This window comes from Mastomys coucha, unplaced genomic scaffold (genome assembly GCF_008632895.1).
Source record: "Mastomys coucha isolate ucsf_1 unplaced genomic scaffold, UCSF_Mcou_1 pScaffold18, whole genome shotgun sequence".
NCBI classification, from domain to species: Eukaryota; Metazoa; Chordata; class Mammalia; order Rodentia; family Muridae; genus Mastomys; species Mastomys coucha.
This window is the reverse complement of record NW_022196900.1, coordinates 15,606,120-15,659,184: the sequence shown is the minus strand read 5'-3', so window position 1 is coordinate 15,659,184 and position 53,065 is coordinate 15,606,120. Positions and strand designations below refer to the sequence as shown.

Genomic DNA, 53,065 nt, shown 5'->3' with positions numbered 1-53,065 from the left:
AAAATGGAGGGAAAGAAGAGGTATTTCAGGTGGTACTCCGTCCCTGCCAGGCAGTAAGCTAGGTCCTCAGCACACCTGCACACAAGTTCTTGGCATTTGTTCTCTGCTGGTCCACACAGGATGCGATGATCCAAGCACTTCTATGGGTAGCGGTCTAACTTGGGGCTGCAACCGGCATCCTGAGCCCGAGAGTAGCAACAGTCATGGTGGTAACAGCACCTTCGCTGAATCGGGGTCCAGGTCCCAGCAGCAACAGCAGCAGCAGCAGCAGCAGCATTATTGCCCATCATAGAGGTGTCCCACGCATAGGAGCATGACAGGTGTGGGACTGACCGAAGGGCCAGTATACTCACCAATCCTGCCGACCCCCCTGTTCTTGTCTTTCTTAATTCCAGCAAGGGTTGTAGCTGACTGTTCATGCCTTTTGTCTTTCAATTTGGTCCATCATCTTGCTTGAGCCCCAACACAGTAGGTGCTCCAGTATCCTCAAACTCCAGTTTTTCCTCTGTGTTTCTCTCATTACCACTATCTTGAACTTTTCATGCTAAGATTACTAGAGACATTTCCTGTAAAACCTGCTTCTGGATTTGCCCCTCTTGAACTCACTTTGCACTCTGTTGCTAGAATTTTTATCCAACTAGAATTCCATCGTATTGCTTCTCTGTTTAAAGACCACTGTCTCTCCTTGTCTGAAGATAAGGTTCAGACTTGTCCATATGCTTTGTACAACTTTTTGAAATCTGAACCCTATTTTCACTTTTAGTCTCAGTTCTTGCCTCTCCATGCCACTATACACTCTATGGAAGAAGCACCAACCTGAATGCTCTTGTTCCCTTAATGGATGATGTGCTCTCTTAATTCTGTTCACTTCCACAAGCTTTTCCCTCTGTCTAGAATCCCATACTCAACTCTCTCCCACCTTGTGTTTCTGCTCATCATTAAACACTTGGGTCTGTGACTGATAACTCATGCATTCGTCTCATTTCAGGTACTACTATAAATACTTCACATAGATCATCTCAGTTAATGAAAAACATCCCCTGATAAGAGTACTTTCCACATTTTGGGGAGATGGTAATTAATATTCAGAGGGCTTGGGTGGAAACTGGAAAGAAAGCTCAGTGGTTAAGATCATGTACTGCTCTCGAGAGGGTGCCTATATAGTTCTTAGGATCTAAGTTAGGTGACTCATAGCAGCCTATAATTCCAGTTCCAGGAGATCAATACTTTCTTCCTGTTTCAAAGAATACTTGTACTTACATGCACATTCCAACACCCAGACCAGATATACACAGAACTAAAATAATAATAATAATAATAATAATAATAATAATAATAATAATAATAATAACAATAATAATAAACAACACATCTTTAGAGTGTTGGATAATTCTCAAGTTTACAGGATATTAAGGTAAGGAACTTTAGAGCCATACTCTGATTTCTACAGCCATAGTGCTTAAAAAAGTAATTGTGAATGTAGTATTGGGAAGCCTGAAAGCTCTGCTTTGGGGGACAAACATAATATGGCTTTGTTCTTTACCTTCTAGGTAGTAGTTACCAGCACCCTCCACTTAGAACTAGTTAATAATTTGGAGAAAAGGCAGTTAAGATTCAGAGGACTTGGGTTGGGAATTGGAGAGGGCGCTCAGTGGTTAAGAACATGGGTAGGGTTCCTATAGAGTTCGTAGCATCCACGTTAGGTGGCTTACAAAAACTATTAAATTTATCTTGAAGGAAGCTCCTCTCCTTCAAGACTCCTGTGACTGTCACCATAACCCATCCCAGGTAAGATGGATATAACTTCCCACTGCATTCTCACAGAGCCATGTCTACATCTCTGCTGGAGTGCCTATGATGTTGATAGGTTGATTTAATATTGGCTTGGATGTTTGTCTCTCCATCATTAGACAATGAATGCCTAGATCATCATGAATAGTCTTGTTTCTCTGTGTAATTGCTCTGATACCCAACATGATGTTTGGCACAGAGTAGGACTATAGTGCACATTTCCAGAGTAAATGAGCGAATAACTCTAAGACAGTGCAAAACCCATGTTTTTGTGAAGGACTAGCTATATCAGAGTACCAACGATGCACAAGTGTTTCTCTCATGTCATCACAGTAAAAAGCCAGAGTGATTGTGAAAGAAAAGCTATGATGCTTGGTTGCTATGTCTGGACACAATCATGTAACTCTTCCAGTGAGCACATCTTGCTATCTGATTCTGTCTAGAGGTCAAGACAGTGTTTGTATTTTTATGCAACATAGCCACTAAACACATGTTAATAATTTTCTCTAGTGCCTCCCTGAAGAGTCCGTGTTCTGTTCTAACACCAGAGAAACAATTGTGCTTGTTGGCCTTATAGCACTGTTGAAAAATTACATTAGATAAAACTTAAAAAGTGAGTTAAGGGATTTTTGATAGTGTTTTTTTTGCCCTGTATAATTTTTTACCACAAACAAGCAAACAAACTAATAAACAAAACAACTGAAATTAAATTTCACTTTGATTTCTTTCTTTCTTTCTCTCTTTCTTTCTTTCTTTCCCTCCTTCCTTCTTTCTTTTTCTTTTCTTTCTTTTTCCTCTCTCCCTCTTTCTTTCTTTCTTTCTTTCTTTCTTTCTTTCTTTCTTTCTTCCTTCCTTCCTTTCTTTCTTTCCTTCTTTCTTTCCCTCTCTCTCTCCCTCTACCTCCCTCCCTCTCTTTCTTCCTTTCTTCCTTCCTTCTTTCCTTTCTTTCTTTCTTTCTTTCATTCTTTCTTCCTTTCTTCCTTTCTTTTATTTTCTTTGAGACAAGATTTCTCTTTGTATTCTTGGCTGTCCTGGAACTCACTCTGTAGTCCAGGCTGGCCTTGAACTCACAGATATCCACATGCCTGTGGCTCTGGAAATTAAGTTTTAAGACTTGACTTTAATATTAAATGATGGAAGTGGCTAAAATAGGGTTGTTTTAGAATAAAAAATTGACTTCCAAATTTTACCTCTGATTTATAATTTGTGAGTATTATATAAGGCAACAGAAAGCTTTGAGTGAACTGACCTTCTCAAGGTTGCATGACTCATAGACCGATCATCATTGATAGACTGGCACAAACTGCCTAGGTCAAGATACTTACTGAGTCAATATTGCTACCAGGCAGGGCTGTCAAGGCTATGGGAGTATGTATAGAAGGTACACTTTGAATTAGGCTCGAAATGCCCTCCTAAGTCTCAAATGTTGAACATGTTATCTCTAATGAGGTAGTGTTGAGGCATGAGATTTGGAGAAGCAGTTAGATCATAAAGACACTAACTTCATCATTGACAGACTCATAATTAGGAGGTATATTCAGGAGGTCAAGGACATTGTAGTAGCTGGAATCCAGCTGTATGAAGGAACTACCTTTCTTATTTGTATACCTTTTTGCTTGATATAATCTTTGATATCTATTTATGTATCTATCGCTTGATCTATCTATCTATCTATCTATCTATCTATCTATCTATCTATCTCTATCATCAGTCTATCATCTATCTATTTTGTGTGTGTATGTGTATGCCATGGTACATATGTGGAGGTCAAAGAACACCTTATATGAGTCAGGTCTTTATTTTCATCACAGGGGTTCTTGAGATTGATATCAGCTCATCAGACTTGGTGGTAACCGCCTTTGCCCACTGAGATATCTTGCATGCCCTGGAAGAGTCTGTCTTATGTCCAACCTCCTGGCTCCTATCTCATTTTCTGCTTCCTGGCTATGATGAGGTGAGCAACATTGATCTGTAATGTGCTCCCTGCCACAGTGTTCTGTTTCATCATGGGACCTTAGTGATAGAGCCTATTGATCTTGGATGGAAACCATGAGCCCATTTAACACCTTTCCCTTTTAAGTAGTTTACCTCCAATGTTTTCCACAGAGATAGGAAGCTGTCTGATACACTAAAAGGAAGAGGAATATGATAATGGTGATTAGGACAGTGGTCAGGGTAGCAGAAGAGATATTGTAGATGATACAAGTGAAGTTTAGAATCTAGGTTTGGATATGGGATAGGAGAGATCAATATTGGCAGGACAAAGTCTACATACAAAGTATATGGAGCTTGGTGAAGACCTATCCAGTTTAGAATGAGGTAACAGCCAAATAGTTACATAATATAAAGATGAGTGACCTTGAGATATGTTCTTTCCAGGTCACGCAGCCTAATAGAACCAACTCGTTTGATCACCCATCTCTTCAGCATCATAGGAACTCTGCTTTCTGTTCAGTCTTTGAATCTCTCTTCATCTCTAATCTCTTCCCACTCTTGCTTCCCTTCCTCAGTCTAGACAATGCTTCTATTTTCCTATTCTGGGAACATTCCTCCTACTCTTTAACCCAGACAAGGATTCTAGTGAACATAGGTTTTCTATCTCTCTGAAGTTGTCTGTGTATTAGTGAAGAATCCACTCCTTTGTGGAGTTTTAGCTTCATCTTTTTAAAAATATTTACTTTTATTTCTTATTTTATGTGTATAAGTATTTTGCCTGCATGTGTACATGTGTACCCACTGTATTTCTGGTACCTACTGAAACCAGAAGACAGTATTATATCCTGTAGGGCTGGAGTTATAGATGCTTATAAGCCAACATGTAGGTGCTGAGAATTAAACCCAGATCCTCTGCAAGAGCAGCCAATACTCTTAACCATTGAGTGTGAGCTCTCCAGCCCCAGCTTCACCTCTTTTAAGAGTTATTATTCTGACACTAGGGTATTTTATTAGGAAGAAATTTCAAACAGAAGGCTTGCATCTTCAAATGACCTTTTACAAGTGATGGTTGCTTCATCAGAGATAATCTGTTGAGCAACTTGGATGGGCTAATCTTTTCAAAGTCTTCAGCTCCAAGGAGGACATCTAGAGCCAAATGCTCTAAGCATACTGTACGTGGATACTGCTTTGAGCTTGTGGTTATAGTAGCATTCTTGACAGTGCTCAGTTGAAGAGAAGTAACTGTCATGGCTAAAAGAGCCATGATGGTTTCAAGACTTTTCAGTTATCTTCATAAAAGTGTTTACCTTTCTTGAGGCAGTCTCATGTAGCCCAGCATGGCATTGAACTCTATGTATCCTAGAATGACCTGAATTTCTGATCTTCCTACTTATACTTTCTGAGTTCTAGGATTACAGATATGTGTCTCTATGTTTGCCTTATATGGTGCCGGGTATTGAATATGCTTCTTACATGCTGGGTAAGAACTCTTTCAACTGAGCTATAGCTCTAGTCTTTCTTTTACTTATTATTATGTGTGTGTGTGTGTGTATGAGAATGCATATTACACATGTTTAGGTGCCTGCAGGAGCCAGAGGAGGACATCAGGTCCTCTGGACTTACATGTCGTCATGAGCTTCCTGACATGGGTGCTGGGAGCCAAACTTGGCTCTGAAAGAGTGGAAAGCATTCTCAACAGCACAGCCATCTCTCCACCCCAGTGCTTGCTTGCTTGCAAGTGTGTCTTGTATGTAGTTTAGACTGGCCTCAAGCTCTTGATGCTGTTGCTGCAGCCTCCCTAGCACTGGGATTATTGGGGCATGCTACCACTTCTAGCTAGTGTATCTAGTGAACTCAGAGATTGTTTATACCATGAGCATGAATCTTTAGTATGGTTACATTCAGAATACCTTACACAGACTCAGGCAGTTTTCAGAGGGTTCTGTCAGCATAGCCAAACAATATCAGTGATATCACAAGTGTGAAGTACATATATTCTGAAAAATAATTTGCTAATATCAAAGGTCCAAAAATGATTATTAGTTCAGTTCTGGGTCCTATCAGTGTTTGTCCAAATAAATCAACTAATTAAAAGAACCTTTTTTTATAAAGGCCTATTAAACTAATGTCCTTTTGGTAAAGACCAATTGAAGAAGGTAAAAGAATTATTATACTGAGAAGAATAAAAATTTATGATAATAATGTTCTGTAGACTATTAGCCACAAGTGGTACAGTGTTAATTATGGCATTTTTTATTAGATATTTTCTTTATTGTAAATGTGTGTGTGTGTGTGTGTGTGTGTGCCCATACACACATATGCATGTGTCTGTAAAGACCTTAAGGGGGCACTAGATCCATGGAGCTGAAGTTACAGGCAGCTGTGAGCTGTTTCATGTGAATTCTGAAGACTAATAAAGAAATTTCTCCTTTCCCAGTTTCCCCTCCAAAAAAAAAACCAACCAAACAAACAAAAACAACAAAAACAAACCCCTGTTGCCTCCTCCCTCCCCATGCCTGACACCCCACCCTCTCCCACTTATTGGCCCTGGCATTCCCCTACATTGGGGTACAGAACCTTCACAGGGCCGAGGTCCTCTCCTCCTATTGATGATCAAATTTGTAATCCTCTACTATACACATGCTGCCTGAACAATCAGACCCCTCCATGTGCAGTCCTTAGTTGGTGGTTGAGACCCTGGGAGCTCTGAGGGTACTAGTTAGTTTATATTGTTGTTCATCCTAAGGGGCTGCAAACCCCTCAGCATGTTTTAATGCACAAGAAAAAGTGAGATCCAGAAAAAATATATACATATATAATGTATGTAGCATTGTGACAACTTTATAAAAATATGTGAAATATGTAAAACTATGCATTTTTAAGATTTTATTTTTATTTTATTTATTTATTTTTAAAATTGTATGTGTTTGTATGTGCATGTGTGTATGTGTGTGTGTGTGCCCATACACACACATGCACGTGTCTGTGAAGGCCTTAAGGGGGCACTAGATCCATGGAGCTGATGTTACAGGCAGCTGTGAGCTGTTTCATGTGAATTCTGAAGACCAAACTGGAGTCCATTTGCAAGAGCAGTACACACTGTTAACTGCTGGGCCATCTCTCCATCTGTTTATTTTTTGAAACAGTATTTTGCTATGCAGTTTTAAAAAAGGGAAAATGTACATCAAAGTACTGTAGTTGACTGGGAATAGCGAAATTACACATTCTCCTTCTTACCTTTTTGCTAATATTTAACAACTATCTATGAAGAGCAGGCAAATTCTTTTATAGTAATCATGGTAGTCAAGATCAGTAAAAATATTGAAATACCACCCCAAGTAGAAAGGTTGCCCTGAGGACCAAAGCTTATTTTGGTTTAAGACCCTCCCCCAGCACACAGGTTTGGTTTTACTTTTCCTGCAATGACACCTCAGAGTGACAATCTCTAGCATCATCAGCTGTGAGATGGTTGTAATCTCAAGGAATGCATGCTGGCCTTAACAACCATGGTAACGGACTTCAAAAACCGCCAAATGGAATGTATCTGATTAAAGATCTGTGGCAACTCAGTTCTATTTGAGTCTCCTTCTCCCGCTGCCGAGAGACCTCTGTTGTTGAGGCTTGGGGAAATGCTGTTGGGAGGATCCTGGCATTGCTGTGTAACCTTTGCTGTCACTTGTTTTCTTGACCCCTCCCCTCCCAGTTTTCTTCTCTTTCAAACAAGAATAGAAATAACTACATCGGAGGAGACTGACTGGAACAAAGGAGGCAATTAATACACAAAAATACCATGCACACAGCAGCAAAGCAGTTCAGTGCTCAGGGAAAAGCATCAGGGAAGGGAAAGCTGGACAGACATGCTTTGGTTCCTGCCTCAGTTAGCTAAGATTTCGGAAGATGGCCCAGTACTTTTGATTCTTAGTTGTGCCATTTATAAATTGGTGATTATAAAATGGTGAATGCAAAGTTATTATGTGGGTTAAAAAGTAATATCTGTTTAAAACCCTCTATCAAAGCACTTAAAATTGTCACCCTTACTATTCATTGAAAACTGCTTTACCCCATGTTCTCTGGGTATATTCCTAGCTTTGACAAAATATTTGGACAATCAAGAACACTTCACGACATGGGGTGCACACTAGTCGGAGTCCTCTGGCTTCCAGTCTAACGGATTTAGATGAGTATGCCCTCCCTCCCAGTATTATCCCATGATCCTTCCTTTTGAGGAACTTGCACTATGAGTCAGCGAGTCTCTGCAGTGCAGTGGAGTTTGGCATCCCTGTAGTTAATTACAGAGACTCTAGAATTGGTGCTTTTCTTGATCTGTTGGCCAGTTTGAAAACATTATATAAAGCACTTCTTATGGAAGATATGTCTGTTGGCTTCTTTCCTCACTCACACTTCCTCCTCCCCATTTAAAAATTAATTCTTTGAGAATTTCGTATGACATATTTTGATCATATTTACTCCCCTGATCCAACTCTAATTCTTCTCAAATCCACACCCCCCCCATTTCCAACCCACTCAACTTTGATACTCCTACCCCCTTTATTGAACACATCAGGAACAATTTGTAATGCCCATATACTCTTGGATGTGTGGCCTTCCATTAAAGCAGTGGTTCTCAACCTTTCTAACATTGCAACACTTTAATACGGTTCCTTATGTTCAGGTGACCCCAAACCATAAAATTATTTTATTGCTACTTCATAACTGTAATTTTGCTACTATTACAAATCATAATGTAACCATCTAATGTACAGAGTATTTGATATTGACCTTTGGGGGTCATGACCCTCAGGTTGAGAACCATTGCACTTAAGCATTGTGAACCTACCAAGGGTCACATACTTAAGAAAATCAAGTCTCCCTTTCTCAGTAGCTATAAACTGCCAATCCCAAAGTCTTCTTAGTTTGGGTTGAGATGTAGAGCACACCTGTCTTTCCCAGGCTGTGATTCGTCTGTCTTGAGGTTATACAGGTCTTATACATGTTATCCCAGTTCCTATGGGCAGCTGCCTTGGTATGTCCAGAAAACAGTTTCCTTGTAATCATCCATCACCTCTAGATCTTGCACCCTTTCCATTCCCTCATCTAGGTGATTGTCTCTGACTCTTCGGAGCAAAGGCTTTACTATAAATGGCTCACTGAGGGCTGAACACTCATCTCTCTTTGATTGGAGAAAGGCTCCGACATAGAGCCATACTGGATCCTTTTGTTCCTATCTCCTTGAATCTGAGGTTATTTGTATATGCCATCATGCCAAGTTATATCTTTGATTTCTGAAATACTTAATCCCATGGCCTTGCTGACAATGTTAATATTTTTCTAGGGTCATTGCAAGCAAGCACATTATTTCACTTAGATAGGCCCTTACAGGAGTTAGCTTATGGTTATCTTTTCAAATGATAATCTTTAAATATGTACATTAATAAACCCACAAATTTGCAGTCTTAAAGCAGAAGGGATGTGTCTGTGATACAAATAGCTCTGCAGTTACCTGGAGATGTTAATTTTATTTGTAAAACGTCAAGCTCTCAATAGTGACTAATGGTTCAAAGTGAAATTCCGCTTTAGTGAGTTGTTCATTTAATTTTATACTTGCAATTTGAGTAAGACAGAATCTTTGAGAATTCTTACCACAGGATGAGGTCATCACAGCCTTCCTGGAAGTTCTCTGTCTGGTCAAGGGGAATTGAAGGAAGTCATCCCAGAACATGAGTTCTGTGAAGGATGCCTGATAAGAGCCCTTTAGGAGAATCCAGAACGGCCATTTGAACAGAGGATGCACTCAGGCTCAGGGTGATGTCAAATTTAAGCTTGTGAAGAGACGAGAGCAAAGACTTGGCTTTACAGTTTATTTTTTTATTTTTATTTTTATTTTATTTTAATAGGAGTACTTTTTTCTCCCCTTTAGAAGTGGAAGATTTACGGGCTGGAGAGATGGCTCAGTAGTTGAGAAATTTTGCTGCATAAGTACAAGGACCAGGCTTCAGACCCCAGAACTCACATATCAAGCAGGCTGGCTGTAGTTCTATATATACCTGTAACCTTAGCATTAAGTGCTGGTGAGTGGACATTGGAAGATTGCTGGAACTTACTGTTTGCCATTCTAATAAAAAAAATCACAAGCTCTTGGTTTATAGAGAAGGAGCAAGGCAGGGAGTGATAGATGAGTATACTGTTGGCCTCTGCATTTGTCCACAGGTTCACACACCAAAAACATATAAACATATACTTTACAGAGAGAGAGAAAGAGAGAGAGAGAAAGAGAGAGAGAGAGGGAGAGAGAGAGGGAGAGAGAGGGAGAGGGAGGGAGGGAGACAGAGACAAAGAGAGACACAGAGAGACACAGAGACAGAGACAGAGACAGAGAAAAATAGCAGAAAGAAAGAGAAAGAGAGAGAGGTATGTCAAGAATCTCTGATTATGACTCCAACACAGAGATGTGTTATGTTCTAGAATAGTATAACCATTTCTTTTGCACCCATCTTTAACATACACAACAGATAGCCACCCATATTTTCCCTAGAGCATCTCCTCCATGTCTAACATATACCAGAATGGGCAGTGATGGATTCTCAACTAGGGTTCTCATACAACTGAAAATAAATATTCCACTTTGAGGCTTTGATGGGAAGTTGGCTATTGGTATAAAAATGTGAATGAAAGGCAAATGACATCAGCATCCTTAATGAGCAAGCAGGACTTCTCCTGTGGCAGAGGGTATGGCAGCTATGGCCTTTGTTTAGAGCTCTGTTCAATCATGGCTCATGTGTTTCATCATACATAGGAGAAACTCTACTATCTAACCCATTCATAGCAAAGTGGTAGTAGCAGCAACTGATCTTTTTGGTAAACACATTAGTGCTTGATGCATACTGACTTCTCGGCAAATACCATTATTGTTATTATCATGCTGTCAGTTTTCCTGATGGTAGTGTCATTCCTATATCTTATTGTATGCATGTCTATCACCTCAAGGTATGCTACTCCACTGATTCCTACATGGAAAGGGGATAATATAGAGGTTAGTGGGAAAATGAGATACAAACAAGGCCTGAACAGTGTTGGCTAGGAGATCCAGACAGGTTCAAGTTTAGGGTAGTACACTCAAGAGGTGTAGACATGATCTGACAGCACTGGTATATACTATCACAATATTAATGATGATGGTGGTGGTGGTGATGATGATATTCCATAACTGTTTTAATACATCTTAAGTCCCCAGCATAGTTCAGAAACTGCCTTGAGTGCTGGGAACACAACAGTAAGAAAAAAAAATGCTCAAATTCTTCCTCTCATGGACTCAATAAGGGCAGACTTGTCTGTGTGTCATGGCACACAAAAGTTGGAATGTCAGGGTTATAATTTTACATATGATGGCCAAGGTAGGGCTCTGAGATATTTTAACACAGACCTGAAAAAAAGCATTCCTTGGGAAATGACTATAAGCATGCTTTGTGGTCAAGAAGGTACAGCTGAAGCTAAGGAAGCCAGGGAGAAGGGAAAGAGACCCAGCAGGAGGACAGCAGGTGGGTACGTAGCCTTTTCACTGTAAGGCATCCTGGTTGCCTAACCCTAAGTTACAAAGGACAATGCCGCATACTTGTGTGTGTTTGTTTAACCTGTGGATGCAGTCTTACAGAGAGGTGCAAGCCAGACCAAGTATTGATACATAAGGAAGGAACACGGGGCTGGGAGATAATTGGTTGGTAGAGTGCTTATTTTTCAATGCATGAAGCCCTAGGTTTGATCCCCTGCACTGTACTAAGTGAGTCATAGTGGTACAGTTCTTTAATCTCAAAATGCAGGAGGTAAAGACAGGAGGAACAGAAGTTTAAAGGTACTCTCAGCTGTAGACTAGACTTAAGACCATACTGGGCTACATGAGGCCCTGTCTCAAAATATTATATTAAATAAAATGAGAAATTTGATAATACCAATTAAAATAATGCTGCCGTATTCATCCAGAATTTACATAGATGCTGGGCATCTAAACTCCTGTCTGCACACTTACAGGCTTCATCCACTGAGCCACCGCTGCACCTAAGGTAATTTAAAGTGATGCTGATATTGCTAACCACTAAGCTTGGTCCCAAGAGTAAACAATTGATGATTGAAAAGAAAATGGGGGCAGGGGTGGGGGGGGTGACAATAAAGAATCCTGCCATTGTACCTCATAAAACTGAGAAACGACAAAACCATGAAAACAAAAGTTTCCAGCACAATGAAGATCTTCAGAAATCTCCTCTACCAAGCCCTAGACACAGTTTATTTTCGACTCCTGGTAGTAAATATACTTCCATGCATGCCTCCCTCTTGCAAGCAAGATGTCATGTTTTACTGTTTAGTCCATTTAAAGTGACATGAAACTTTACAACTGGGGCCCATGCTTTGCTGGCTGATGTGGTACTGTGCCAGGCCTTTGACTCTGTGGTTGTTAATTTATATCCATATATCTAATCCTATTAGAGAGGTATTATCACTCCCATTGTGTAGATAATATGACCCAGATAATTTCCCCCCTACATCATAGAATTCTTTCTACTGTCCTTTCCCATGTCTTTACAAAACAAGAAAGGAGAATAGTAGTATGTTGTGGTTAGAATGTGACAATCCACCCCATACACTCATGTAGTTGAATGTTTGGTCCCCAACTGAAGGTGCTGTTTGGAACACTATGAAATCTTTAGGATGAAGAGCTGTGCTGGGGAATGTGGGTCACTGGAGCAGACTTTGAGGTCATATAACTTGGCCCTATTTCCTGTTAGTTCTCTTGACTACAGATACAGCGTGATCATCCACCTTAGGCTCTTATAGCCTTGCTGTGCCTCTTGTAGTAGACTGTATCCTTCAACTCTGAGCCAAAACTCAAACAACTAAAACCCTGAAACTCTTTTCTCTCTCAAGCTGTTTCTTGTCAGGTGTTTGGTCACAGCAATGAGGGAACTATCTAGGACACCTGAATGAGTGCTAGATGATTAGGAATAAGACCTGTACCTGAGACTCAGAGATTATGAACAGTTCCAGGATGCACTGAGTCCTCAAGAGAGTAGATTCCGAGTTCCTAAGGTTATAAGGTAGTTTTATATTGCCTTGAAGTAACTAAAGTGTATGGATTTGTTATGGCTGTTTAACCTTTGAAAATACACATTATAATTGGTCATGGTGGCATACACAATTACAGTTATGTGGTTGGTGAAGGTAGGGGGAGAATGGAGAATCAGGAGGTCATGGTGGATTAGAAGGCACCAGAGCTACCAGAGAACTTGTCTAAAACAAAAAGCAAAAAGGCCTAACAAAATAAAACAATAAAATAAAGTAACGTAACTTATACTTAGGAGTTGTGATGTCTCTATGGATCCTGTTAGTAGCTTTCACTGGTAACAGAACTGCTGGTAACAGAACACAGGCATTCAGAAGGACCATACATGCAGAATCCCAGGAATGAGCTACAAATACTTATTTTCATGCCAAGCCTGACAACAATATGTATGAGCCCGGGGCAGAGCTCAAATCCAAGCTCTCAGAAGCTCAGGAACCTTGCCTTTGTGATCTCTTGTATTTTGCATGTACCTTCTTCATTCACTGGTTTGTTGCTGGGGTTCTAGCTCAGTGGTTAGAGGGATGATCTAGCAAACCAGGGGCCTGGGTTTGATCCCTAGCATCACCTAAAATGGGGTCATGGTAGCACACTCAAGCGTATTGATTTCTTCATGGAGAGAAGACCAGATGTCAAACTTTCAGCTTCCAAACTGGAGAAGTTATTTGACAAAAGTTGCTCACTCCCATTCATGGTAGGGCATGACCCATGTTCTTAGAGAAGGATCACTTTTTGATGATGATGGATTTGTCTAGTTTAGAATTTAATTAATCTTATTTTTGAGGCTGTTTGGATTAAGAGATTGAAGGGATTTCTGGGAACCTCTTTAGACATGGTACGGCCACATATAGTCCTAGCCATTGTTGTGTTTTCCAATGACATTGGGATAGAGCTCTCTGAAAACTGTTCTGTATCCATGTTAGAAACTGGCTGATGATAGGTCAGCCTGAAGATATACTCAATGTTTGGAAGTGCTCTTCTGGTATCTATCTCTTCTGGCTGTCTCCTCCACCTTTCTCATATAGCCCAGGGCTTGAGCTGGTTGAGAATTCCTTTGGGGGAGTATCTGGATTCTTGATCTCTGTTGAGCGAGCACTCGAGAGAGGAGCACATGATGTTCTGGGGTGCTCATATTACCACGTTGATCTGCAGGTTCACACATGGTGATACTGTAGTTCTCACGGACTCAGGCCAGTTCAAAGCAGGTCTACAAGCTTCCAGGTTCAGTACCAGCCACTCACAGAGCCAGCCTTGAACAGGCTTGGCTCTTTTGGTAAGGGTTCCACCATACCAGGAGGTGAGCATGTGATATATTGCTGTCATTGTTATTGTATTCACAGGCCTCATGGGAGCCTATCTGTATTTTTCTCCTAACTTATGTGGTCATGTCCTGGTCTTTGTGTTTCTACAAGAAGATACTCAAGACTGAGTAGCTTTCTAAAGACAGGAATTTACTTATCCTGAGTCTGGGAATTAGAAGTCCAAGATCAAGGTGCCAGCAGAGTTAGTGTTTAACGAGGTCTCCTCTCTGCCAGATTGTGTCATCCTCTAAGGAACCAGGGGGTTCCATGGGTCTCTGGTCCAGCTGGAAATGGCCAAAGTGTTACAGGTCTCAGAAGGGAAGCCTGAGCAGGCCAAGTAGCTGGGGTCCAGGTCTTGACTGCTACTATGCTAGTGCCAATGCCAGTGGCAGGGATGGCGTCAGCAGTGGGTGGCAGTGTGCGACAGTTGGCAGCTGTGATGGGCAGCAGGTAGGTGGTGGCTGTGGTGGCAGCTGCAGGGATGGCAGGGGTGTGTGCCTGGACTGCCAGACAGGTCTAAGGTCCAGCTTCAGGAGAGAAAACTCTTTCTCAAAGTGTTACAGCTCAGTGAAACAGTCACTCTCAGATGCTTTTTGGTACAATAACCTGTGCACTTTATTTCATGTGGTTACAGACTTTATAAACATTGAGGAGTGGGGTGAGATCCAGGGGTAGATGTTTCCCATTGGCTCAGTTTGAGATGCTAGTGATGTTCTATTAGCATGAGGAAGGATTTCAGTTGTTTTCACTATGTGACTGATTGTTATGGTCCTCTCAGTGGGGTGTCATGGTTACATGTTCCAGAGCAGGTAGAGTTTGGCAGTGAGGTAGCCCCATTCCTACCATTCTCAATTCTGAGTTTCATGGGTCTTGGGCTGGCTCAACATCACCAGTTCTTCTGCCTAGTGGCATGGTCCACTTGCCCCACACCTCCTCCTTTTTGTTTTATAAAGGAGAGGTGTCATTGGAATAAATGTCTCATATGTTGGGAATGGTTTGCTATTGGACCAAAATCTGATTGGTTGTGATCTATACAATGCTACTCATTTGCTGTTTTAAAAATTGAATAAGGCAAGGGTGCCAGGAGAATCCAGGGTCCAATGGTTAATATGGGACCAAGGAGGGGAAGAACTCAAGCTACTAAAGCCTTCTGTCTTCCAGTTCCTTTGTATTCTCTGCACTCACTCAGAACCTAATTGGGTTCTGGCCCCATCCCTAGCACTGCCTTTCCTTTCTTGCCTGGCACATGGATGCCCTGAAGGGAAGTGTGGACCTGGGACCCCCCTCTACCACTCTTCCCAACTTCTAATGGTACACCAGCTGTGCCTGGGTACACAAGAGACTGGAATCACTGCAGTCATCCCAGACTCTAGTGTTTTCCATTAGGGGAAAAACGTGGACTTGAGGAACCCCATTATGGATTGTATTCTGCTTCCCCTGAGTGGCGCTACAGGCACCCCAACAGTGAAGCAGACATGCAGCCCAGCAAGATGGAATTTTGAATACTGGAAAGAACAAAAGCTATGGCTTCATAGATTAGAAGGAGGAAGGGATAAAGGGCTCAAAGCTATGTGAAGTCTCTGCAGACAATAGGAAGTGATTGTGTCACAAGGATTCTTCTATGGTTGGTGGAATCCATCGATGAAGAGCACATGAACACAAAGAGCCAACTACATTATCATTTTAACAGGTAAGTAATATAAAAGAGACAATTTGCTCACTTTTTTGTACTAACTCTTAGAAACCTAAATTGGATTTTACATCTGTATCTTGGCATGAACCAGCTTGATAGAAACATGTAGCTAGTAGCTACCTTACTGAATATTGAAGGCCCTGACCTAACACTAGTCAGTGTGGGCATGATTGCACCTGGAAGATCCCAGAGCTTGGGAGGTGGGATTCTCTGTGGATGAGGTCATCTTTGATCAGGAGAGCACTGTCCATCAGCTCAGCCTCTGTCCTTTCTTAGGGAAAGAAATCAACCCACATTAGTTAGAATTTACCTTGAGCCAGGCCCTGTGCTAAGAGCTTCACCAACATTATGTATTCTGTCCTTAGATAGTTTGGAGGTTCTCTTATAACCTCTTAGGAGTAAGAACTTCTGGAAGTTGTCCCAGGACAGATATTGACTAAATGGTAATTGCAGAATTCAAAACATGCACGTTCTCATCCCAACTCTTATCGACTGCCGTGGCTTCTTTCTCTTACCCCTTGGACACGGGCTTGGGTGCCTGCCCTTTTCCTTCTCAACTCCTTTCTTGCAGCCATGACTGTTCCTGCTTACTCAACCTTCTTGGGTGACTCGGCTGTCAAGCTAGGTCCCCCTGATTATGGAGGGAACAGGGAAGGCAGACTTAAGGGGAGCCCTTGCCTTTTCTCTTTTTTAAAAGCTGGTGCTCCAAGACTCTGGCAGACTGGCAGCTAATGAACACTGGACTATGGGAAGCATACCCACAACTGGCTGCTTGGCTAACGGAAGCATATTACACATCTCAGGAGCTTGTCCCGGGTCTCTGGGGACAGGGAGTCTCTCTTGTTAAACAGCTGGTTTAGCACATTGCCTGCCCTGTGAGGGGTGCAGTGGAAAGCCCTTAGGAGGAATCCTCAGGGACTGAAAGGATGTTGGCTATGGATTTTTATTGGTGCAAACACTCCCAGCTGGTCTCATTTTCTCCTGGGATGGAAGAAAGGTTGGAGGGAGGTACCTTGAAGATGTTGAGTTATTGAGTGAGCTCAAGGACCTTCGGAAGCCCTGTGGGCATTCACTGTGACAGAACATTCTTCCATGCTCTAGCAGCATTGATGCCACAGTAGTAAATACAATCCCCATCTTCATTTGCCTCCCCAGAGATGGCAGGAGGCAGAAGTATAGGACAGCCAAGAGACTCTAAAGGCTGGAAGTTTATGCCCTGCACATAACTTCCTGGGATGGGAACAGACTGAGTAGGCTCTGGATCTTTTGAGTTGAGTCACTTAATTCTGAGTTGTAGTTTTTCTACTTCTGGATCCCACTTTACAGGAGTTAATGGGGAGTGGTGAGGGTTAGGGTCAATGAAGGAGTAAATAGGGCAGACACAGTAAAGAGGAAGCAGTAACTCATCAGGACAGAGATTTTGAGAAAAGCTTTAGAGAGAGGTAGTCTAAGGACATGACCAGCAAATGAGGAACTAGATTATAAGGAGCTTATGAGTTACTGATGCGTGCCTCTGGGAGACAAGCTGAAGTTGTTTTCTTCTAAGTGACCGCTTCAGTGCTCACCACGTCGTCATCTTCCTGGATTCTGAACTTGACTCTCTAGACACTCATTTAAGTTAGGTCTCAATTTATGTGCTTGTATCACTCCCATTATGTCCCCATGAGGCATTTGTTGAATTTGGATGATATATTTGTACCGGCTTGAATAGTAGACAGACCCGCACCCCCACAACTCATGTCCATCAGGGAACTCTGAGTGTGATATTTGAATATGGGACTCTGCTAATATAATTAGTGAAGAAAGAGTCATTTTGGATTGGGATGGACTTCATGCCTGGGGTTCTTATAAGAAAGCCATGTGAGGACACAGGATAAGATGTAGACACACAAAGGAAAAAAAATGTCATATAGATAGGAAGACAGAGATTACAGGGATATGACTGTAAGAAACACCAGAGATTGTAGGTAGCCACCATAAGCTAAGGTGAGAGAGAGAGAGACAAAGAGAGAGAGAGACAGAGAGAGAGAGAGAGACAGAGACAGAGAGAGACAGAGACAGAGCGAGACAGAGACAGAAATAGGCAGAGAGAGAGACAGAGAGACAGAGAGACAGAGAGAGGCAGAGACAGAGAGACAGAGACAGAGACAGAGACAGAGACATAGAGAGACACAGAGAGACAGATAGAGACAGAGGGAGACAGAGAGACAGAGAGAGACAGAGACAGAAAGAGGCAGAGAGAGAGACAGAGAGACAGAGAGAGACAGAGAGAGAGAGACAGAGAGAGGCAGACAGAGAGACAGAGAGACAGAGAGACAGAGAGAGACAGAGAGATAGAGAGAGACAGAGAGACACAGAGAGACACAGAGAGAGACAGAGAGAGAGAGGAGAGAGAGAGAGTCCATCAACACCTTATTTTGGACTTGTTTTTAGCCATCTACCTTGTAGTAATTTCTTATGATAGCGTCAGCACATGAACACTGTGAGTATCCTTGTTTCCTTTTGAGACTCTGACTTTCTTTGTCCTTTTTGTGACCTGGTCTTTTTCTTTTGCCAGTAGAGTTTTGAATCCAGAAAAGATACTCAATTTCTACTGTGAAATAGGCAAATGAAGTTCATTTGGCCATTAGGACACAACTGTTGAGGTTGCTCATCACAGCCACTGTGTAAATGGGTGTCCACATCCTTGTCACCATAGCTTCATTGTTGTGTTTGCTTTGTGTAGCATTTTACCTTTGATTTGTATTTGTTTCTTGATTTGTTTATTTTGGTGTGCAGATGGTTGAAGCCAGGGCCTGTTGAATGCTAGGCACAGTCTACTCCCTTAGCTTTTTGACTGTCTCATTTTGTGTAGCCCGGGGTTTTACCTCACATTCCTCCTGCTGTGGCCTCCCCTGAGTGCTGGTGTTGCAGATGTGCATCAGCACACCCAGCTGTGACTTCTCTAAGGGCTCCTTGAGGCTGCGTTTGAGCCCTGCCATATGACTAATGCAGTGTATCATCCAGGGTTGTGGCTCGTCCTGTGCTTTCCCTATCCACAGTTCCAGAGTGGTCTGGAAAAAGACTGTGAGTCAATGAGCTTCAGTGTGGAAAGATAGGGCTTCCTACCGAGAATTCTTCTGAGCATTATACAAGGAAAGGAGCATGAGGGCTTGTGTTTGTTAATCAATAGACGAGGTCGTGACAGACAAATCTATGCTCTCTATAAGATCCCAAATGGCTATGTTTACCTGACAGCCCGAGAGAGTACACTCACCTGTACTCCTTTTGGCATGGAGAGGAGCTTCTCTTAGATAAGAACTCATTCATTCTAAACCTTAACTACGGCTGCCTTGAGTGTTGTAGGTGAGGAAAGCCTTCTTCATTCATCATATCTGCCATTCAGAATTCTCTGCACCAGCAGCCTTCTTGAGAAGATTCACATTGGAATACTGGAGACAAAGATAGCTGTGAACGATCATAAACACAACCTCATTACAAATGTCATAACAGTACTTCCAATTATAGTGACTGGATTCGCTCCCACTTCTGCCTAGGGATGGGGTAACGTTAGCTCATGAACGTTGTGGAAACCAAATGCTGCTTTGGGGACTCTAGGGCTCTAATGTGCTAGCAGCACCTGTGGAAGGTATGGGAGGTATTTCATCATGGTTCCAGCCACAGCGCAGGGGAATGCTATACGGCTTTGAAAATGGCAGGCATTCTGGGGGCATTCTTTTAGGTTAGTACAGAAAGACCAAGGTGAATGGTAGAAAAGGACCCCAGGAGGAAGTTAAATACATGTGTGGAATACTTCTCTGGGGCAACCTTCCTACTTTACCCAAGGAAAGGGATGTGCTCATCGAGGGTCTTACCTTCTGAAATACTTTTTTTTTTTTTTTTTTCACTTACACTGTGACTAAAACCACAGTTCAGGACTTGACTGTCTTTATTTTATACTTAAAATATATATGTAAAGGGGGAGTAGGGGAGAGATTAGGGGGAAAGTAGACTATGCCAAAATGAATACTTGAAGTCCTAGCCAGAGTTAAGACCAACAGGAAAGGGCCAACTACTGTCTGAAGGAAATAACTACAAGAAGTCTGATTCAAGTCTAAATGAGTGGTGTCTCATTAGCTCCAAAGTTTCTGTGTAAAGTGATCTTCAAAACCCTTGGCATCCACAGTTGTCAGGTATGTGTGTGTGTCGGTTCACACACAGTGGGTGGGTTTGAAGATGTGGTCTTCATGCTTGTGATGTAGATGCAGCTTCTACTGGAGCCGAGTGGAGAACTTAGGAGGCACCGGCACAGTCAGAGGCAGATGGATCTCACCTCTACTTCTGAGAACTGGTGTGTTGGATTTACCTTGTGCACCAGTTCCTCTTCCCGCTGCCTAACTTCCTCCAACTGCTGCAGTTTCCAGGCCCCCCTTTCAGCCATTTTCTTCTCCTGCTCCCGCTGCTCTTTGGCTCTCTTCTCAGTGGTCAGCTAAAGAGGCTTTTGAACTAGACAACCAGAAGTGTTCTTAGTAACTGATTTTTTTTTTCTCTTTCTTGGGGACAATGGGCTCTTGGAAGATGACGGTGTTAAGCTGCTTCTGTTCTTCCTCCTGGTGCTTCCATGTCTCAGCCTTTTTTTAGGTACCTCTCTTGTCAGTCTCGGGGGGCAGGGGGGGAGGCTCAGCTTGAGTCACATTCTTTACCTTTTTCTCTGGCAGGTTAGGGTGTCAAAATGAGGTACAGGAAGTGCCTTGAACTTGGGTACCTCCACTTTCTGCATTTCTTTTATTTTTTTTTCCTCTTTCTGCAACTGGCGTTCTTTGTCCCAGGTATCAAACTAGAAAGGGCACACCTCTACATTTCTTGCTTCTGGGATGTGGGGCTTATCAGGCATCCCATAATGTGGCACAGATTGAGCTTTTATCACTGCTGTTTTTTTTTCCTCATCTTCTTTGATGGGCACTCAAATCCTGTTCTTCAATGTAAAAACTGGTGACGTAGGGACAGTAACTGGAATTACCTTCTTTTCAGGAACACCGACAACCTCTTCCAAGATCTTACTAGGGCAAGGTCTAGAATGAAATTCAAATTGTTCATCCTCTGTTTTTTTTTTCTTTGACTCTCACTCATGAATTCATTTCTCAATTTCCAAATCAAAACCAATAGGTTGAATAGGAGGCTTAACAGGTGGTCTCTTGGGCAAGATGGGGCCACTTTCAAAAATTCTGGGATCAAGTTCCTGTGTTTTAAATTTGTATTGTTGCAGTTTCTCAAGCTCCTTGGCTTCCTGCTCTGCTGCACTTTCTCAGGTCACAACTCTTGTATGATATCTGGTCTGCAGTATGAGGGGTCTGGGTGTCTCATGCGATCTTGATCACAGATTTGGAGGGTAACAAGCTCTCGTCCTTCTTGTTCCTCAGATGGTAACTACTAGGGGTTCGTTTGTGGAAGGCTTCAACCTATTGTACAATGGGCACATATGTAGAAGCTGCTTCATCAAATGTTCCTTTTTTTCCTTTGGACAGATTAAAAGACTTAATGATAGTACCTCCTCTGGTCCCCCAGACAGGAGTGGAAGAATGCTTTCAAAGTTCAGACATGAAGTTTACTTCCTTATACTCTTCCTGGTTTTTGGGATGTTGTTTGATTCGCTCATCTGTGAGGAAGTGAAAGTCAACTGTCTTGGTAACCTGACTCGTGGATTTCTTCACAGGTTGCCCTGGCCCTGCAAGAGAGAGCTTCTTGAACTCTTCTCTCTTCCTCCTCATCTCCACCACTTCCTGCTGCATTCTCAGCGTTTTCTCTATTTCCTGCTCCTCAGTACTCTTTACAACCTTCTCCCTTGCAGGTAGCACACCAGGCACAGCGTATTTCCCCTTGGATTTTTCTGGGATTTCTCTTTCATCCTTTCTTGAAGTAGCTGGAACACTGCCTTCTTCCTCTTCCTCCAGTTTCTTTTTATGAGAAACATTCATTCTTTTGTTGGGGGGACAATCAACAGCAGGAGCACTGCATCTCTTGGCTTTCACTTTCAACAGAGGCAGCACGGGTTTCCTCTTTCTGCTCCAAACCCTTCTGAGCAGAGAGTCTAACAGGTCTCCTCTGAGGCTGGACAGGAATGTTTCCTGATACAGCTCTCTTAGCTCTCAGGGAAGAACAGTCATGTGATGGGATGGATTGTTTCCGAGGATTTTGCTTTTCTGTCTCTTTGTAGTAAGTGTTGTCAACTGACTTCAACGGCGTGACACAGCCTTGTTGATGCTTGGCTCTTTTCAAGGAAGTCTTCCCCTGAAAATGTGCTCCTAGTCTACTCTGCTGAAGAAATTTGTCCTCCAAGTTGGCCTTCTCATCAAACCATGAGTCTATGTGTTCAGTATCCTCTTCAGCATCCAAAGATGAAAAATTGATAAAGTCAGTGGCGGCATCAAAGGAGTAAGCAGTCAGAACTTGTGACTTTGCCCCCACTTAGTGCAGAAGAACAAGCTTTTTCCAGGATTCTAATACTCTACTCAGTAGATCGTCTTCTGACCTATAGTAAAATTTGTCTCTTGAGTCTACCTCTTACAACTTTGCCTCAAAGCTACAATCACATTCTCAAGTCTCTTGAATTCTTGCAGTCTGGCAGACACTTCTCATGAAGAACCTTTATGCTTCTTTCCTGGCTTCAGCTTGCACCAACTCTATGAGTCCAGTACCTCACAAAGGCTCTGGGACTCAACTGGTATGGTTGAAAATTTGAACTCAGACACCCAGTCGAATGCACCAATCCTAAAATACAATTTTGTGAGGATATGTTTGCATTCTGAAGATTCTGAAGGCCATGGTGCTCACAGGGAGCCAGGGCAACTGTATTCAGCCTGAGTTTTTTTTTTTTTTTGTTGTTGTTGTTTTATTTTGTTTTGTTTTTAGTGAGAGTAGTGTCAGAGCAAAAGGGAACCTATTGAGAAAAATTTAAGTACATGGTTTGAAATAGGAGGGTACAACATTTTGTCTGGCAATCAACAAGTTTGTATTGGTCAGACCTAGACTACTTAAGAAAAAACAATTTTCTCACTTATGGTAGAACTCTGACAGGTTTTCTCCTTTTCCTAAATTAGGAGAGTAATATCCTATGAAAGTGTTAGTGTGGAAGCACATCTCTGGGTGTGTCAATAAGGGTGTTTCTGGAAAGATTTCACTGAGCAGGGAAGACCCATGGTATCATGGCTTAGAGACCCATCTGGGGCATGGGTGACATGGACACCATTCAATGAGCTAAAATCTTGCCCATGGAATGATAAAAAGGAGCTGAGCATTAACATTCATTGTCCCTGCTTTCTGACTGCAGATGCAATGTGACCACCGGCTCCCACTCTTGCTGCTGTGCCTTATCCACCATGATGGACTACATCACCAAAACCTGAGCCAAATACATCCTTTTCCCCTTAAGTTGTTTGTCAGGTATTTTGTTACAGCAATGTAAAAAGCAACTGATAACAAAAGCACACTCTGTTCAGTTTGTTGATAACAACGACATGTGTAGACAAGAAGCTGAAGTGTGCTTGAGGGCTCTTCCGTGGTGGGAATCTGGACACCAACTCCCAGCTAGGCGTGTCAGCTCTTGAATGTACTTACGGCACCTTATGTTGTACATAAGATCTGTTTATTTATTTTAATGGATGCAGCATAGTTGTCCATATTTCTGCCATACAGTGTGATAGATAATTCAGTATATATGTGCATATGATGATCAGGTTAATTATCATTTCAATTTTAAAACATGACTGTATGTGAGTTGTGAACTTTCTCTTTTCTAGTTCCTTATAGAACATATAATAAGTTATTAGGTGTTCTCATCGCAATGCAAACAATAGTGGAATTGTTTTTTCCTATGTAACTGTATGGGATGTCCCTGTCTCCTGCTTCCTCCTTGTTCCTTTTAGCCTCTAGTGAGCTTTGTTATAATTTCCAATTCTAGGAAATCAATTCCATAAGCTTCTGCATATGAATGTGAGTACATGGTATTTTCTGATCTCTGCTTATTCCACTAAACACAGTGTTCCATCCAGATGACAGGGTTTCATTCTTCTATAGTGCTGAATAATATTTCATTGCACCTGTATGCCAGCTTTTCTTTATCCATCTATTCATTTATAGACTCTGTTTTCAATCTTCTCTCTTACATAATACATAGTGACTGCAGTTTTCACTGTCTCTTTCCATCCCCCACCTCCTTCACCACCCCCCTTCTCTATCCCTATCCACTTAGGTTCTATGTTAGCCATGGATGATAGTGCTACAGAAACATGGGAGTGCAGATTTTTTTTTTAATATATAGATTTAATTCCTTTTCAATATATACTCAATAGTGAATCATCTGGGAGTTCTTTCTTCCCTCTTCATATTTTTAGTTAGCATAATGGATGTTTTATATATACCCATCATTGCACTCTTTTGGTATAATGGTAGTACTTTTTTGAGAAAACATATTGTTCTCCATCATGGTTGTGCTAGTTTACATTTCACAGGGTCTCAAGACTCTAAACAGTAGAGGGGATCTTTAGGATCTTTGATCTTTAGGATCAAAGAATGGCGGCTTTAGACTCTGCCTTTAGTTTTCAGTATCTCAGAATGTCTATTATTCACACAGAGGGCAGAAGAGTCTTGGAGAGACTGTGTGGATGCCCAGTGAATGCAGTGGGCCACCATCTCCAGGAGAGCACACCACTCATACACCCTTCAGCATGACTCTCTGGTGCTGAGGGCAAGTAAAATGCCATTGACATCATCAGTACCCTTGACATCAGTACCATTGACATTAGTACCCTTGACATCAATACCCTTAACTTTAGTACCCTTGACATCAGTGTCCTTGACATCAGTACCATTGGCATCATTACTATTGACATCAGTATCCTTCTCTCTTGAGAAGAACCAAGGTTGATAGAACTGGGGTTAAGTTAACTTCCTGCATCCCAATGTGCTTTTTGCTATCGGGAAGGAGGACTCAGGTCATAATTGTCTCTGACAGAAGCAATCCTCCCAAAACCAGTTGGGCCATGGCTCAAATGGTAAAGACTCTTGCCACTAAGCCTGATGATATGATTTTATCCTTAGGATCCACATGATTGAAGGAGAGAATGAAAATCTACAAGTTGTCCTCTGATCTCCACATATGGGCCATGTACCCCTCTTCTACACAATGAATAAAAATGTAACTTAAGAAATCAGTCACTTACTCACTCACTCAATCAATCAAACCAGTGCTAACCATTTTTGATAGAGCAATCAGTTTTAAATTTACTTATTGTAAATAATCCTATGCAACACATGACACAAATCTGTTGAGATGCTGCTAGTTCCTCTTGGCAAGTGCACTTGAAAGTCATTTCAAACTGATGATAGTTGTCATGCCTCTCTGTGCACATGTGCTCCTGTGTGTGTATGAAAACATGACTAATAGGAACATTACTTATGCTTTAGATGGTTTTCTTATGCTCATATTATGTAATTGTGATGCCTCCCTTCTAGCACATTAACTAATTTTAATCAAATTGCTAGTGGTGGCATGAACTTGCTCTACACTGAAGAGTGTACCTACCATTGACATGTTTTGATAACACTGTTGAGAACATCATCACTACCTGACATACTATCTTTTTCTTTTCTTCCCTCCCTCCCACCCTCCCGTACTTATTCCCCTTCTCTCTTCTTTTTGAGACAGGATCTTACTATGAACTGGAACTTACTAGATCAGGTTGGTCTTGAACTCACAGAGGTCTACCTGCCTCTACTTCCTCCATGCTGGGATTGAAGGTGTAAGCTCCCATGCCTGGCTCAATGAGACTCTTTTTAAAGACAAGAGTGATTTGGTCTTATTTTGTGCCCATAGGAAAGCTTCCAACAGTAATCCTCATTTTCTTTTTAACACTGACGGCAAGGACATTCAGGGATGGGCTGTGGATTTACTCATGTGCAATCCACGGGATTGGCAGCACAGCATTTGCTAATTGATCTTTCCCCTTGAATCAACTGTAATTTCTTTGTCTTTAAATTAAAGAAATATTTCAACCATATTTTCACAGGTGTTTTTCTTGTGTACCACATTTATGTCCGGGTCCTGAGAAGAAAAAAGAAGGTGTTTGGTTCCTTGGAGCTAGAATTACAGTTGGGTGTGAGCTGCCATGTGGCTGCTGGGAATTGAACTCAGGTCCCCTGGAAGAGCAGCAGCAAGTGCTCTTAAGTTTTTAGCCACATCCTTACCCTCTGCTTCTCCCTTTAAAAAAAAAAAAAAGCTTTGTGTGGAGTATGTGCAAGTGTGTGTGTGTGTATATGTGTGTGTGTGTGTGTTTGTGTGTGTACATGCATGTGTACTTGCAGGTACCCACAAGCCAGGTATTGGCTTCTCTGGAGCTGAAATGGGTCCATCTGGGTGCTGGACCTGAACTCCAGTCCTCTACAGTAGCAGCAAGAACTCTTACCTTCATAACCCCCAACTCTATTCTTTTCCTCTGTGTTTCACAAATGATTTGCTCTTTATTCAATTTATCATGCAGTGATGTATTATTCATCTTTGTATGTTCTCTTCTGTTTAGGCAGAGCTGTGACTAGAGAATTATTGTAATACTGTTCTTTAACCTCTGAAGGAAGGAAAGGGCAATATTTAGAACCTGCAGACAGGGACTGTAGACATGGCTCTTCGGCTAAGCTTTAGTATGTGTTGCTCTTGAGAGCACTCATACGGTGCAGCTCCCAACTGGCTGTAACTCCAGCTCTAGGAGTTCCAGTACCTCCTTATGGCCTCCAAAGACACCCTCATACATACGTGTGTCCAAAGACTCTCTCTTTCTCTCTCTCTCAAGTAGGCTACGGGCTTATGTAAAATATATAGTTTATATAGTTCTTTATCCTAACTCTCCCTGCATTGCCCCACTTTATAAAGGAATCTGCTGTGGAATCTAAGCTGTTTTTTTTTTTGTCATGTTTCTATGATGTCAACACAAAATACATGTAATGTTTTTTTTTGATGTTACATAATCAACTACCATGCCTTTCCCTTTTAATCTTCCTGGCTCCTGATAGGATTACATAACAATCTGTGTCAAGTCCAAAATGTAGAAAGACACTGTTACAAGTCTGTAGATAGTTCACAGCCCAGTCAGGTAGTATAGATTGTTTTTTTACATGACATTTTTGTTTTGCTCATGGTTTATCATTGCCTCGAGTTTTTCATTAATTCCCTATTTGCTTATCACAAGAAAACATTTCTAAACACAGTAACAGATATGTCAAAAAAACCTAGTAGTAAATATTGTAAGTGCTTAAGTAGATAAGATAAAATCAATGCCTACTCTATTTATTTTTTTCTGGAGAATTCTTTTTTTAGAGTGTGATAGTCCCCTTTTAGCTCCAGTCGCTTCTCCAGGCTGAATGTATATAAGAAATTCTCAGGTGGCCCATGCCTTTAATCCCAGCACTTGGGAGGCAGAGGCAGGTGGATTTCTGAGTTTGAGGCCAGCCTGGTCTCCAGAGTGAGTTCCAGGACAACCAAGGGCTACACAGAGAAACCCTGTCTCAAAAAAACAAAAAAACAAAAAAAAAAAAAAAAAAGAAGAAGTTCTCTTTGCCACTCCCCAATGTTTGTGTTTTTATTCTTAAACACATTTTTTCCCCCAACACATTCTTTCTCTTGCTAAGGAAACTCCTTTAGTAGCTCCCAGGGAAAGGTGTCCAAGAGGTATGTTTTGGGGCTTTGCATGTACATAAATTTGTCTATTTTCTCTCTGATCTGAGTAATAATTTAGATTGGTTTTCTTTTGGGAGGGATTTCCTGAGATGTTCTCATGTAGCCCAAGCTGACCTTGAATTTGCCTCAAAGAGGATGGACTTGAACTCCTGATCTTTCAGTTTTTACTTCCAAACTTCTGGGATTACAAGCATGTGCCATACTTGACTTGTTATAAAATTCTTACATTATGAATTTTCTCACAAATGTCAAGACCGTGCTCCACTGACTGAAAAATCAATGTAGATGCTGGGAGGTCTAATCCTTTTTACGTGCCGCCCTGCTCTGTGACCTGTAATCTATTTCTAGAGGGTTTTATACTTTATGTTTGCCTCCAGGGTCTTGAAGTTTCAGGATAATCAGCCCCATGCGAGCTCCTTCTGTCCCATCTGCGCGTGGGTTCTCTCCATTCCCAGGCTCTTTCCTTCCTTCCATTTCTTTCTTTGGCTTTCGTTTTCTTGGTTAGGACAGTTTTCTTGCTTGATTGTCTTTTTAATTTTTGTGTGTTTTTCTTTCTTTATGTGAAGATTTTACTCTCCAGTCCTCCCCTCCTCTCCCCTCCCCTCCCCTCCCCTCCCTTCCCCTCTCCTCTCCTTTCTTTTCTTTTCTCTCCTTGAAATAGTGTCTCGCTATACAACCGTGCCTGGCCTGGAAATTGTTTCATAGATCAGGCTGGCTTTGAACACATGGAATTCTAGCTGTTTGTCTCTAGAGAGCACTACCATGCTTGCTATGAAATTTATCTATTTGAACACTTCTGGTTTTCTTTACTCTGATACTTAAACTACTACTAACATATTTTAAATACAGAAAAGTCTTATTTAACATATTTTAGATAGACAAAAATCTCCCCTCTACTTCCTTTTTATAGCCTTCTTTCTCATTTTATGGATGCAGTGTTTTACCCCTCTACAGAGACTAACCAGGGCTGGCTCTTTCTTGCTATTTATTTATTTATTTATTTATTTATTTATTTATTTATTTACTCTATTGACCAGGGTGGCTTCAAACTCATTGAGATTCACCTGCCTCTCTACCTCTTCAGTGCTGGCATTAAAGATGTGTGTTATCACACCCAGTATCAGGGTTCTTTTAAAAATCAGCCCTTTGGGCCAGCAAGACGGCACATTCTGCAAAGACATTGTGGTGGTTTGAATAGGAATGGCCCCCAAGACTTATGTTTTGCGTGCTTGGCCCATACAGAGTGGCACTATTAGGAGGTTTGACATTGTTGGAGAAAGTGTGTCACTGTGGGGGTAGGCTTTTAAGTCTCCTGTCCTCAAGCTATGCGCACTGTGGCAAATAGTCTTTTCCTGCTGCCTGTGGTAGAACTCTTAGCTCCTTCTCCAGTCCTGTGTCTGCCTGCATGTGGCCAGGCTTCTTCCTCTGAAACTGTAAGCCAGCCCTAATTAAATGTCTTCCTTTTTTTTTCCGAGACAGGGTTTCTCTGTGTAGCCCTGGCTGTCCCGGAACTCACTCTGAAGACCAGGCTGGTCTTGAACTCAGAAATCTGCCTGCCTCTGCCTCTCAAGTGCTGGGATTAAAGGCGTGCACCACCACTGCCCAGCTAATGACTTCCTTTTTAAGAGTTGTCATGGTCATAGTTTTTCTTCACAACTGTAAAACTCAAATAAAGACAGGCATTTTCCAACAAGCCTGTTGGCCTGAGTTTGATTCCTGGTACCCAATGTGGTAGAAGAAGAGGACCGGCTCCTCTCTCAAATTGTCTGTCTTCTAGTCTCTGGATGCTGTAGAATGTATCTTCTCACATACCCTCTCATACAATAAATGAATGTAAAAGAAGTTAAAGTCACTTTTTTCTTACATTTTCCACAGCCTTATTTCAGCTTCCTAGAATTTAAAAACATGTTTGTTTCAGTTTTTTTTTTTTTAAAGTCATGATGATGATTTTTCTTCACTACTTGATGATTTTGATGATACCATCCATGCTCAAAATAGTACCTCATTTGGAAGCTGCCCCAACCTACCCAATTGTGTGTGTGTGTGTGTGTGTGTGTGTGTGTGTGTGTGTGTGTGTGCATGTGTGTATAAACTGCTAGCCAACCAATGAGGTTCAGCCCAGGGCCCAAAAGAGCCACCTCTGGAAGTTGCAGAGTTTGTGTTCATGTTCTTTTTTTTTTTTTTCCGTAGAGCGCTGTGGTGTGAAGTGGGCTGAAGACGGCAGCTTAGGAGGTAAATGGAATTGCTCAGTTTGATGTCTCCACTGGCTCTCCACTCTGTTTCTGAGGTTGGGATGCCTCTGAAAGGAACTCTGTTTCATTAGACAGAGGATGGAGAGGGAATGACTGTCTGGCTGCCCATGTGAAGGAGAACTGTCCCAGTCCTTGCCAAAGAAACTCGCAGCTAACCTTTTATTCATTTCTGTACTTCATCTTGCATCCAAGTGCTCAGTGCCTCTCCCCTACTCAAGGGCTCAGTGACGGAAGCTCTACTAACCCCTTTTGTTTTTTCTTCTTCTGTCTGCTGGCATCAAGATTGTGTCTCTGCTCGGCTCCATCTTTCCCTCATGCTTTCTTCTCTTTTCAGGGATGTCAAAGGAAGGACAAAGGTGAAATAAATCAAGCACATTTTCCTGGGAATTTGCTTTAAAATTCCCAGCGAGAATATCACCATTTAGTTTTCTTTTAAATAAAAAATTGTTGAAGTATAATATTACTACAATGATCCATTGAGGAATAGTCTATACATGTGTACATATAGAAAGTTCTGTGTGCATTTTAAATGTACATAGAAATACATAGAGCTATGTAGCCAACAATATTAATACAGAGAATATAGCTACATAGCCACCAATATTGCTCTTAAGTTGTTTATTGCCCTAAAGATTCAACCTCCTAATTCTTGGTTCGCCACACCCCTGATCTATATCTTGTAACTACAGATCATAAATATATTATTTTTGCTTAAACAATGTTAAGAGAACTTATAGGCTATGAAAATATAAAGGATTCAAAAGCCCCTCCCCCCTTTCTTGTTGTTTTGAAAAAACTAACAGGATTTTGAAGACATATACAGGGCTAGTGAGATGGCTCAGTGGGTAAGAGCCCTGACTGCTCTTCTGAAGGTCCTGAGTTCGGATCCCAGCAACCACATGGTGGCTCACAACCACCCGTAATGAGATCTGATGCCCTCTTTGGTGCGTCTGAAGACAGCTACAGTGAATTACACCAGAGTGAGAGAGGCCAGAGCGAGTGGACTGGAGCAAGCAGGGCTGGAGCGAGCGGGCCAGCAGAGGTCCTGAGTTCAATTCCCAGCAGCCACACACATGATGGCTCATGGCCATCTGTAAAGCTACAGTGTACTCATACACATAAAATAAATAAAATAAATCTTTTAAAAAAAGACATGCAAAATGCTGCTTTATTTCTATAAACCAAAATGTCCTTGCCAATATTATTAATTTTAAACCAACGCATACATTATTAGAAGTTTAATGAGGGACAGATTTTTTTTAGGAGTGGGAAGATGGAAGGATCAGGACATGGGTGTGACAATAGAACATATTGGAGATACCCACTACATTCCTTTCCCTTTGCAGAAGTTGGCACCTACAGAAAAATGATCATATACCTCTGAGGCAGGCTGCTGGTTTCATGTCCAAGAACCATTTCCTATTCAAGGCAGAGATTGACTGTGCTGTACAGGAACACATGAAGAACAGATTGGTGGCTCATTCAGATGCAGTTTCTCTAACATGTCAACAATACCAATCCAAGACCAGCTAGTTGCTCAGTAGCAGTAGATACAAGCAATCGTATACAGATCTGAATTTGCAATTTTTTTGAGTGTTTTCCATTTCTCCTGTATATAAACAAATCTGGGGCTGAACTGTCCCTAGAGTCCAAGCTTTAGAATATAATAATGTAGAATCTTATTTATGTACCTTTATATTTATTTTAGTTTGTGTGCAGAGTGGAAGATCAGGAGTATACACCTGACACAGTGAGCTTGTGGAGGCCAGAGGACCTGGAATTGAACTCAGGTCATCAGGCATGGCAGCAAGCATCCTTACTCACTGAGCCATTTTGCTGCCCCCAGCCCACTTTAAAGCTTGACTTTGGTAGCATAAATGCCTTTTAGAGTTAGCATGCATTCTTAATGGATGCGAGGTATGAAGACACTAAGTGGAAAGAGGAGAGGAGAGGAGGAAACCATTTCCATCATCCCAAACACTTAAACCTGGTTTAAGAAAGATCAATAACCATACCCAGGTTGTCCTGGAAAAAATGGAGCAATTAAAAATCCACTCTGTACATGAAGCTACATCCTCATTTTTCCCTTAACACTGAAAGAGAAACATAATTGAAAATTTAATATTTTAATTTCTTGCAAGTGTTTCCTATGTAATATTTCTGATAACTTTGAACAGCAATAAAGAAACCAGCAAGGTTGCTACTGAGTGCAATATTGTAGAGCACAGGGCAAAATAACATATTCTGAGAACGAGCTGGCTGGAGTCGGTAACAGCTATTTGGCTGTAGTGAGTTAGTTGCAAGATCACTGGGTCCTAGAACTAAGTAAACTTAGTTTCGTAAAAATATATATAAGTCTGTTTGATGAATTGTGAGGTTTGGGGCATTCCCATAGTTAAGAGTAGAGACCTTGGTATCCCTAGGAAAGTGAGGTTCTAGAGCCTGGAGGGTGGCGATCACCTATTGCCAAAGACACCTCTAACAATCGCGTGTTTTAAGGGTGAATTTCTGCTTTCATGGAAGGGAGCAATGACAAATGGTGAGTTTGATTTATCTTGTTCAAGCTACGTGGTATTTAAGTGTGTACAGCACCCTGTACACACTTTATTAGTTCACAGCAAGCAAAGAATTAACACCAGAGTAGGCTGCAGGAACCTGGTTGTTCTAGTGCAGGTTGGACCAGGAATGTGCTCCTGTTTTGTTAGGCAGAAATAACACTTAGGGATTTTTTTGGAAGGGGCATGGGGAGGATATATAACATGAAACCATTCCAGCCTTTTTAATGCGTATCATTCATGCTTGGGGCTAGAGAGATGGCTCAGTAGGCAAAGGCACTTGCCACTAAGCCTGGATTAATTCCTCAGATTCCACATGACAGAAGCAGAGAACTGATTTCTGTGAGTTGTCCTTTAAATACCATATGAACAGGCGTGTGTGTATACACGCACACACATACACACACACACATGCACAGACAGACAAAAAAATGTAAAAAAGGTATTTTCAAAAGCATGTCACTCCATAGCTTTTAAATTCATTCTCATTATTACATAGCTCTCATTATCCTACATACCCAAACATTTCACCATCTTGAACTGGAACCCTGTGTCTTAGTCAGTGTTCTGTTGGTGTGAAGAAACAGCATGACCACAGCAAGTCATATAAAAGAAACAGTCAACTGAGGGTGGCTTATATTTCAGAGATTTAGTCCATTATCATCATAGCAGAAAGCAAGGTGGCTCACAGGACGACAGGCTAGCTAGAGAGGTAGCTGAGAGTTCTACATTTGCATCAGTGGGCCATAGAAAGAGAGAGCCACTGGGCTGGCTGGGTCATCTTGAAACCCCAAGCCCACTCCCAGTGGCATACTTTCTCCAACAAGGCCACACTTACTTTAATAAGGCCATAGGTCCTCATCCTTTCCAATAGTTCTACTCCCTACAAGCCTATGGGGGCCATTTTTATTCAAACCACTACTCTCCATTAACTCCCTCCTGTTCTCTCTCTCCTGTCTCTAGAAGTCCAGCTCCTCTAGGTCTTTCCCACAGGTAGACTCATACAGTGTTTGTCCCTTCATCCTCTCACTTTACTCAGCATAGCATCTTCAGAGTTCAGCCATATGGCAGCAGTCACAGACTCTCATGTTGTCTTAAGGATGAGTGATGATCTCTTTGGATGGATCTACCACTCTTGTTATTCACTCATCGTTCATGGGCATTTGGGTTGACCCCAAATTCTTTACATTCTGGGAGGTATACAAAAGCCAGTCTGACATCTCACCTTTCTTTGAAGGTGTATCCAAAGTGAATCTGGTAGGTCCTATAGCAAATCTAATTTTAGAGCCATTGTTATGCTACACTGCTTGGTAAAGTAGCAGTGCCATTCACATTGGCAGTGTGTGTGAGCAGTGGTTCTGGCTTGTCAGTATTTTTACCAACACTCCTTCTTCTGGTCATTGCTCTGAGATAATGGGCATGTAGTGATGTCTTGCTCTCATGTTGATTTGCATTTCCTCAATGATTGGTGGCAGTGAGCAGCTCTTTATATGTTCTGAACCACAATCCCTGGTTACCTGCAAATGTTTTCTTATATTCTGTGACTTCCTCTACTCCTTTAATATTGTCTTTGATGAACAGAGTTTTGTTTTGTTTTGTTTTGTTTTTAAACAGTTTCTGGTTGTTGCCTGCACTTTCAGCAACAACTCATTCCTAACCTCTTTGTCCTTTTAATGCTATTGTAGGTGAGACTATCTTAATTTTCTCTTTAGTTTGCTCATGATCATCAAGCAGACATGGAACTGAGTTTCATGTTTCCCTCTTTGATGGATGGGGGTAATAAAGTCTTTTAGAGATTTGTGAAAATTAACTCATGCTTAGGAGACACCTTTACAAGTCATAGATGCTCAATAAATGGTAACTATTATTATTATTATTATTATTATTATTATTATTAATAATACTTGACTTCCTATTAGCATTATGTGTTAGATAAACATTTAACAAAGGCTGAGGCCAAACTTTAAAGTCAGGGAATAGGAGTCGAGCTATTATGAAAAGCTTGACTCAGAGTTAAACTAGGCTGTGATGTTTCTTGACTCAGAGTTAAACTAGGCTGCGATATTATTCTTGTGACCTCAAACACATCTTCTTAACTATAGGCTGCATTTTGCCCATTTGAAAATTGGGTACCTTAAGGTCTGACCCTGGCCATCTCTGCACAGACAGAAGCACAGGTGGTGGTATTAAGGTTAGGAGCACTAAAGATAGATGGCTGGATTCAAGTGTGACATCTGCAGTTACCAGTTGTACAGACTGCTTCTCCTTTGTGCCTAAGCGTCTTCACTTACAAATGAGTGATTATAACAGTACCTTACAAGGAGTGCCATTTGAGGGTGAAGTGAATTAAGATATGTAAAGCATTCAAGCCTCCCACCCTGTAGCTTGAGAAGTCAATCCCACTGTCACGATCATTCCAGCTCCGATAATTGTACCGCTGCTCTGCGACTGGAAGTCTACACAGTCCGCCTTAGAAAATCATTTATAATTCCCTCTCATATCAAGTGAATGGAGGCTTTGAAAACAAAAAGGAGGAGTCTCTTCTATCTACAGTCTCCAATCCCCCCCTTGGGAGTGCTTCCTCTGTCTCCTGCCTGTAGTGACACCACCTGGAGGGGAGCCCCCTCCCCAGCTCCAGCAACAGGCCTGCTGGAGAACTGAGCAGATGTCTCTGCTCTGCAGACCCAGGCATTTCCTCTCCTCAAGCAGCACATGCCTGTGCAGTCAATATCTGGGAACCCGCTGCTTCACAGTAGGGCTGAGGACTAAACTGGTACTTTACTACAAAATCGTAATAAAGCAATTTGAATTGCTTTTCATCCTCTCTGCTCTTAACGGCTTTTAGGTTCATATGAGACCAATCAATTAATCCTGCTTCGGAGTTACAGGAATGGGGTGTTTTCCAGCTCCTCACTAGGAGATGGGCCCGTAAGAGAGATTTTTCCAGCCTCTTCCCTGGAGATCTCTCAGTCTGGCATCTGGGGCAGTGACGTCTGGAGGTGTCCACTCGGCTGGTTCCATCTTCTCAGAGTCTGGCAAGCTCCTCAGGTGCTAACAAATGGCCTCTTAGCCCAAAGACAAAGCCTGATTGTGATTCTGCTTGGAGAGAGCCATTCTCCTGCCTGTGCACTTACTTCCTTCATTCTCAGGTTTCTGTCTGGGAGAGTTAATCAGGTAGAAATGACGACTCAGTCAGATGGAAACTGATAGGTAAATCTCGAAAAGGAGAGACTTGGCTTCTTCTTAACCTAGTGCAAGGGACTTCCCTGGAAGCTTTCTCCCTCCCTTAAGGAAGTTCTCATGAACTCCCACATCCAGTGAGGACAGTGATGGACACATGCAATAGCCAGGTCTCAGAGCTTAATGCAAACAGAGATGGACTAACACTTGGAAAGCATGTAGGCTCTGAGAGCGTGGCTTGTTGCTTTTCTTCTTGTTGCTTTGAAAGGATCATTTTCCTTTTAGGAATTCACAACAAATGCAGAGTCTTAGGACCAAAAGACAAATAACTAATCCATAACTAGAAGAGAACAGACTGAAAGTCCTGATAGGGACTCTACCCAGACAAATTGGTGCTGGGACAAATGAACGTGCCCCCCTAGCCATGGATTCAGCATAGGCCATTTCTCCATCTTACCACATATTTCCCCTAGTTGTCTCAAGATCTGAAGCACAACCTGTTTAGACATTTTCCAGTTGTAGAAAAAAAAATTTTTTTTTCTAGGCTGTTAAAAATATTGACTTTGACAGCTTTAAAATGATGGCCTCAAAAATTGGAATAATTTTCCTTCTGGAATTAAGATAATGCAGGCATTTCTGCTGGCAATGACAGGGACAGAAAAGGGTTATATAAATCCCAGATTTGAGGGAGCAGAAGCATTAGCATAGACTGGCCTGCTGAAGAGATCCTGAGCGGTCACCTTCTCCTGTAAATGAATCTTTATGTCTCTCCCAGGCAGGCCCGGAGTCTGAGCTATTTTGGGAACTCCTCTTGGATCCAATGATACGGTGAAGGCCTCAGACTCCGGCAAGAGACATGGGGAGCCCAAGGAAAAATCAGCCACTGTCTGGCTGTTGTGTATTTACCGGAGAGAGTTCTCTCTTCAAGCTCCCTCCTGGGTCTCAGTCCCAGCTAGTCAACACAGAAGGCATTCAGGCCTGCTCAGTGCTCCTGGCCCAGGCCCAGCGTGCTCTGCCAGATTCCAAACACACCTGCTAAAGCAATTCCTTTCTTCTGGCGCTCTGCTCATATTTTCAGCTAGAACCAAAGTCACAATTCTGGTTCATAGCCTTGCTCTGACGCCTAACTAGAGCATCTGTCCACTCCATTCCTCAGTAGCTCTTGCATGATTCTGGCTTGAAAGAACTTCATCAAAAGAAAGCTTGGCCTAAGGCCTGAGGTGATGGCTGGGAAATGACTGAGTGGCACTCCTAAGCTACAGGGACGAATACAAGCAACAGCTTCCCATTTGGAGTTCTCCTTCCTCCTTGGTACCAGGTACGTGTACACTTGGAATATTTAATCATCCATAACTGAGTTTTGAAGTACCATCCATGTCTCATAAAGGAAACAGAAGCAAGGTTAGAAAAACTGAACAATCTTCTCCAGACTGCTGACCATTGGCTGGGTCAGATGACCTTAAGTCTGTGGCTTATCAACTCCATGTGACAGATGATAACATAGTCTAGGTGTAAGGAACTGAGTCAGTCTTCCCAGTGGAATGAAGAAAGTGGAAGACACTAGAAATGACCAAGAACTCTCAAGTAGGTAGCCTGAGATGGGTATAAGTTCATGCCAGTCTCAGTACTGGGGACATTTGGAATTTTGAGAATGAAAGGAATGTGAAAGGGTATTTAGGTTTTTAATAAACACCGAATGACTGCAAGCTTTAAGGACATAGCAACATGTGGAGGGTATTATGAACTTGACAAAAACCTGGAGTCACTTGGGAAGAGGGAACTTCAACTGAAGAATTGCCTAGTTTAGATTGGCCTGTAGACACACCTATGGAGCAATGCCTTGATTGATGATTGATGTGGGATGGCCCAGCCCACTGTGGTATTAGTGGCTTGGGCTTAATAAGAAAGTTAGGTGGCCATTCAATATTCCTCAGTTGAAAATTTTCTGTTTAGCTGTACCCCATTTTTTCATAGGATTATTTGGTTCTCTGGAGTTTAACTTCTTGAGTTCTTTGCATATATTGGATATTAGCTCTCTTTTGGATGTAGGATTGGTAAAGATCTTTTCCCAATTGGTTGGTTGCCTTATTGTCTTATTGACAGTGTCAATAAGATTTACAATTTTACAGAAGATTTGCAATTTTATGAGGTCCCTTTTGTCGATTCTTGATCTTACAGCACAAGCCATTGGTGTTCTGTTCAGGAACTTTCCCCCTATGCCCATGTGTTCGAGGCTCTTCTTTACTTTCTCCTCTGTAAGTTTCAGTGTATCTGGTTTTATGTGAAGGTCCTCAATCCACTTGGACTTGAGCTTTGTATAAGGAGATAAGAAAGGGTCGATTTGCTGAGAAGCACCTAAAGAAGTATTCAACATCCTTAGTCATCAGGGAGATGCAAATAAAAACAACCCTGAGATTCCACCTCACACCAGTCAGAAAGACTAAGATCAGGTGACAGCAGATACTGGCAAGGTTGTGGAGAAAGAGGAACACTCCTCCATTGCTGGTGGGAATGTAAGCTGGTACACACACTCTGCAAATCAGTTTAGTGGTTCCTCAGAAAATTTGACATAGTATTACCTGAGGACCCATTTATACTACTCCTGGGCATATACCTAGAAGATGCTCCAACATGTAATGAGGACATATGCTCCATTCTGTCCATAGCAGCCTTATTTATAATAGCCAGGAGCTGGAAAGAACCCAGATGTCCTTCAACAGAAGAATAGATACAGAAAATGTGCCACATTTAGACAATGGATTACTACTCAGCTATTAAAATTGAAGAATTCATGAAATTCTTAGGCAAATGGATGGAACTAGAAAAATATCATCCTGAGTGAGGTAACCCAATCACAAAAGAGCATACATGGTATGCACTCACTGATAAGTGGATACTAGCCTAAAAGTTCCAAATAACTACGATACAATTTACAGACCACATGTAACTCAATAAGCAGGAAGACCAAAGTGTGGGTGCTTTGGTCTTTCTTAGAAGGAGAACAAAATACTCACAGGAGCAAATATGGTGATAAAGTATAGAGCAGAGACTTTTAAGGAAAGGCCGCACAGAGACTGTCCCACCTGGGGACTCATCCCATATACAGTTACCAAACCCAGACACTATTGTGGCTGCCAAGAAGTGTATGCTGAAAGGAGCCTGGTATGGCTGTCTCCTGAGAGGCCCTGCCAGAGCCTTACAAATACAGAGGCAGATGTTAGTAGCCAACCATTGGACTAAATGTGGGTCCCTAATAGAGGAGTTAGAGAAAGGACTGAAAGAGTTGAAGGGGTTTGCAACCCCATAGGAAGAACAACAATATCAACCAACCAGACCCCCCAGACCTCCCAGGGACTAAGCCATCAACAAAGGAGTACACATGACTCCAGCTGTGTATGTAGGAGAGGATTACCTTGTCATGCTCCAATGGAAGGAGAGGTCCTTGGTCTTATGAAGGCTCGATAGATGCCCCAGTGTAGGAGTGGGTGGGTGGGTGGAGGAATACCCTTATAGAAGCAGGGGGAGGGAGGATGTGATGGGGTGTTTCCAAGAGGGAGGAAAACCGGGAAAAGGGATAACATTTGAAATGTAAATAAAGAAAATATCCAATAAAAAAAAGAAAAAGAAAGTTTAGGTGGCATGAGAAAGCCAGGGAGCAGGCCAGAAAAGCTGACTCTCCAACAGTGTCCTTCTATGGTTCTTGCCTCTCTATTCCTGCCTTGAGTTCCTGATCTGACTTTCCCCAAGGATGAACTATGACCTGGCAGTATAAGTCAGATAAACCCATTCTTTCCCAAGTTTCTTTTGGCTGGTGTTCTGTCATAGCTACAGAATGAAACTGGAACATAGAGAATTGTTAGCCAAGGAGAACTGTGACTGCAGGACTCCTTGGCATCGTGCGTGTAATTTTTCACATGTCACAATTGCAGTAGGACATCAGTGTAGAGCAGAGGCCAGGAAAGCTGCTGAATATCCTAGGATGTTCAGGACAGTGCTCCTCTCTCCATGTCAGCACAAAAGAACTATCTTGTTCAGTATTAGCAGGAGTGTGAGTTTGAGGAATGATTGCAAACTCCCTTTCCTAGAGCTGTAACCAACACACCTGAGGGAATACCCAAGAACAATACTGAGGCTCACATTTTAAGAGGGTTTAGCTTATGTTTGATTGGCCCCATGTTCTTGGGCAGAACGTCATAGCCATAGGAGTGCATGGTAGATGAGTTTCTTCAACTCATCAAGTTAGGAAGCAGAGAGCAAGGAAGGGCCAGGGGACTAGCTATGACCTTAAAAAGCATGTCCCCAGTGACTCTCTTCCTCCAGCTAGGCCACACCTTTCAAACGTTCCAACACCTCCTCAAGTAACACCAAGATTTGGTGATCAAGTGTTCAGCACATGAATCTTTGAGAGACATTTCATATTCACACCATACAAAGAACTTTGACTCAGGAGAAAGTATAATGATAGAAAAATTGATACTGGGGCTATTCTGGACCAAGTTCTTTATTATTACAGTCAGGAAAAAGAGGTCCAGAGTGGCAAAGCCATTAGCCTTTAGTTACACATAAAGATTATGGAAGAGCTAGATCTATATTCCACTGTATATAAACCTATAAAATGTATATTCTTAAATGCTAACCCTAATACAATAAGGATCATGATTGTAATACAAACATAGAGTCATGTGACAAGAAAAAATGTCCACAGGTGTTGTCATCAGGAATAGTCACATTACTTTTCATATGTAATTATAAGAGATAGGAGGGGGACACACTGTTCACATGTAATCCCCATTTAAAACAACTGTCAAAGAAGAGAATAAATTAGGCACAGAGAGAATAAGCTAGCTCAAAACCTTGCCAGCAGAAGTGGTAGAGCATGTCCTCAGAGACTGTTCCTGCTCCCTTTTTAAATCAAGGCCTTTGCAATGATCAGCTAGGAACCTGGCTCTTTCTATAACGGAGAAACATGAAAGAATGTTTATGAAGTTGCGATATATCACACATGGTCGAAAGTATTTGTCTAACACATAGGAAGTCCTGGGTTTGAACCCAGAGTAGCATAAACTGAGCATGATGGTGTTATGCCTGAAACACTAGTACCTGGGAGGAAGTGGAGGCAGGAAGATCAGTCATTCAAGGTTATCCTTGGTTCTATAATGATTCTAAGGCAAGTCTGAGCTACCGAAGACTCTGTGTCATGATAAAAAAAGGGGAAAAATATAAGTGCTGGTGTTATGGTACTTATGGGAGTAAAGAGCTTACTGCCAGGCCTGATGAACCTCATGGTGGAAGAAGAGATACAACTGCTACTGATCTTTATGTGCAAATACACGCACACACACACAAACACACACACACACACACACACATCAAATCAATCATAATAACATTAACGTTTCTGCCATTACCTGTGTTGGCTGTTGGGACACTTTCATTACATCACCTGCTGCTGCGCTTGCCGCGTCTCTCAAGTCCATTGCCACAAAGCATCCGCTCCTGCTGATTCTGGGTTGGATGTATAAACTGTTCGACAATTTCTGGGGGATAATTAAGCATTATGTATGATGAGCCACCCTTTGATACAGCGATTTTACCCGTTGGCATCTGTCCTAAGAAAACAATCGGAGTTGCAGTTAGATTTATGCACAGAGATATTACGGTAATAATAATGGCTGGGATTTATCAAGCTCCTGCCATATGCCAGACTCCATGTTAAATGTTTTTGACATGCAGCAGCTTATTTACCCCTCATAACAACAGGACGAGCTATGTATGACGCTCATCTCCATGTAGACATGGGGAGGCTGAGGCTTAATCTTAGTGGATTATCTGGGGCCACATGGAATTGTGATACTAGGGATATAAAGGTAGGCAGACTGATTTCCAGAGCTTCTTCATTGCAAATCTCATAAGTTACAACTTTATTGGGGAAAATCAGGACTTAGAGGTCTAACTTTAATGTGCTTTAGTTAGTGAACTGTGTCCCACTTTATTTTATTTTATTTTTATTTTTAGGACTGAAGTTAAACCCGACCATGATTTTCTGGAGTGAAAGAAGATACTGAATTTGCTTAGTGGCTGTCCAGATGGTCCACACTCAAGCAGAATATAATTTAGGGTTTAGCTATGGTCATTGAAGGAGAACACAGTGGACTGGAAACCACAGACCTCAGTTTGAGCCCTGGCTGGGCCACATCCTAGTCCAGCCTTTGGTGAACCACCAAACCTCATTCTCTGCATCATTAGAGTGGAGAAGTGATGCTCAACCTTGTGGTGTTGCTGTGGGAAGTCTGAGAGTCTCTGATGTAACACAGTAGGCTTTGGTAGTACACAGTAGGCTTCACTAAGTTATAGGCAGGTGAATAGGCAGAGGTGGAGCCCTTTATAGACTAAGACTCTGAAGGGGACATCTTGCTGCGGTCTGCAGATGGAGGGCATTGGCCACAGTGAGGACAGTAGGCAGTAAGGAAACCTTGGGCGTCTTGTAGGAAAGTCTTAGGGATGGTATCAGTTGGCACATTAGTCATGGGAACTGACATAAACAGAAAAAAAAATATAAAGGAATTTCAGAGACACATATGCTCAGGCTTGGAGAAAGGGGCTTTTCCTCTGAAGAGGGCTAAGTCCAGAGGCCTTGCCTTGAGGAAGTATGGGCAACTCTCCTGGACCAGCCAAGCAAAGCACTGCAGGAGAGTTGCCTCTGGCATCTGTCCCAACTTCAGACACGACCTACTTATCCTTGCCTCCTAAGAATGGAACTTGGGGTGTGACATCAGTGACTCTCTGTTTCTTGCTCAGCACCCAAGAATGCCTGCCTCAGAGGTGACTCAGCTGGGGGAAGGACAGGGAGACCACCAATCCCAAGTGTTTGACTCACAGAATGCAAGGGCTGGAGGAACCTTGGCAACAAGTCATCCTAGTCAGCATGCTGCTTGGGAGGTGAAAAAGGAGCAAAGGTAAGGAGTTTGTGTCCATTCCGCTGCAGAAGTAGCATGCCATCACATGCAAACACCAAGTCAGCATCCAAAGAGAATGTCTTCTGTCCATCACCTCGATGTTGCTCATTAGGAATCAGTGACAATAATTTCATTTGATTGTGTGTCATTTTACTCACATATTGGGGCCTTATTGACCATATATGGGACCAAAATATGTACAGTAAACACAAGGTGTGATATACCCAGGCTGTTAACGAATGCACACCTTTTGAATCCATGTTCACCCGTGGAGTTCTGCTCTGTCTCTTTGCACATGTCTGACTGGTTCTCCCATCTTTAACAATGGCTGTTCTTCTCAGATAAGCTTCATCCCTGCAGCTGAGTCATTTTGCAATGAAATCTTTCCATAGTTATGTTACTTACTGGGCAAAAATGTACTTTCTAGAAGGACGCTCAAAACATTTTCTGTTCTGAACGCAGCTTCCCTTGCCAGGCTAATATCTAACCATTCCCACTCCTGAGCCACAGACTCTTAGCACACTGGAAGGCATATCAGAAGCGTCACCACGCTTCTAGACTTTTCCACAGGGTTCCTTCTGCCTAGAGCTGACTGCAATACTCCAGCCAGAGACTTTGCTCATTCTTTCAGAACAGCTGAAATATTACCTTCTCTCTGAAGTTGGCCATCATACCTGTCCAGGAAACACGCTGCACTTATCCTCTCTATCTCTGGGTCTTGCACAGATTCATGTTACAGCACTTGAACAGAATTGAGCTGAGTTATATATTTGCCTGTCTCCTAAAGGAAGGTGAACGTGGACATTTCACAGCAGGGACTCTGTCTCATCTACTCTCAAGTCCTAACATATAGCCTGGCATAGAAGAGGTGTTCAGTAATGCTTTATGAGTTAATGAATGCTAATAAATTACTGAATTAGCATACATATTTATTGCTTATGTGTTTCTCCATCAAGAAAATGGCTAGATAGATGTTCACTATGCCTGCAGGGTAAATCTGGGAAAGTCTGAATTGAACTGCAGCCGATGTGGGACAGAGGAATGAGCATGAATAGAGAAAATACCTGTGGTTTTTAAATACAGCCCCAAATAAAAACTGTAAGGAGTGGAGATGTGGATCTGATGCTGATTGTGCCTTAAGTTGGCACTGTATTTATAGTGAGAATGAGTTGACTTCTAAATGCTACCAGGCAAGTCATCTAGAAGACAATCTTTGAGTGGGTCTGACGAGTGCTGAGGGTTACTGCGATAAAGTGTGCTCCAGCCAGTCAGGGTGAGGAGGCTGTTCTATTAGCAAGATTTTTTTTAAATGAAAGAATGTTTTGGGCCTTGAGAGAGGCTTCAGTGGATAAGAGCACTGTTGTTCTTGTAGAGGACTAGGGGTCAGTCCCAGCACCAACATGGTGCCTTGAAACAGCCTGTAACTCCAGTTCCATGGAATCCCACCCCTTCCTCTGACCTCTGAGGACAACTGAAGAGTGGAAGATCAAATGGAATCACAGCATGGCTCTCCCCAACTTCCCCACCACAAAGCAGCTTTAATTTTCATTTTCTGATGTTGAACATGTAAAAGAAAATTTTATTAGACATCTGTATTTCTTTTGAGAAATCTGTTCAATCCATAACTCATCTATCTATCTATCTATCTATCTGTCTGTCTGTCTGTCAGTCTGTCTGTCTGTCTGTCTGTCTATCATCTATGTAACATCTATCTATCTATCTATCTATCTATCTATCTATCTATCTATCTATCTATCTATCTATCTCTCTGTCATCTATGTATCTATTTTAGTTACAAACTCTTTGTCTAATATACAGAGAGCAAAGATCTGCTCCCTTTCTATTGGCTGTTTCTTTCCTTGACCATTTCTTTTTTTATTTTTCTTTTTTCTTGGTTATTTTATTTACTTTTCAAATGTTATCCCCCTTCCAGTTTTCCTCTCCAACCTCCCCATCCCACCTCCTCCCCTGCCTCCACGAGGTTGCTCACTCACCCACCCACTCCCTCTCACTTCCCTAATATTCCCCAATGCTAAGGCATCAAGCCTTCATAGGACCAAGGGTTTTCCCTCCCTTTGATGCCAGACAAGGCCATCCTCTGCTACATATGTGGCTGGAGCCATGGGTTCCTCCATGTGTATTCTTTGGTGGTTTAATCCCTGGGAGCTCTTGGGGGTGGTTCTGGTTGATTGACATTTTTGTTCTTCCTATGGGGTTGCAAACCCCTTCAGCTCCTTCAGTCCTTCCCCTAACTCCTCCATTGGGGTCCCCTTGCTCAGTCCAATGGTTGGCTGCAAGCATCCGCATCTGTACGGTAAGGCTATGGCTTAGCCTTTCAGGAGATATCTGTATCAGGCTCCTGTCAGCAAGCACTTCTTGGCATCAGCAGTAGCATTTGGGTTTGGTGAGTGCAGAACTTTCTCATTTCACTTAGTTAATTTCATTTCACATCTGACTTAGTCATTAGGTGACATCAGCCTTATTTCATGAGTGATATAGTCTCATGCAGAAATTCCCTTCTCATGCTTTGAAATATGTACTTCAGTGTTTCTTCTAGCAGTTTCAGAGTTTCTGGGTCAAGTCCTTCGTCCCTTTGAGGCTGACTTTTATGGAGGATGAGAGAGAGTTAAGGATCTACTTTCAATGTTCTACATGGAGACATCCAGTTTTCCTAGCACCATTGGTGGAAGAAGCTGTCTTCTTCCCCAAGGAATGGTGGTGTAGCCTTCTATTTGGCTCCTTCATTCTCTTTCCAAGATCTACGTGTCTGCTTTTGTGTCAGTATGGTGATGTTTTTATTACTATGCCTTTGTAGTGTAACTTAAAATCTGGGTATGAAGATATTTCTAGAAGTTTCTCTTTTGCTAGGGATTGCTTTGGCTGTCAGGGTTCTTTTGTGCTTCAGTGTGGATTTTAAGTTTCTTTCTTCCATTTATGTGAAGAGTGTCACTGGGCTTCTGACGAGTTTGCACTGAACCTGTAAATTGTCTTTGGTCAGTCAGACATTTTCGCTGTGTTGGTTCTTCCAATCCATGAACATGGGAAGCTTTTCCACCTGTGCCTTTCTGTCTCCCTTTTCAGTGTTTGAACATTCCCCTTGTGGGGGTTTTCTACACCCTTGGTTAGGATCATTCCCAGCCCCCACCCCACTTTTTGATTTGTTTTGTTTGCTATTGTGAATGGGAGTTTCCCTGATTCCTTCTTTAGTAAGAGTCATTGGCATATGGGAAGATTACTGATTTTTGTATATTGATTTTGTATACTGACACTTTGCTGAAAGTGCTTATGTGTGTGAAGGGTGTTTTCCACGGAGCCTTTAGTCTCTTATTACAGAATCACGCCATCTACCTATGGGGGTACTTTGACTTTTTTCTTTTTTATACTACTTTACTTGCCTCTTTTGTCTCATTGCACCAGCTAAGATGTCCCAAAACACATTGAATAAGGGCAGGGAACATGTACAATATTATCTTAACTCCCAATTTTCGTGGAAATACCTGATGTTCTTTCTCATTTAATCCAACATTGGACAGATGTCACATACCTTTATTATGTTGAGGCATATTTCTTCTATTTTAAATTTCTTTAGGATTTTTTGTTTTCTGAGACAGGTTTTATCTATATAGCCTTGGCTGTCCTGGAACTTGCACTGCAGACCTACAGACCAGCATGGCCTCAAACTCAGAGATCCTTAGATATCTACCTGCCTGTGCCTCCAAATTCTCAGATTAAAGGCTTGTATCACCACTGCCTATCTTTCTTTGGGACTTTTAACATGCAAAATTGTTGGATTTGCCAAATCCTTTTCTGTTTCTACTGGAATGACCATGTGATTTCTGCCCTAGAGTCCATGAAATTTGTAACATTATGGATTTATCTATGTTGAATCACCCCTGTATCCCTGCAGTTCTAGAACTAGTTCTCCTTCATGTGAGTAATCAGCGTTGCAGTAAGTGATCTTTATGTTGTATTCTTAAATTTGCTCTGCAAGAGTTTTGTTGAGAATTTGTGTGTCCATATCCATCACAAAAATTAACTTGTAATTTTCACTTTGTGATAGAACTTTTTTTGTTTTTAAGTATTAGGGTAATAATACTACATAAGATTTGGTAATTTTCCTTCCTTTTCTATTTTATAGAATAATTCAGGAAACATTGATCTTAGCTTTTTGAAATTCTGGTAAAATGCACTAATGAATCCATGTAGGCCTGGACATTTTTATGTAGTTGATTTTTAATTACTACTTTAATGTCACTGAGTTTTATAGATCTCTTTAAATTGTTTCTCTAGTATTGACTTAATTTCAGTATTCATATGCATCATCTTTTCAAGAACCAACTCTTTATTGCCTTGATCCTTTGTATTATTTTTATTAATTTCTATATTGAATTTTAATGATTTTTCATTTACTGATTATTTATTTATTTATAAGCTCAGATATGGGTGTGGGTACATGTACCATGGGGTTGAAGGACAATTTTCAGAAGTTGGTTCTTTCCTTCACTATGATTTCTGGGAATCACACTCAGACTTCGTAGTTAGCAACCTTATTCACTGAACCATTTTGCCATTTCCCCATCTACTAATTTAGGGTTTGTCTTGTTCTTATTGTTCCAAGTAATTAATGAGATTCAAGTTATTTATTTGAGTATCCATCCATCCTTCTTTCCTCCCTTCCTTCTTTCCTTTCTTCCTCCCTAGCTTCCTTCCTTTCTCCCTCCCACCCTTCTTCCTTCCTCCCTCCCTTCTTTCCTCTCACCCTCCTACCCTCTTCCTTCCTTCCTTCCTTCCTTCCTTCCTTCCTTTCTTCCTTTCTTTATTTCTTTCTCTCTCTCTCTCTCTTTTTCTGAGAATGGGTTTTTCTGTGTAATCCTGGCTGTCCTGGGACTCAGAGATTTGCCTGAGTGCTGGAATTAAAGGTATGCACTACCACCTCCTGGGTCACTCTTATTTATTAATGAGTGCACTTAGAGCTATAAACTTTCTTTAGATATATAAATGTTTCCTATATGTTTATGGAAACATTGTGGTCCATAAATTTCAGTATGTTATGATGTCATTTTCATTTTATTCTAGGAAATCTAAAAACCCCCTTCTTGTTTTCTTCCAGGACCATTTATTTAGTAGTGTGTTGTTTAATGTCCATGTACTTAGTGTATGTTCCAGGGTTTCTCTGATTGTTGATCTGCAGTCTTATTATATTTTAATCAGATAAAATACAAGGAATCATATCAATTTCCTGCATTTGTTGGGATTTGCTTTGTTTTCTAATATTTAATATATTTTAAAGAAAATTCTATGGGATGTTGAGAAAAATGTTCAGTGTTTGGATAGAATGTTCTGTAGATGTCTTTTAAGTCTGTCTGATCTATAGTGTTATTTAATTCATATAGTTCTGTTTATTTGGGGGGAGGAGACCTGTCAATTGGTGAGAATGAGGTACTGAAGTCACCCACCACTGTTGTGTTAGAGTTAATCTGTGACTTTACACATGACAGTATTTTTTTTATGAAATTAGGTACATGTGTGTTTGGGGCCTATATGTGTAGAATCATAAAGCCTTTTTGATGCATTATTCCTTTAATCAATATGAAATGATTTTTTTCTTTTCTTACTAATGTTAGTTTGAAATCCATTTTATCAAATATTATAACAGTGACATCAACTTGTTTCCTTAGTCAATATTCTTAAAATACTTTCCCCATATTTTTACCCTAAGGTAGTATCTGTCTGTTGTGGTGAGATATATAATTAATATCAATAAATGAATGATTCTTGATTTTTGACCAACCTGAGTAGCCTGTGTCTTTTGATTGGGGAATAGATACCACTAATAATTATTCAGTTATTTTTGAAAGTATATTAACTTCTCTCATTTTTTGATTTTATATTATTGGATCTTTTTCCTCCCTCACCTTCTCCTCTTCTGTTTTACTATTATTGTGGCATGATTTCCTGTGACCTCATAGATAGATTCATTCTTTTTTCTCTTCAGTCTGAAGAATTCCCTAAAGCGTCTTCTGTAGAGCTGATTTAGTGGTGATAAGTTCCTTTAGGCTTTGGGTATATTAATCAGGGTTGCCAATTATTATTACTTTTAAGATCTTGAGATGCATCAATCCAAACCCTTCTGGCTTTTAAATTTTTAGTTGAAAATTTAAAGGACAAGAACAAGAACAAGAACAAAACACCAAACCTACCAACCAAGCAGAACAAGCGTATTGCTAGGATATTAATTGCTACTGTTAGTATTCTATGCCTGCTGGGTGTTTCTTGCTCGTGACTTTCAGTCTTTTCTTTATTCTGTATATTTAATAATTTAATTAAAAAATTATGAAGGAAGTTTCTTTTCTGGTTTTGTGTGTTTGCTGTCTTAAATATTCCTTTTCTTGGGTTGCCATCTTTTTTCTCAAACTGCATTTTTGGGAGGAGCTAGATTCATTTGAAAATATTTTTTATGCATTTAGAATAATGTTTTATATTTTTATGTCTATGACCTATACATTCTGTATTTTCAGAATGTTATGTATAGTTTAGAATTCCTACTGTTAACTTCTGTTTCATCTTAACCTTATTTGCTCCCTCCAATTTCCCCATCTTTTTCACAAGCTCAGATATGTTTTTTTTACCTTGATCCATTCTATTGGTGATAGATCCATAGAGCTTTTTCATTTGATTTATTTTGTTGCTTATTTCCACCATTACAGTTCAGCATTTCATCATAATTTTTATGCTTTGGTCCCTTTTTCTGTCTTGTGTTGGCTTCCTTATTTGTGTTCTCAGTAAATTGTTTGTTTGTTTTCCCTTTCTTCTCTGAACATTCTTTTGAGTTCTCTATCTGGGATTTCATCTAACTCACTCTTACATGATGCCATTACTGTCAGATTTGTAGTTTTTGAACGAGTTGTGTGTGTCACTTTGGTTTTTGAGTTTCTTATGTCATTTTGCTTTATGTACAGAGATTTACATACCTGGGGATATTTCATTGTTTGGTAATTTTTTCATCAGCTATATTCTTTCAGTTGAAGTGACTGTAATGGTCAAGTGGGACTTGAATGTGTTTTAGTTGAGACGAATAGTTCAGAAAATAGTTTCTTAGTCTAGAGGCTCAAAATGTCTGGTATGGAATTTAATCTACTCCCTGAGCAGCAGCAGGTCACCTGCCAGAATAACTTTAACTGTGGGAACATTAGCACTTTTAAAACTGTTGGAGGACAGAAAACAAAACAAAACAAAATCAAAACAACAAAAAAAAACCCAAACCAAATCAACCAATCAACCAAACCAAGCAACCAACCAACCAACCAACCAACCAACCAATAAATGAAGCATAGTTTGGAGTAGTCTAGCATGTTAATTGCTAAAATTAGAATTAGTTAATTACTAAAATTAGAATTGAGAGGGAAGTTAGATGGGTGAATATAGAGATTAGTATTAGACTGATTTTTAAAAAAGTAATTGAGATACATAAAATATCTGGGAGGAAAATGTTGGTGTGTTGGTAGGCTATAAATTTCAGAGAATGTAAAGGCTATGAAAGATTATAATTAAGATATAAAAAGAGGATGAGGTAAGGGTAAGAAAAAGCAGAAATGCATAGGAGTGAGCAGTGAAATAGGTGAGCTATGGATAAAAGGTTTAGTAAAGAATGCCCTATAATAGACTGAGTGAAGAAACATACAGGGCAACCTTAAAACTTAACAGAACAACTTACTGACAAAAGCAAAACCATCATATATATACACATATATATATATATATATATACATATATACATATATATATATTCACAAAAGTGACCATTAAATAGAAAAAATTAAAAGTGAAATGAATACTTATATAATGAACGACTGATCTTTGCCACACAGCTAAATTATGCCATGTGTGCCTGTTTGAGGAAGCCTTGGGGCTGGCCTCTTCCTGTCACATCTCCTACCTGCCTTCCTGCAGAGATCTCCTCTCAAGGACAGTTTTTGAAAGCAATGTCTTGAAATAAACTTCCCTAGAATATTACCCAAATATTTAGGATTAAATCCTGGCCTTAGACACAATCTTTTGACTTAATGTGGTCTGGATATTTACAGGAATATGGACAATTTACCATTGGCTACACAACTGAAGAAAATGTCTGTCCTTTTTAGAACAATCATTAATGGTCTGTAGATCTTCAAAGAGATGTGGGGCTCTATAAACTCTTTCCTATTCCATGTTGATATGCCCAATCTTGTAAAAGTCTTACATGAGTGATCACAGATGATGGGAATTCCAGAGTGCAACATCCATGGTCTTCAAGAAAACAGCTTCACAATGCTTGAACCCTTCCTCTGGCTGCTGCATATACCCTGCCCCTTCGTCTGTGATGTTATCTGAGCCTTAGGGTGTTATATAGATGTCCTTTTAAAATCTGATTATTAACCAGTTGCTTATTCTCAAAACTTTGTCCAGTTATGTGTCCCTGAAGTACCTGGCTCCACTGGGGGTGGGGGTGGGTGGGGTGGGAAAATGGCTTTTGTTACCGTAGCTTTCTTTAGCACTAATATGCAGGTCGAAACATAAATATTGCAAAGACAATTTTCAGGACTGCAGTGTCCATTTAGCAGCAGCAACAGTAGTAGTTTTCCACTAGGGCTTATGATGTTGGGGGCATGGACTATTAACTAGATTTATAGTAGTAGATGTGAGTGGTCTCTGTGGAACTGGCCTCAAATCCAATGATAAAGTGATTGGTTTCTCCTCTAACCATCATGCCACTATTGTACCAATTGTCCCATCTTGTCTGCTGTGACATCTTTGTTTTTTTTTGTTTGTTTGTTTTTGTTTTTGTTTTTTGTTTTTTGAACTTTTACGTAAGACAACAACTTTGGGAGGAACGTGAAGTTCTTGAGTCAGAGAAGGAAAGTCAAGGCATTTAAGCCAGTATTTTCATTGAGCTAATTATAACTCTCAGTTGATTTTATAATGACATCTTTGAAATATCTGTACTACCCTGTTTAGTATTTTGTATTTGCCAAGAAGGAGTATAGATATGGATTTGGGAGACATAGGTTATACGTTATTTTATTGAATTAAAATTACTATATTCTTGTGTTGATGAAGGTTGGATGTTTGAGCTAAAAAGATTTGGATTAGTCATTGTCTTAGTCAGGGTTTCTATTCCTGCACAAACATCATGACGAAGAAGCAAGTTGGGGAGGAAAGGGTTTATTTGGCTTACTTCCACATTGCTGTTATCACAAAGGAAGTCAGGACTGAAACTCAAGCAGGTCAGAAAGCAGGAGCTGATGCAAAGGCCATGGAGGGATGCTCCTTACTGGCTTGCTTCTCCTGGCTTGCTCAGCCTGCTCTCTTATAGAACCCAAGACTTCCAGCCCAGGGATGGCACCACCCACAAGGGGCCTACCCCTTTATCACTAATTGAGAAAATGCCCCACAGCTGGATCTCATAGAGGCACTTCCCCAACTGATGCTCCCTTCTCTGTGATAACTCCAGCCTGTGTCAAGTTGACACACAGAACCAGCCAGTACAGTCATTATTTTCATCTGCACTTTAAGGCTGTTTTTCCACTTTCACATATGTGCAGCAGCAGTATGTGTTGAGCTGCATTTCCTTATGGTAATGAAGCACATGGTGCTTTTACATGTCCCATCCTATTGCATTTTCTTAAAGTGCTGAGAGCTAGAGCATTGCATGCTCCTCATACTGGTGAGGAGTCTGAGGTTGGGGCAGAGAAGGGCCAAGGCATTTGTGAAAGGAAAATGCCTCTGATGAAGACTGAGAACAGATTTCCTGACTTTTAATGCAATGTTCCCGTGTGGATCATAGCTCCTGAATGTCTGTCTTACCTTCGCTACCTCTACTAAGGATTCAGGATAAGTTGTGTTCCATAGTCTACTTTTGTGAGAATATTCTTAACTTGGTTCTGGAAAACACACAAAGTGGGGAAAAAAAATAAGGCTGGGAAACCTAGTGAGTGTAATTTATTCCCTTTGTGTGACTGGAATGTATGATAGAAGCCAGGAGCAATGAGATTGAGGACCTTAATGTAGACATTACTGAGATCATTAAAGATTTCAAGTTTTTTTTTTTTCCCCCAGGAGAGAATCATTGAAGGTTTAAAGGTCATGTAAAGAAGTGGGAAAGGAGAGGATATAGTTGCTCAGTTGGGAAAGTACTTACCTCTTAAACATGAAGATCTAAGTTTTATTCCTCAGAACTAACATTGAAAAAAAAAAAGCTGGGTATGTTAGTGTCTCCCCATGCTGGTCAAAGAGGTAGACACATCCTAGGTGCTTGCTGTTCTACTAAGCCTAGATCATTTAATGGGGTCCAGGGCATTTCAAAGAACAAGGTGGATGGTGTCCGAGGGATGATGTCTAAGATCGTCCTGTGGTTCCACACTCGCTCCACACTGATAGACAGAGAAGTAGGGAGATTTGTCATTTTTCATGGAGTCTTTCTGACAGTGGGTCAACTGTGTCCATATTGGCCACCTATTCGTCATTTTTACCCCCGTCCAATGTAGCCTCTCCAAAGACATCTTTTTCCTCCCCAGTATATGCTGCTATCTCAACCCCTTTCTTTCTTTTTTCTT

The 53,065-nt window shown here is 41.2% G+C and overlaps 1 pseudogene; it reads right to left on the bottom strand.

Moving 5' to 3' along the window:
• Positions 1-20,076: 20,076 nt before the first annotated feature.
• On the bottom strand, positions 20,077-42,733 carry LOC116095250 (annotated as a pseudogene).
• Positions 42,734-53,065: the final 10,332 nt, after the last annotated feature.